The 72,089-nt window shown below is 44.3% G+C and overlaps 2 protein-coding genes, 2 long non-coding RNA genes and 1 pseudogene across 7 annotated transcripts; 3 read left to right on the plus strand and 2 right to left on the minus strand.

The window, feature by feature from the left end:
* Positions 1-4,622: 4,622 nt before the first annotated feature.
* On the plus strand, positions 4,623-5,768 carry LOC120701511. The gene is made up of 2 exons (XR_005686132.1): positions 4,623-4,676; positions 5,537-5,768. It is a non-coding gene; the product is annotated as an uncharacterized LOC120701511 (long non-coding RNA).
* A 15,581-nt stretch (positions 5,769-21,349) lies between these two features.
* Positions 21,350-22,436, plus strand: LOC120699455 (WAS/WASL-interacting protein family member 1-like). The gene has a single exon (XM_039983456.1). The coding sequence runs from the start codon at positions 21,429-21,431 to the stop codon at positions 22,041-22,043; it is 615 nt and encodes a 204-aa protein (XP_039839390.1). The 5' UTR covers positions 21,350-21,428; the 3' UTR covers positions 22,044-22,436.
* A 4,760-nt stretch (positions 22,437-27,196) lies between these two features.
* Positions 27,197-40,452, minus strand: LOC120699456 (protein LAX PANICLE 2-like). Of its 4 annotated transcripts, none has more exons than XM_039983459.1 (4): positions 39,801-40,418; positions 39,664-39,714; positions 39,348-39,420; positions 27,197-27,611 (listed from the first exon to the last, which is right to left on the minus strand). In XM_039983459.1, the coding sequence occupies exons 1-4, from the start codon at positions 40,271-40,273 to the stop codon at positions 27,447-27,449; spliced, it is 762 nt and encodes a 253-aa protein (XP_039839393.1). In that variant the 5' UTR covers positions 40,274-40,418; the 3' UTR covers positions 27,197-27,446. The 4 variants fall into 4 exon arrangements, with proteins under 4 accessions (XP_039839393.1, XP_039839391.1, XP_039839394.1 ...); XM_039983457.1 differs by having other exon boundaries at positions 39,348-39,423; XM_039983460.1 differs by lacking the exon at positions 27,197-27,611 and adding an exon at positions 30,100-30,303 and having other exon boundaries at positions 39,348-39,423; positions 39,801-40,452.
* A 75-nt stretch (positions 40,453-40,527) lies between these two features.
* Positions 40,528-49,332, minus strand: LOC120701003 (annotated as a pseudogene).
* Positions 49,333-55,219: 5,887 nt separating this feature from the next.
* On the plus strand, positions 55,220-60,095 carry LOC120699457. The gene is made up of 2 exons (XR_005685436.1): positions 55,220-58,234; positions 58,417-60,095. It is a non-coding gene; the product is annotated as an uncharacterized LOC120699457 (long non-coding RNA).
* The last annotated feature ends 11,994 nt before the right edge of the window (positions 60,096-72,089 follow it).

The following is a 72,089-nucleotide window of genomic DNA, read 5'->3' on the forward strand; positions in this document are numbered from 1 at the left end:
TGAGACTACTTAAATTATGATTTGCAACAGTGATGTTACTGTAACCATCCGCTAATTATGGATTAATCATAGATTAATTAGCATCATTACATTCGTCTCGCGATTTACAACACATTTATGAAAAAGTTTTGTAAATAGACTTCATTTAATACTTTAAATTAGTAAGATTCCAACACAAAAATTTTATATATAAAGAACTAAACACGGCCGGAAAAGTCCATGCAAAATTATGAGTCGACTCTTGGCGAGTATAAAAGCTACAAGCCCCACTTGTTAGCTTCTTGGTCACCACTCCTTCACCAAAATCGATGCCTAACAGTTGAATTCTTTAATCATCTAGACATGACTACTCAGTTTTTTATTCATTTGCAGCAGAATTCGGTTTGGTGCATCGTCTGATGTGGCTTTCTTTTACCCCACCTCCCACTCTGTCACAGCGGATCGAGCATCCTCTCCCCCATCCCTATTCCCTACCCCACCTCCCACTCTGTCTACAGTGCTTGCTACAGTATGATTCCGTCCTTTACTCGTCCATTTACTCGATCCGTTGTGGTCAGTCTAATGCATCGACTCGCCACTAGAGAAACTCTTAGAATGCACCGCAAGCTTGTGGCTGACCACAAGGAATAGAAAAATATTTTTTTCTCTCTCCTCTCAAAAAAACGCAAACAGAGTGTTGAACGGACCCACCATTTTTCATTAAAATTCAGAGTGGTGAACGGACCCCCACTATTTTTCATTAAGATTAAGAGGAAACAACACGGCTTCTCCGGCCGCTGAAAATCTCCGAACTCTGGCACATGCCTGTGAGGACCGAGCCTTATGGTGAGCACAACAAGGAGATTTTTTTACCCACAGGCGGAAATTCATCCCAATTGAAATTCGAACTCGCAACCTTACGAGAACGACCATACCTCAGCTCCTCTAACCAACTAGACTAGACGAGTTTGGTTCTCTCTCCTCTCCAATCGGTACACTATTGGTGCTGCCTATTGTTGTCACTATGACATAGGGCCCACCTTAAGACTTGCTTTTAGCTGCCCACATTGTGTAGCTATTGCTCACCTGACATGGTCCCACTCGTATTGTCTGCTGGAGCTGTAAGCATTACTCTTGCCCTAGTATAGTATTGCCTTTGCCCTTAGGAGGTGCATCCTATGTAATAAAAAGATACTAAGGGCAGCCACCATATGGGCCGTGTTTAGATGTTTTGTTCAAAAAAAAATTGCGATGGATTTTTGCTAATTTGAAATACTAAATGAAGTCTATTTACAAATTTTTTTTCACAGATGGGTTGTAAATCGCGTGACGAATCTAATGATACTAATTAATCTATGATTAATTAGTAATTAGCAGATGGTTACTATAGCATCGTTGTTGCAAATCATGGATTAAGTAGGCTCATTAGATTCGTCTCGTGATTTACAGCCCATCCATGCAAAAAGTTTTGTAAATAGACTTCATTTAGTACTCCATACATGTGTCGAAACATTCAATGTGACTTTTTTTTTTGTGTTTACGGGGTTTATGGGGTAGGAAATCATGGTGAAAAAGTGGCATTAGACAATAAATGCATAGGCAACAACTGTTGTGGAGCTGCAAGAGAAAAACCAAGGTGCACCATAAAACTTAGGTTGTGGTCATAAGGAATAAACAAACAATTTCTCTTTCATCTCCTGTACCTCTCACTCCTTCACACGCATGGTTCTCCCACCTTCACACGCATGGTCTGCTCAATGCATGGTTTAATTTGGATTTTTAATTTGTATGTGGACCCCACATCTATGGACAATTCAAATTTCAATCATTGTGCAAATTACAATAGCTATTGCCAACTGACTCCAGGATCCGTCTTAAGGCCCTGTTTAGTTTCCACCCCATAAATCCCGTAAACGTAAAAAACCGTCACATCAAATGTTTCGACACATGCATGGAGTACTAAATAAAGTCTATTTATAAAACTTTTTGCATAGATGGGTTGTAAATCGCGAGACGAATCTAATGAGCCTACTTAATTCATGTTTGCAACAGTGGTGCTACAGTGCCACCCTCTAATTATTGATTAATTATGGATTAATTAGTATCATTAGATTCGTCTCGCGATTTACAACACATCTGTGCAAAAAGTTTTGTAAATAGACTTCATTTAGTACTTCAAATTAGAAAGATTCCAACGCAAAAAGTTTTTGCGTTTAATCTAAACAGACCCTAAGATTAGGTTAGGCAATATATTGCCCTAACTATCTTTAACCTCTCCCCTACAACATGGAAAAAACAGGAGAGAGAAATTACTTGTTATTTCTTAGGTGGGCCAGCCGCAATGGAGGCTATAAGAGTAGCAATAAGGTCTAGTGATGCACTACAACCATTGTGGAGGTGACATTAAGTCAAGCAATAGTAAAAGTTAACTTTTAGCTTACGATCCACCATAAGAGGATTAAAAAAGTTAAAACGATCTTTTCTCTCTTGTTCATTCTCTCTCTAACATGCATATGTGGCGCTAAGAGGGTGGTTGAGATACAGACATAACAAAAACCTTTTTATATTGGGTTCTACCCTTACTGCTATTTCAGGTTTTACCATTGTTGTTGTCCTGCTAAAGGTTGGCCACAAGAAAAAACTTTCTACGGCCTCCTCACACAATGTTTGTGTTGAAGCATAAGGGGATATTAATTGCTTAGAGCATTTGCAAGAGCCTCTTAAAAATAGGTTGGCCAGCTAAAGATAGCATAATTGTGGTAAAAATAGGATCCAACAGACTCTCGAAAACCCAAGCCTCGCTATCCATTTTGCTAACCCGCTCCTCCTCTCGCTTTGTTTGCCGGGCGGCACGGCTCGCCATCCTCCTAGGTACGCTACGCGCGGCTTCTGGAGCTCCTCCGTCCTCCTCCTGCTCGCCCTCTGGCCACCGCCCTTCGCCCGCTCGCCGCCATGGCCCTCCGTCCGCCGCCTCCGTGCTCGCCTCCTTTGGCTGCCGCCCTCCGCCCGCTCACTGCCATGCTCTACCGCCCTCTGGCCGCAGCGGCAGAGCTCGCACCCATGGAGGCACTGCTCGCGCGTGGCGGATCTCGTGCCGGCAGAGGCACTGCTCGTGCGTGGCGGAGCACGCGCTCGCACCGGCGCTGCCCTTAGCGCATGTTGACGCTCCCCTCGATACGGCCCCCACCCCCACCCCCGCCCTAGGGGTTCTTCTTCTTGCTGCGGCCCGTGTGTCTTCTTCTTCTTTTTGACGCCGACGGAGTGATTGACCAGCGTTGGGGCATGCCAGCGCGGCGGAGTGGATCACGACGACGCATACAGTGCTGCGACATTGCTCTGGTCGGGGAAGAGCAGGGTCGGTGGCGCCGCTCAGTCGCCGGAGGGGGATGGCAGGCGGCGCGGGAGGTGGTGGGGAGAGGAAGAAGAGAAAAAGAGTATGACACATGGGGCCCACTAGCCTTTGTTGGTTTGGAGAGTTCAGTTTTAGAGAATATGTTGGTTTACCTCTTAGTTTACGAAGCTTTTTATTTTTTAGCTAGCCTCTTTCTCCCTAAATTTAGCTAGCATTATTGCTAGTCTCTTGAAGATGCTCTTAAGGCTACTTTTTTCTCCTCATTGGATTGTGGCTGCCCTAAAAGGATCCCATCCGCTATCACTCGCCTCCATGGTGAGAACGGCGGCGCCGCAACTACGCGGGGGCACAAGACTCTCGGCGGCAGCGGGCGGCGCCCGATCAAGATGGAAAGGTAATCTATCTTCCCCGAACTATATATATTATCACTAGTTCGATCTGTGTCCCGGTTACTAGTTACGCTCGCGCGGTGGCGCCCCCGCGATTGTGGCTGACCAGACTAGCGCCCATTTCTCCTCTTTGATGCCATGGAGATGGGTGGGAATGTGCTTCAGTGAATGGGATCACACTACACGCCGGCATCGGCATATCCCGACTCTGTCACGGCCCCAAATTTCCTGCCCGGACGGTCCGCCCGGCGCTCTGCTTCGGCGTGCGTTGCACGAATCACGGCGCACCGCACGTCGCCACCGCCGCCAACCATCCTCGTGCCACGCGCCGGCCATCCTCATTCCGCGCACGTCCTTATCCCCGACGAACCCCTCCGACCTTATCCCTGAGCTGCCGTGTTTCCATTCTCTTCTTCTTCCTTGCGCTCGAGCCGAGCAGAGCCGCCCCCGTCGCCGGCGCCCCGACCAACTCCGGCCGCCGTCCTCCGATTCCGCGCACCCAGGTCCTCCTCGTCTTCCCTTGCACCTACTCCAAGCTTTCCCGAGCTCAGCCCCGCATTTCCCCGACCGGAATCGATCCCGCACTGGCCGGCCACCATTGGAGCACGTCGAAGCTCTACCCCCGCCGTCGATTCGCCGTCTCCGGTGAGCTACTTCTCGATTCCTTGCACGGGGAGCATCTCCTCCCTTCCCTCGCTCGATTTCCCTCCTCACCAGGCCTCCTCCCCCTCCCTGTAGGGCCGTTGGCGCAGCCCTCCGCCCGTCGCCGCCGTTCGTCGTCGTGCCGCCCGTCATCGCTCCTCTCCGCCCGTGCCGTTGTCGGTGAGCTTTGCCGTCGCCTGGAACACGCCTTGCGCACGTCCCTGGCCCCTCTCCGGCCCTGCTTCACCGCGCCGCCGTCCGCCGCGTCGCACGCGTCATGGGTCTGTTCGTGGACATGAAGAAGATGAGCAGTGGTAGAAGCTAATAACAATCCTTGTTGTACTTGTGTGTGTTTGAGTTTGCAAAAATTATAGAAAAATATATATAGATGCAAAAATAGTGAAACTTATTTTGTTAGTTTCCTCTTGCTTAGATATACTCATGAAAAATATGGTTTTGCATGTTACTTTGCTGTAGATTTATCTATAGTTTTATCTTTCAAAAGTGAGTTTAATGCTTAGTTATTTGTTTATTGCTCTAAAAATTTCAAACTAAATTTTGTTAGACTCCTTGTGAGGTGTAGTTTTCAGTGGTGAAACTTGTTCACATACTTCCTTGCAGTTTATCAAAGTTTTAGCTTGTTTTCTTATACTTTATCTGAAAATGGTTTATTATAGCACTTTTTGCTGGAAAGTGAGAAAATAGTAAATCCTATTTTGTTAGCTTTGTTTTCATTCCTAGTATCTAAGATAATTTTCTTGGATTTGTTTAGATAAGCTTGCATGTCTTTTCCGATTTATCTTGTTTTGAATTGCTAAAAACTAATATATTTATGATTAATTATAGAAAAATGCTTTTTGCTGCAAAACTAATTTTCATGAGTTCCTTATAATGTTCTTTGCTTGCTCAATTTAATTTGTGATTTATGCTTGCTGTATAAGTTTATTTGCTAATTCTTGATCTAGCTTTTTTGTTCGCGTGTACGATAGCGATTGTTTGTCGTCGCGTGTGTTACGTTTGTGCATCATCGCATATGTGCCATTCTTTATGCATGTCTTATCACCCTTGCATAATCTAGGGTATCACACTAATGCATGCATCTCATTTCGTGCATAGCATTTCTTGCACAATTATGGCATCATGCTAATTCTGGCATCTCATTCATGCATTATAGTGACTGAACCGTCGGAGAACGAAACCGTTGAGCCTGCCGAGTCCGTCGAGCCTGAACCCGGAGTCCAGTTTATGGTCGAGCCCGAAGTTAACCAAGGCAAGTAGCTAAGCATAATCCCTTGCACCTATTTAATTTGATTAGTTTAGTTATCTCACTTGGGTATTGTTGGGTTATATATATACTATGTACGTATTACATTCTTGTACCTATTTTCATGCATTCTCCTTCCTTGGTTCATTTATTCATATCCTTGGCACCAGTTAGACAGTTAATAACTTAATCTGACTAGATGCTTAGCCCTGCTTAGAATACTCATATTGCTCGCTAGACAGGAATGGTCTGGAGGATCACACTTACCGATAATCCTTGATCGCACTGGTTCGGTTTGGGTGGTGATGAAGTGGGAGTACCGAGATTCGAGTGGAATGTTAGGGCCTAGAGAATGAAGTCACATGGGCATAGTCCGCTTGGATCGATTAAGGACCGAGTGGACGACGTCGGTTTTGAGCACCTTTCCGTGCTACCACATATCCAATATAATGGTACGGATAAGCCAATTACCTTCTTTGACTTGATCATTGATGTGCAGTCCTAGCTACGTGGCTACGGGCTATGCAGAGAGGCTTTGTGTGTCCCCAGGTGGACCTATGTGTAGGAAAGTTTAGAGATGTCCCTGGTGGAACTAAGTCTCTACGCGTAAGCTAGGTGTGAAGATTTCAATAATCGAGCCATCTTGGGAACGGTTGACGCGAGTACTCCCTTATCCAACTTTGGCCGGTTGGGTGAGTCGCATGGTCCTTGCGTCGTGTGGGTAAAGTAGTACACCCTTGCATGGTTTTAATCAATTCGAATTGCCGCGCTCTCGGTTATGAGCAAGCTCATTATCCCATGAACTCCTCGTAAAATTTCGTTTATGATGAGAATGATCCATGTTACAGCTATGATCAGTTATGGATTATATTACTCTCTTAATCAACTAAAAGTGTTTAGGGTTGGGCAAGATTAATTAATTCTGATAGGTGACAGTGTAGAGAACAAATGCTTATGCAATAAATACTTAACCTTAAAGCTTTTACTTGAGCCTTTGCATGATCCTTGTTTATTTAATTGCGTAAGTCTTGCGAGTACCTTTTGTACTCAGGTTGCTTTCTAAACCTAGTTGCAGGTGAGCCGAAAGTGGTGTTCGGCCACTTCTACCCCGCCGATCCAAATGTGGGGGAGGAGCAGGTTGTTGTGGCTGTGATGATGTCCTTGAGCAAGGCATCATTATCTTAGGTATGTTTTATCGTAATTGAACTCCGTGAGAGCATGTAAATATAATAATCTTTATGTTTCTTTATTTAGAAGATGGCTTCCGTGAGCCCAAGGCTTGTAGTGGAAGTTAGCTAAACCCTACTATATCAAACTTGTAATTTTAAGTGTGTAAAACTGCTCTTTGTGGATCATCGGCAATGTACACGCTTGTATAACGGTACGTGTGCTTAATCCTGGGCATGTGGCAAACACGTACCGGGACTACCGGGTTTGCTCTCGTTCTAGGTGATTTGTGTTGATTAAGTGCCTCTAAGGTGTGGATTAACGCGTGGCGTGTCGAGAGACAGACACGTGCTAGCCCTCAACTTAAAGGATTAATCAATAATTTCACCTAAACCGAGTGCAAATTGGGCGGTTCTCACAACGGGTATCAGAGCTGAGGTTTCCATGAATTGAATCTAAAAATTTGTTTAGTGGGTTGAGAGTCAAATAAAATTTGATTACTTGCACTAAGATTTACTTTGGTTAAAAATTTGAACCTAAATTGAAATGCTACCTTTCTTCCTTCGTCTTAGAACTAATTCTCCTTTACTGCTTCACTTGCTTAATTAAGATATGCTTAACCCCTCTTGTCTTCATGAGTAGTGGGAGTGTAGAAAAACCCTTTCGTCCTCTGGAAATCTTTTGAGCCTTTTACCGGAGTTGAGAAGGTGGGAATCACCCATTGTCCTAAGTGCTAGTAGGAGGGTTGTAGCGCTGCTGGGCAATGCGGTTGTATTGGGTTGTGAGTGAGTGTTAGAACGTTAAGGCGTGCTCATGATGTGAGGAGACGTCATGTTGCATTCATACTTCGCATGCATGCATCATGTCATACATATTGTGTTGCTTTGGGTGTTTGCTAATATTTTCGTATAAGTTTCTTCACACCATTGCACATCTCACTTTCGATAGACCTAGTATGGTTAGAAACTTAGGAAAATAGATGCGTGTTTTTGAGCAAAACCTAATTACTTGTTCAAACAATGGACGTGCAGAGCTTTGAATCTAAGTTTCTCTTCCTAAGGTTCTATAAACCTTTCTGAGATTTCTTGCCATCACAACTGTTACCTTCAACAATGGTATGGAGAAATTTGCAGATTATCCTCGTCTCTAGGCCATTCATTCGAATGCTCGAAGATAATTCATCTCGACTATCCTTAATGATGAGAAACATCTTGTGGTTCTTCTAGCGTTCATATTTGTTTATTTCAAAACGCCTTGATTCCTATATCTGAATTGGATCCGCTTACATTCTTGCTCAAATAAATATGAGTACATTAAAAACTTGATCACATACATCATAGCCATCGTGCATGAACAGGGTTGCAACATGGTTGCATTGCATAATCACATGTTGTTTGGGTGTGAGTCTAACATATTGGAATCTGTGTGATAGACTAACTAACTTTATGCGTTCCGTATGTCTACGTAAAGCTTTTGATGTTTTTGAAATTTGAAAAACCTCTCTCTTAATTTGTGCTACTTGGGTTGCTCCCTATGATTTTCTTGTGTAGTGGTGATTGTTCCACGAACTATAGTGCCGCGACGGAACCTAGGGCCTCGTATGGACTGCAGCCATACGACTGTGCCACTGGGTACGCGCTGGTGCTTAAGTACGTGTGGATATGAACTACTACAACTATCATTTCATGCAACTCTTAAAATGTTTTTCTCTACCTCATCTTTTTTTTAGGGGGTAGGCCCTAGACGAATAACGAGGCGAATGGGTTGTCTTAGTTTTGAGTTTCTAGGGGTATTAGTACACTAACTGGCATGTCAATATGTGTATCTTGCATCATGCAACTCAATTAATCAACAATATCGAGCAAGAATGTTCTTGAGAAAAACTTACCTTGATGCCCTTTCTTTTCAGTTTTTCTGAGCTCCTTGAAATTCACCTTGTATAGCCATGATTTCTGTTTTCAACCTAAGTCAGAATTATTCGTGAGAATCTTCGCATTGATCAATCTCACCAGAAGACTTATGCTGATCGTCGTCGCCGAGAACTCCCCCTCAAAGTTGGCGATTATGTCTATCTCAAGGTCTCTCCATTTAAGGGCACTCGTCATTTCCAAATAATAGGAAAGCTAGCGCCACGCTATGTAGGACCTTTTCGGATTACCAAGAAAGTTGGAGCAGTGGCTTATCAATTGGAACTTCCTCAATCACTCTCCGCCATACACAATGTCTTCCATATCTCTCAAGTGAAGAAGTGTCTCCGTGTTCCAACCGACGCCATCGACTTGGAGTCACTTGATATTCAACCGGGTCTTACCTACGAAGAACACCCAATTGCTAGTCTTGATCGTGATGAAAGAAAGGTGAAGCGTAGTATGGTGAAGTTTGTCAAGGTTCAATGGAGCAATCATTCCGAAGATGAAATCACTTGGGAGCGTGAGGATCGATAACGTCAAGAATACCCAGAATTCTTCTCCGATGAGTAAGTTTTCTTTCTACCACCTCCCCCACTTCCTTGATGAAGTTCATAGTTCTAGATGTTATATTTGCGGACACAATCACCATCACGGAAGCCCTAGGAATATCTCATCTAATCACATCATTTCTGCCTTTGTGCATCATCTTTTAGATGTTTATCTTGTCTAGGTGAATATGGCCTCAACCTAGTCTGAGTTTTATCCTTCCCCTCTTGTCTACCTAAATCTCGGGACGAGATTTTCTTAGGGGGGGGAGTTGTCACGGCCCCAAATTTCCTGCCCGGACGGTCCGCCCGGCGCTCTGCTTCGGCGTGCGTTGCACGAATCACGGTGCACCGCACGTCGCCACCGCCGCCGACCATCCTCGTGCTACGCGCCGGCCATCCTCGTTCCGCGCACGTCCTTATCCCCGACGAACCCCCCCGACCTTATCCCTGAGCTGCCGTGTTTCCATTCTCTTCTTCTTCCTTGCGCTCGAGCCGAGCAGAGCCGCCCACGTCGCCGGCGCCCCGACCAACTCCGGCCGCCGTCCTCCGATTCCGTGCACCCAGGTCCTCCTCGTCTTCCCTTGCACCTACTCCAAGCTTTCCCGAGCTCAGCCCCGTGTTTCCCCGACCGGAATCGATCCCGCACCGGCCGGCCACCATTGTAGCACGTCGAAGCTCTACCCCCGCCGTCGATTCGCCGTCTCCGGTGAGCTACTTCTCGATTCCTTGCGCGGGGAGCATCTCTTCCCTTCCCTCGCTTGATTTCCCTCCTCACCAGGCCTCCTCCCCCTCCCTGCAGGGCCGTTGGCGCAGCCCTCCGCCCATCGCCGCCGTTCGTCGTTGCGCCGCCCCGTCGTCGCTCCTCTCCACCCGTGCCGTTGTCGGTGAGCTTTGCCGTCGCCTGGAACACGCCTTGCGCACGTCCCCGGCCCCTCTCCAGCCCTGCTTCACCGCGCCGCCGTCCGCCGCGTCGCGCGCGTCGTGGGTCTGTTCGTGGACATGAAGAAGATGAGCAGTGGTAGAAGCTAATAACAATCCTTGTTGTACTTGTGTGTGTTTGAGTTTGTAAAAATCATAGAAAAATATATATAGATCCAAAAATAGTGAAACTTATTTTGTTAGTTTCCTCTTGCTTAGATCTACTCATGAAAAATATGGTTTTGCATGTTACTTTGCTGTAGATTTATCTATAGTTTTATCTTTCAAAAGTGAGTTTAATGCTTAGTTATTTGTTTATTGCTCTAAAAATTTCAAACTAAATTTTGTTAGACTCCTTGTGAGGTTTAGTTTTCAGTGGTGAAACTTGTTCACATACTTCCTTGCGGTTTATCAAAGTTTTAGCTTGTTTTCTTATACTTTATCTGAAAATGGTTTATTATAGCACTTTTTGCTGGAAAGTGAGAAAATAGTAAATCCTATTTTGTTAGCTTTGTTTTCATTCCTAGTATCTAAGATAATTTTCTTGGATTTGTTTAGATAAGTTTGCATGTCTTTTCTGATTTATCTTGTTTTGAATTGCTAAAAACTAATATATTTATGATTAATTATAGAAAAATGCTTTTTGCTGCAAAACTAATTTTCATGAGTTCCTTATAATGTTCTTTGCTTGCTCAATTTAATTTGTGATTTATGCTTGCTGTATAAGTTTATTTGCTAATTCTTGATCTAGCTTTTCTGTTCGCGTGTACGATAGCGCTCTCGGTTATGAGCAAGCTCATTATCCCATGAACTCCTCGTAGAATTTCGTTTATGATGAGAATGATCCATGTTACAGCTATGATCAGTTATGGATTATATTACTCTCTTAATCAACTAAAAGTGTTTAGGGTTGGGCAAGATTAATTAATTCTGATAGGTGATAGTGTAGAGAACAAATGCTTATGCAATAAATACTTAACCTTAAAGCTTTTACTTGAGCCTTTGCATGATCCTTGTTTATTTAATTGCGTAAGTCTTGCGAGTACCTTTTGTACTCAGGTTGCTTTCTAAACCTAGTTGCAGGTGAGCCGAAAGTGGTGTTCGGCCACTTCTACCCCGCCGATCCAAATGTGGGGGAGGAGTAGGTTGTTGTGGCTGTGATGATATCCTTGAGCAAGGCATCATTATCTTAGGTATGTTTTATCGTAATCGAACTCCGTGAGAGTATGTAAATATAATAATCTTTAAGTTTCTTTATTTAGAAGATGGCTTTCGTGAGACCAAGGCTTGTAGTGGAAGTTAGCTGAACCCTCTTATATCAAACTTGTAATTTTAAGTGTGTAAAACTGCTCTTTGTGGATCATCGGCAATGTACGCGCTTGTATAACGGTATGTGTGCTTAATCCTGGGCATGTGGCAAACACGTACCGGGACTACTGGGTTTGCTCTCGTTTTAGGTGATTTGTGTTGATTAAGTGCCTCTAAGGTGTGGATTAGCACGTGGCGTGTCGAGAGACGGACACGTGCTAGCCCTCAACTTAAAGGATTAATTAATAATTTCACCTAAACCGAGTGTAAATTGGGCGGTTCTCGCAACATCTCGAGGGAGTGACCCTGCAAGAGCCGGAGGATTGTATATTCGTCTCTCCCCCTTTCTTGCTCCTCCTGCGCTGGCTTTGTTGTTTTCTTGTGATTACCCGACCTACATACCTGCTTATCGAATGGAGCAATGAACCTTGACGATGCTAGTTTCGGTTAATGCGTTAATGTTTCACAGTGAGGCGGCATGACCTAAGAACTTTGGTGAATTTCGATTTCCCAAGGACAAGGAGGCGCATTTTTTTGGCTTCCAAGAATTAGGTAAATTGAGTTGGTATCTCGAGTTTGTTGGTACATGTGGATTACAAGTAAGATTATGGGAGGATATTTGGTTTGGGAAGAGCCCCCTTCGCGAACAATATCCTCAATTCTATAATATCGTAAAAAAAACAGGATACGTTAGCTGAGGTACTAAGGACACCGAGTTCTAATCTATCCTGGCGTAGAGACATAATAGGCAGCAAGTTGGTGATATGGAACAACCTTGTCTCACAGCTTGCAAATGTGGTGCTAACGCACGATCGGGATGAATTCAAATGGAACCAGCCAACAAGATTTTTTTCTCACACCAAATCACCACCAGCCATCCAACAGTACTCTTCTCTCACAACAAATTAGCACCAGCCACTAGCCACAGCCAGGCAGCCGAGAATTTGGAAACTGAAAATCCCGCTTAAGATAAAAATTTTCTTTGGTACCTCAAGCGAGGTGTCACACTGACTAAAGACAATCTGGCTAAAAAGAACTGACAAGGAAATCAACGGTGCTATTTCTATCATGAAAATGAAATGATACAACATTTGTTCTTTAATTGCCGAATGGCACGTTTAGCTTGGGCAACGGTTTATGCAACTTGAGGCATCCCAAAACCACGCAGTTTCGCTAACATGTTTGAGAACTGGCTAAATGGAACAACAAAAAATCTTAAACAGCTAGTCCTTGTAGGTGCGGTAGCCTTGTGTTGATATTTCTGGCTCTGCAAATGCTGTGATTTTTTATAACAAAAAATCTATCTTTTTGCAGGTTATCTACTCGAGTACTCACTTGGTTCCGTACATGGGGTATTCTTTAGCAGCCTACCTCACATGATACGCTTGTAACAGCGTCTCATTTCTTGGCTCACGTGGTAAAGGTTTTTTTTTTTGCCTAAGCACATAGGTGGCGATCTAGTCATAGGATTATCAATTATTAATGTGTCAGTTTTGCTTGTTTCTTTTGTAAAAAGCTGTGTGGGTGCTCTTAGAACAGAGGTCGGGAAAATTTCAAGACGATGTATCATCTTGACGTATTCATTTGAAATTAATAAAGTTTCATTTTTCCAAAAAAAACTATGTGGATTACAAACTGGGCTGCATGCAGCACTGTACTCTTCTGTGGTGCATTAATTGCCTTTAGCCTTTAGGGAACGTCCTAACAAAACACAAAAGAAAAATTCAGTCAAGTGCATTGACCCAATATAATCCATTAGTTAGTACTCTATTTGCATTTTCTGGATGCATTTTAACCCTCGTTGTTCACAATTGGCCAACAATTAGTCAAATTGTATGTGAACTATATGCCACAAAACTGACACAATTGGATCCGTATTCAAAAGCACTTTCTGATGATTAATTAGTAAAATATTATTGAGAATTTAGGATCAAAGATTGATTTTGGATACTCAAACTACACCAACTAAAACAAACAGAGGGAGTACTTCAGTTCCATCTTGCTCTTACTACAAGATGAATCCATTCTGTGTGAAGGGTATACATGGTGTAATTAAATGTCAAGGGTGTTAATATTCCGATTTGTTGTATCTGTGTGTGCTGTTCTTGATAAATATGGGCAATGTACTCCAAATGCCGTCACCTTTTTATCCAAATAAAATTGTAGCAGCTACAAAACGAAGATAAACATTGCTTGAAACTCTTTGTTCTGTGTCATATTCCTTCTTCTGGGTAAACTGCATGAAAACACCACTTTTAATCTGCCAAAGTTTTCTTTTCTTTTAATTAATTTCTATAGAATGTTACTGATCCGAGGTATCAACTCTGACAGAACTGATGTAACAGCCTACACGAACTATGCTTCTTGGCAACAATCTTGAGATTTTGACGTCATACTTTCCTTTTATCCTTCAGACAAGTGCTAGGTATCTCATGGTGATACCACCTTGCTTATGTACTATCCTGTTTTTACCTTCAGAAACAAGGCCATCATGCTATGCAGAATGCAAAATTTGCAATTTTATAATCATGAAAAGTTTGAAAAATTTACGGCTGTTGTGTTGAACCTGCACTCAATGTTGGACTATTGGTTGCAGTTCTCCTAATACATTACTTGTTCCTGTTGGGCAGAGAAATGAGGAACTGAGGAAGGGGTTACATCCTAGATGCAGTGGATTTCGTATGTGACACAAAGTCGCAGGTTCATGAACATCATGATGACCAAGATCGGCCATACTGGCAAGGTGTACCATATGAGAGCGAAGAGCCAGATGGCTCAAAGCCTGGGTCAGATAGCAAAGTTCAGGCGCCGATATGAGCTGGAAGCAGAGCAGAACAGTGTGTCGGTACCCCAGGATTGGGGTACCCTCTCTTGCTGCGTCTAGGCAAGAGCCTTGTAGTTATCCTTAACTACGTCCAGCAGCCGGACCCCTGCGGTCCGGAGCCCTACTCACCCAACAGCGGTCCCGGACCCGTCCCCTGGTTGGGAAAGGTCCGGGAGCACCACGTGTCCCGAGAAAAGCTGGCGACCAGCCCGAACAGCCGGAAACTCCGGACCTCCCGAAGAGGACCGGATCCCCAGGGAATCCCGGACCCCTGTATAGTAACCGGACCCCTCTCCAAGGAAAGGAATCGTCACCCCGCCTCGGGGTGGTCCGGGGCCACCACGTGTCAACAGGCCCAGACACGTATATAAGGCCGCTTGGCCTCCTTATTAAGGCTCACCTACCGCTGCATTCATTACGACAGGAGGACGTCCGCATTGATGTAGCAGAAGCCGAGGCGATACTTTGACCAGAGGACACTATTGATCGCGTATTACCAAGATAGTGGGGCTGCTGGCGCCGCCCACGCCGCGCCTGCCAGTCTGCCGTAACAGATGGATACGACGGCTCGGCTTCACCCATTATGACGCCTACATAATAGCCTCCACAGGCCACGCCGCAAGCTACGCTCCCCCAACGGACACCTTGCTGACGGGACAAGAGAAGGCCACCTTTTGTCATAGCGCTAGCAGGGCGTGGGAGCGTATCGGAGGAAAGATTTGTAACCACTGTAGCCATTTAAATACTCTGCGCAGTATGTTGCGCAGTCACGTTGGGCCCACTTGTTGGGGCTCCAACATCCTATGTATCTGCCCCCTTCGTCTATAAAAGGGGGCACCCGCTAGAAGGAAAACTCAGGCTGGGTGAGAGCCAAGGCCCGGCAGAGGATAGATTCATACACAACAGAGATCAAAACTTCTCCCAGTGGATGTAGGGTATTACGCTCCGGCGGCCCGAACCACTCTAGATCGTGTGTTCTTGTGTGCTTATCTCAGAGCTAGATCAGCCCAATCGCCTAGTACCTTCCCGAGCACTCCCTCTCTGGGAATAGGCGGGTGCGTTCCGCCACCCGGCTGTGGGTACCCTAGAAATCCCGCGCCATTTGGCGCCGTCCGTGGGGAGGATCAGGCGCTGGCTGGATCTTCAGGCTTCTGGGGCCGTGTTCATCCTCTGCAACGATGAACGAGAAGATGAAGGAAGGCAGGGCGTCACCCACGCCGCATGCTGTGGCACTGGGGCGACAACGCCCACGATGTGGCGGCGCGCGGCAGCGGCGTTTGTTGTGCGTCGCCACTGCGACACCTCAGAGCCGGCGCGGCAACGCACAGCGGAGGCGTTGCTGGGCGCTGCCGCCCCTACGTCGGCTCAAGGTTTTCTCTCAAGCAACGGCCATGCTTCCTCTCCGGCGGCATGACGTCGGTTCAAGGCTTTCTCTCAACATGGAGCCTGGAGCCGACGGCCATCCCGGAGGAAGTTGGCCATGTCGTCCTGCCGTCGCCAGCACCGCCCGAGGAGCTTGGTGCTGCTGCAGACAGGGCCCCGCCGCCAGGCGCGGGGGCCCCTGGCGCTAGCACCAAGGATAAGCCGGCGAACGACCGCACCTCTCCGCGCTTCGCACCGGTCCTTCTGCTGCGCAAGGGCGTCTGGCTTCCATCGGCAGACGACGGCGGCGGCAGGGGGCCTCTCCCATTCAAGGCCAAAGAATTTGTCTCATGCTACCTAAGCATATGACAGCTCTTAGGCAAGGAGTGGCCCCCCGAGCTCCCGAGGTGATGCTGGATGATGCAGTTCAGGCACATCCAGGGCGCCTTCACCTCCGACGACCATGAAGAACCCCGGAGTAGTGATACCACTCCCAATCAAGAGAAGAACATGCTGTATAGAATGCAACCGAAGGTTACTCCTAAAATAGGGCTAGGAAAATTCCTCCTTTGTAATAACGTGGTGCCTACGTGTGAGTCCAGAGCGGTCAAGGTCCGACCTTGTAAACCCGACCTCTGGCCTTATCGCACAAATAGGCAAGCTTCGGTCCGGAGCGGTAGAGGTCCGACCTCGTAATCCCGACCTCTGATGTATACCGTGACAACCACAATAATAAAGGAGATCTTTCTCAGTTTTATCTAGGCTCCACCTTGATTACATTTATTCACCTTGGTTTAGCTATTCTTTCCTCTAAAACAGAATCTTCCTATTATTGCTAACAATCCAAGATAAGTTGCTGGCTTGTGGCCAGGTGGGGACACCCCTTCAAGCTGGAAGGCAGTTCGGACCCCTAAGGACCTGGTCCGGAGAAGTAGTACTCGTATCCTGGGGTAGAGAAGCTCCGCGTAGCTTAGCCTGGTAATGTACCCTAAGTTTACGTACTTCACTACCCTGTTATAAGTACTCTAGTATCCGAGAACTGCTGTCTTTAGAGGTCCCGAGCTCCCTTCTAGTATAAGGCTTGGTTTCTCGCACCTTACTCTCAGATCCGGTGATATATTTCATCGGATCATCAGCAACGACTCAAGTCCACTCCGGTGGCCCGCTCCGGCGGAGACCGCTCGCCACGGTCGCCTCAAGTCCACTCCGGTGGCCCGCTCCGGCGGAGACCTCTCGCCACGGTCGCCTCAAGTCCACTCCGGTGGCCCGCTCCGGCGGAGACCGCTCGCCACGGTCGACTCAAGTCCACTCCGGTGGCCCGCTCCGCGGAGACCGCTCGCCACGGTCGCCTCAAGTCCACTCCGGTGGCCCGCTCCGGCGGAGACCGCTCGCCACGGTCGCCTCAAGTCCACTCCGGTGGCCCCGCTCCGGCGGAGACCGCTCGCCACGGTCGCCTCAAGTCCACTCCGGTGGCCCGCTCCGGCGGAGACCGCTCGCCACGGTCGCCTCAAGTCCACTCCGGTGGCCCGCTCCGGCGGAGACCGCTCGCCACAGTCGCCTCCAGTCCACTCCGGTGGCCCGCTCCGGCGGAGACCGCTCGCCACGGTCGACTCAAGTCCACTCCGGTGGCCCCGCTCCGGCGGAAGACCGCTCGCCACGGTCGCCTCAAGTCCACTCCGTGGCCCGCTCCGGCGGAGACCGCTCCCCACGGTCGCCTCAAGTCCACTCCGGTGGCCCGCTCCGGCGGAGACCCGCTCGCCACGGTCGCCTCAAGTCCACTCCGGTGGCCCGCTCCGGCGGAGACCGCTCGCCACGGTCGACTCAAGTCCACTCCGGTGGCCCGCTCCGGCGGAGACCGCTCGCCACCCGCTCACCACGGTCGACTCAAGTCCACTCCGGTGGCCCGCTCCGGCGGAGACGCTCGCCACGGTCGCCTCAAGTCCACTCCGGTGGCCCGCTCTGGCGGAGACCGCTCGCCACGGTCGCCTCAAGTCCACTCCGGTGGCCCGCTCCGGCGGAGACCGCTCGCCACGGTCGCCTCAAGTCCACTCCGGTGGCCCGCTCCGGCGGAGACCGCTCGCCACGGTCGCCTCAAGTCCACTCCGGTGGCCCGCTCCGGCGGAGACCGCTCGCCACGGTCGACTCAAGTCCACTCCGGTGGCCCGCTCCGGCGGAGACCGCTCGCCACGGTCGACTCAAGTCCACTCCGTGGCCCGCTCCGGCGGAGACCGCTCGCCACGGTCGCCTCAAGTCCACTCCGGTGGCCCGCTCCGGGGAGACCGCTCGCCACGGTCGACTCAAGTCCACTCCGGTGGCCCGCTCCGGCGGAGACCGCTCGCCACGGTCGCCTCAAGTCCACTCCGGTGGCCCGCTCCGGCGGAGACCGCTCCCCACGGTCGCCTCAAGTCCACTCCGGTGGCCCGCTCCGGCGGAGACCGCTCGCCACGGTCGCCTCAAGTCCACTCCGGTGGCCCGCTCCGGCGGAGACCGCTCGCCACGGTCGACTCAAGTCCACTCCGGTGGCTCGCTCCGGTGGAGACCGCTCGCCACGGTCGCCTCAAGTCCACTCCGGTGGCCCGCTCCGGCGGAGACCGCTCGCCACGGTCGCGTCAAGTCCACTCCGGTGGCCCGCTCCGGCGGAGACCGCTCGCCACGGTCGCCTAGAGCCAGGTCCGGGTCGTGGTGCTTGCTCCCTAAGCGATCCGAGGTCTGTGTAGCCGCTTAGCTTGGTTCCACACCCTAAGCCTACACCTTCGTCGCCCTGTGGAGAGCACTCTAGAGCCTGAACCTGGCAACCGGTGTACCGGCCTCAGGGGTCCGGAGCACCCGCTCTTTGTATGAGCACACCGACGCAATCAAGTTTGCGTAGAAACACATCTCGTTAGTGGCCCCACCCGCGGGTTCGTGCCTCTCCCGAGGTGGGCCCGGGGGCCACTGTCGGTACCCCAGGACTGGGGTACCCCCTCTTGCTGCGTCTAGGCAAGAGCCTTGTAGTTTTTCCTTAACTACGTCCAGCAGCCGGACCCCTGCGGTCCGGAGCCCTGCTCACCCAACAGCGGTCCCGGACCCGTCCCCTGGTTGGGAAAGGTCCGGGAGCACCACGTGTCCCGGGAAAAGCTGGCGACCAGCCCGAACGGCCGGAAGCTCCGGACCTCCCGAAGAGGACCGGATCCCCAGGGAATCCCGGACCCCCATGGGGTCCGGGACCCCCTGTATAGTAACCGGACCCCTCTCCAAGGAAAGGAATCGTCACCCCGCCTCGGGGTGGTCCGGGGCCACCACGTGTCAACAGGCCCAGACACGTATATAAGGCCGCTTGGTCTCCTTATTAAGGTTCACCTACCGCTGCATTCATTATGACAGGAGGACGTCCGCATTGATGTAGCAGAAGCCGAGGCGATACTTTGACCAGAGGACACTATTAATCGCGTATTACCAAGATAGTGGGGCTGCTAGCGCCGCCCACGCCGCGCCTGCCAGTCTGCCGTAACAGATGGATACGACGGCTCGGCTTCACCCATTATGACGCCTACATAATAGCCTCCATAGGCCACGCCGCAAGCTACGCTCCCCCAACGGACACCTTGCTGACGGGACAAGAGAAGGCCACCTTTTGTCATAGCGCTAGCAGGGCGTGGGAGCGTATCGGAGGAAAGATTCGTAACCACTGTAGCCATTTAAATACTCTGCGCAGTATGCTGCGCAGTCACGTTGGGCCCACTTGTCGGGGCCCAACGTCCTATGTATCCGCCCCCTTGGTCTATAAAAGGGGGCGCCCGCTAGAAGGAAAACTCAGGCTGGGTGAGAGCCAAGGCCCGGCAGAGGATAGATTCATACACAACAGAGATCAAAACTTCTCCCAGTGGATGTAGGGTATTACGCTCCGGCGGCCCGAACCACTCTAGATCGTGTGTTCTTGTGTGCTTATCTCAGAGCTAGATCAGCCCAATCTTCTAGTACCTTCCCGAGCACTCCCTCTCTGGGAATAGGCGGGTGCGTTCCGCCACCCGGCTGTGGGTACCCTAGAAATCTCGCGACACAGTGGCAGATAGGCAAATTTTTATAGAAATACCAGCCATAGATGCTACAAGATCACTGAAATGTTTTTTTTTTAAGTTCAGTCCAGAGAATTGTTGAGCTGAAAGTTGCAGCGTCGTGGTGCTGCTTCATGCCTTCACGTTGATGCTACATTGGGCCAATTCAATAAGTTTTATGGTTAGTTCTTCCAGTTCTACAGTCCTCGCAAAAAAAAAGTTCAAAACTCGTTTGATTACCTTGTTAAGATGGCATAGTATTCCATTTTCAAAATGCATAATGCTTCGTGAAAGGAATAGCATAGCACATACAGAGGCATTATGTGTACTTGAATATACGGGGGCTGTCACGTCCAAAAATATATGGGGGCCGATAGTTTACTCTCGTTGTAGCGTGAACATGTTAGGATTTTTGCACTTCACAGAGTTGACATGTCATAGTCACAGAATTCGGGGTCGAGAACTTGATCTATGACCCCGGAACGCCATCTCGAATCGGAGGTCGGGGACTACAGGGGTTGATCGATCTCCCGATTCAGGACGGGTCGCTATTCCATTGCTGCACAGGTTCATCATGGGACGAGCTCCAAATCTTGACGGCTGTCGCACCACTGCCGCAAGGACGATTTGAGAGGGGACAAGATGCAAATGCTTACCGACATGGCATCACAGCGGCGCCTCCTCTAACTCCGCCAACAACGTAGGCACAGGCAGATTCAGCGGTGTTCCATGGCGCTATCCCAGCGGTGGGCGGTCCCGACGGGAACGCCGAGCACCAGAGAGGTAGGATGGGACTTCAAGCAAAAGCGATGGCGAAGGAGGTGTCAAGAGGGGGCGTCAGGCAGCAGTCGAAGAGGAGGCGACGACAGGCCGTGGCGGCCGGGCGATGGTGAAGAAGGGACGTTAGGCAGCAGCATGGACGGAGGAAGCGGAGGGGACATCGGGGTGTGACGGCGAATGCAGCCTAGATAAAGGTGTGGGGAAGAACAACGATTGGATAAGATGGGTGGTGATGACTATTTATACTTGGGTTTGGGTTGTTTTCATGGGCCTTTTCTGTCAAATGCTTAACATGGAAGTACCTATATTCGTCTACCAGTTTGGTGATGCAACCCTCGACCCAAAACACTATCCCATTGTCATTGACCCATAAACGATGGAGTCAAGTACCAAATTTTGGATTCTCGTTTCGAAAGGGTAATACCTCTTTCGTACCATAATTCTATAAAGTGCCGACCCTAGACCCCGTTTTTCGACCCGATTGACCCGGGAGCTTTGTGACTATGGTCGTGCAGCACGACACTGATCTAGTTTGTGCTTCCGAAATGAAAAGGATTTGAGAGAGTCTATATCACCCCCTAACTATGGAGGGTGGACTACATAACCCCCAATCTAGATATAGTCCACCCTCAATAGTTGGGGGTGATATAGATTTTTTTCTATAGAGATAGGGTTGCTTGTATATATTCATAGAGGTAAATGTATGTGTATTTACGAGTGTCTACATTTGTACTGTGTTTTGAAGAAAAATTGCGTTCTGTTTTCTTAAAAAAAAAGAATTGCGTGCTCGAACCCTCGGTGGCGAGATGGCAGGCACAGGCGCTACGACATCACTGTAGACGACGGCGCTAGAGCTTCCGGTAGACGGTTCCAGCGAAAGCCAAGCCAAGGAGACGACAAGGCGCCGCCCGTGCTGTCCCTATCCACGTTTGACCCCCCGACATTCCGCCCATGGACGAGGACCGCGCCGCCGGGCCCCACCACCACCGCCCCTCGCCGCCGCCACCGCCGCCGCCGTCCTCGGACGCCGGCAAGCGCCGCCGCCTCCCCAACGTCCGCCTCGCGGGCTCCGTCCCGCCCCCGTCCCACCTCCCGCACCCGCGCCGCGTCCCCGTCGTGCCCGCCACCAGGTCCCGCGTACCCCTGCACCTCAGGCACCACCAGGCCCCCTCCGCGGACCCGCCCCAAACCCTCCCCCCAAAACCCTCCGCCGACGGCACCGATGACCTCACCCTCGCCCTCGCCGCCGCGTGCCCCCGCAAGCCCAGGGGGAAGGCTGACGGGAGGGAGGAGGAGGAGACGGGGTCGGAGCCGGAGCCGGAGCCCGAGACGGAGACGGAGGAGGAGTCCGGGGAGGAGGTGGCCGATGTGGCGGGGTGGCTGTGGCGGATGGGGATGGGCCGCTACGCCGCGGCGTTCGAGGCGCACGAGGTCGACGCCGCCGTGCTGCCCTGCCTCACCATGGACGACCTCCGGGACATGGGCATCGGCGCCGTCGGGGCGCGCCGCAAGCTCTTCTGCGCCATCCAGAGGCTCGCCCCGCCCCCGCCGCAGCCACGGAGGTGAAACGTTCTGCCTGCCATTCCCTGCTGTGGGCGTGCTAGGCTAGGCTAGCTAGTTCGGCGGCATCACCTTGCGAGGGGACTTAGGATGCGTCGGTCAGTCGTAGGAGTAGGAGATGTCCAAAGTGTAAAAAGGAGAAGGTTTGGTCTTTAACTTATTAGCTGGTTTCGGGTGCCGTTGCGTAGTGTGTTGGAAAGGTTTAGATGGAACGCTAACTCTAATGCTTTTGAAGTTGTGTAGTGCTTCCATAGAAATGCTAGGATGCTGTGTCGGAAGCTGTAAATACGAAAAGATGGAATGCTAATGCTGGGTTGTTGACCTCATGTTTCTATACATTTCATCATCCTCCAATGTTTTTTCTTGATGCAAATGGATCTGATTAGTGGAATTTCAACATGATTCATTGTTATTGGAATGGTGAAACATGCCACAACCCTGCATTGTGTTTTTTGCGTTACGAACTTCAGTTCTTCTTGTATTTGAGGATCGCCTAGATTGTACCAAGTAGGGAGTCTGTCCATGCTGCGTTGCTCTTCCAAAACTATCTTGGTATTAGTAATGTCCATAAATGTGTATTGACATTCTTGCATTGCTGAAAGTTAGTCCATTTTTTTATGGCACGTGGAACATCTTACCTATAAGTCAAATACAACTTGAGTTACGATGTGTGGATTTTGCTTACCTGATCTTCTGCTGACAAAAGGCTGAGTTTCAATGCTGATGATTATTTGCCTGTCCTACCACTTTGCAATTGAATTAGTAGCCTTTATGAAAATAATTTTTCATCATTGCAGTACAAAAGAATATTCAACTTCCTTTAATAGCCAACTTGTTGGGTACTGGCTACAGTATCTCAATATAGTGTGTATGCCTGATTAGTTGCTTCAGGTATGACGGTATGCAACTCATGACACAGTACATTTAAAATTAATAACATACTGCATGCAGCTGTGAACCTCTGTTTTAGTCGTAAATTGAACTGGCATGAATGGTAATTACAAGGTTTTGACTTTATTAATGGCTTTGCACTTGATGTCTATTAATTTTTAATGTGGGTCCTTTAGAGCAAACATTTCTTTATAGTAGTTTGAAATGATTTGTCTTCACTATCCTAAACTGGCATGAGTACTTGAAAGCGTTCCATACATGTTGGATTTGCCCTAGTATTTCTAAGGCATTAAGACTGAGCTCCTCTAGAACTAATTATTGTTGAGGTTGATGTTTACATATGCTTCTGAGCTAGCGGTGTTTTGAAAATTGGTGAGCTTGTTGTGAAATTGGCTGCAGAGCAGCCATCGGACCTACTAATGTTTCACATGACAAGTTATGACGTAAGTAAGCTTCAACAAGCGGCCACTTAGTTCAGTATTTTGAATTTTCTGAATTTGTCCTATTTTCCTTGATCCTAGATGACTGATTGATAAGTTATTGTTTCTGTTAATGTAGATTATGTACGAATAGTTCATAGGAATCGTTCATAATATGTGGGGTTTATTCTGGAATGTGTACATGGGCTTATAACAAAGTGGCCGAAGGGGGTTCAGGACGCAAGTGTTGTGTGATGCAAATCGATGTGCATAGAACTAGGTCGTGAGTCAAGGCAAAAAACATAACTCCAGATATATGTAATTGGGAATTGGAAGTTTCAGGTGGTTGCAATTTGCCAAATGGTATCATAGCATCCTATGTAACAAAGTGAGAGATGCACTCCTCAGTGTGCCTTTGCACAAAGCAGTAAAAAAAAATCTGGCCTTCTCATAAGACATTTTTGATAGAAAAGGAACCAATAATGATGGCATTTGGTATCAGATTTTGCCAGATGGTATATTTTTGCTAGAGGGTATATCTTATTTATTTGATTGGTGCTACTCCATATTGTACTAACTACCGTGGGATTAAGCTGATGAGCCATACGATGAAGCTTTGGGAGAGGGTTATCGGGCATCGCCTAAGAAGAGTGACAAGTGTGACCCAAAACCAATTTGGGTTCATGCCTGGAAGGTCAACCATGGAGGCGATTTTCTTAATACGACAATTGATGGAGAGATATAGGGAGCAGAAGAAGGACTTGCACATGGTCTTCATTGACCTTGAGAAGGCATATGACAAAGTACCGAGAAACGTCATGTGGTGGGCCTTGGAGAAGCACAAAGTCCCAATTAAGTACATTACCCTCATTAAGGATATGTACAAGGATGCGACGACGTTTGTCCGGACATGTGATGGCAACACCACTGACTTTTCTATTAACATAAGACTACACCAGGGGTCAGCATTGAGCCCTTATTTATTTGCTTTAGTGATGGATGAGGTCACAAGGGATATACAAGGTGAGATCCCTTGGTGTATGCTCTTTGCTGATGATGTGGTGCTAGTTGACGAGAGTAGGACATGAGTTAATAGGAAGTTAGAGCTGTGGAGACGCACGTTAGAGTCAAAAGGGTTCAGACTTAGTAGGACCAAGACTGAGTACATGATGTGCGATTTCAGCGCGACTAGGCATGAGGGGGGAGACGTTAGTCTAGATGGGCAAGTGGTGGTCCAGAAGGATACTTTTGGTATTTAGGATCGGTGCTACAAAAGGATGGCGACATTGATGAAGATGTTGTGTATAGAATTTCAGCTGGCTGGTTGAAATGGCGGCAAGCTTCTGGCATCCTTTGTGACAAGAGGGTGCCACAAAAGCTAAAAGACAAATTCTATAGGACAACAATTCGTCCGGCGATGTTATACGGTGCTGAATGTTGGCCTACAAAAAGGCGACATGTCCAGCAACTGAGTGTAGCAGAGATGTGGATGTTGCGGTGGTTTTGCGGGCACACAAGGAGGGATAGAGTCCGGAACGAAGTTATTCGGGATAGGGTCGGGGTGGCACCAATTGAGGAGAAACTTACCCAGCATCGGCTGAGATGGTTTGGACATGTCCAACGAAGGCCTCCTGAGGCGCCGGTGCGTAATGGGGTTCTTGAGCGGGTCGATAATGTAAAGAGGGTTAGAGGTAGACCTAAACTGACGTGGGATGAGTCGGTTAAGAGAGACCTTAAGGATTGGAATATCTCTAAAGAGATAGTTTTGGATAGGAGCGCTTGGAGACTAGCTATCAATGTGCCTGAACCTTGAAATTATTTCTTTCGGGTTTCATCTCTAGCCTACCCCAACTTGCTTGGGAAAAAAGGCTATGTTGTTGTTTGTTGTTGTTGGTGCTACTCCATATAACACCGCCATTGTTGTTTATTTTTTCATGGCCTAGGAATAATAGATTTTCAATGGTCAATATTGTGATTCAGATTTGACATGTCTTGAGTCTAGCTCCAATTGCTGGTCTCCTTGTTCCATATTCTAAAGTCAGGTTTAGGTCTAATTGAGAAAGAAATCTATGGCATGGGAACTTGAAATGAACTAAAAAAATTGTGTAAAGAAAAGGCATTACTTCATATATGACAAGTGTCACAATTATATTGGAACGGCTCCTGATATGATACAGAGAATCCGCATGTTGGGCTTTGTCCTGACATGTGTAAATAGGGAATCATTTTAGTATTAAATTTTTTTCCAGAGATGTCACCGCATGACGTTAATATGAGGTAGGCAATTTAGTATACTATCTTTAACCCAACTAACTTCTTGAACCTTGTGTGCTAGTTCAGTTTTATATGAAAAGACAAGGCTATAAATGGTATGATACTCTCGGAGCCACCTTACGTTGTGGTGTGCTGAACAAAATTATCATACTGTTGTATTGTACTGTATCAGTGCTTATGGCAGTTGATAAGTATAAATTATCATGTCATTTTTTTCCTGAAGTGCTTTGTACTATTGTCAGTGTCCTCAGGTGGTGGGGTGTGAAAGGTTCCACTATGTTTGTTACCTGTTAACAATTTGATATTATTGCTACCACTTGTATGATTGTATTATTTTCTTTTTAATATAAACAATCATCTGCGCTTAAGATATGCTGGAATATTGCTAGTACCAATGTTTATTTTTATCTCACTGTTCATGGAAAGTTTCATCTTCAATTTTATTAACAGGACAGCAGATATGCTTCATTAAATAACGAAGAAATTCTTATAGTAACTATTTAGTTTTGTACTTTTATTCAGCTGAGTCAGACGTTGCCTATTATATGTTTTGCACTTTTGGCAAGGCAAATGCTTTAATGAATAATTTTATTTTCGTTTTCTTAGATGGCACAAGCCACGCATATATGCTATCAGATCAGTCTGCTTTGTTACTTCTTATGATGTCCTTAATGTATTTGTGTAATTTTTTATGCTTGTTTCGACAACTACTTTTAAGTGCCTTTCCAGTACAGACAAGCAACTTTTAGCAAGTAGCCAGTCGATTTAATGTTGGCCCTTTGGATCAGTTGTGTGATCCTTTTCTTTTCATCAAGTGTCGGTGTGCACTGTGGCAGTTGATACTGCTGGTATTGGTGCCGTGTCTTGTGTTGAAGGGACCTACCCCCACTGCTTCAACTTTGTCTGGTTCATTGCTTGCATGCCACACTGGAGATTCTTAACCATGTTTTCTACCATCAATTAGCCCCATATTTTAAGCATGCCATCTGTCGGTGATACCTCAGGTGCTGGATTTGGTATTATTGAATATGTTCACGCTCCAGAGCACAGTGAGCACCGAATGTACTTTCAGTCCCTGCTAGTCTTCTGTCTATTCATTTCATTTTCAGGGTTTCCTGTTTTGCATTGTTATTGTTGTTTTCCTTTTCTTTCTCACCTTGGGTAAGTGTCATAGGTACACTAATGTGTGCTTGGTTATGTTTGCGTGCATTCCTCTCTTTTGTATCTTGACTTGTGAGCAATTGTTTGCATTTCCTTGTCCTTGATGTTGACTTCCTACTTTCCTGACTCTTTCATTGATCTTGACATGCTACCTGAACACGGGATGCTGCTTCGTGGCGCTTCCCTTGTGCTACATTGCAACATCATTCGGTTATCATATACCCTTTTTTATTTTACACCTGTATTTTCTTGGTGTCCTGTAGATATGTTTCTTATGTCCTGAACATTTGTTTTCCCATCATTTATTTCTCTAGGTTAAAAGCGTGTAAAAATCTTACTAGGAACCTAGACTTATGACACTTATTTATTTCCAAATGCTTGGATTCAGTATACCAGCAAAGAGGGCAAAGCAACTGGAACAAAATAAATCTTTGAACTAAATAAATATGAAAGAATTATTTCTCAGGGTTTTGAAGTACAGTTACATTTGGGTGTTACCTATAATCTACCATCCTTGGTGTTCTACTGTTCTTTCTCAGTGAATTCTGTGGTGAGGATTAGATGTTAGGGGAGGGGAAAAAAGGGGATCAGTTCCTGTGGGCAGTGAAAACTAATTACAGTGTGAAAAGTTGTTTGTGTCTGTTGATGCTCCAATCTCCAGGTGCTAGCTTCTGCCGTAATACAGTGTCATGATCTGGTTTGTGCTTGGTGAGCCAGGGGCCGGCAAAACCGCTGCGGCCTCAGCTGGCACAGGGCGCCAAATAGTGTCGCGGACCTGCTGCAGGGTCATCGTTGGCAGAAGGCGCTGCCCTCGACAGGTAATCTCTAACTGCATTTCATAAACAAATACATGTTAATGAGTTTTTACGGTCAAGCATTTCTTGCTATCATCATGATTGTGGAATCTAATGTATTTTTATATTGTCAATCATTCTTGCTATCATTATGATTTTCAAAGCAAAGGTTATGAGCACACAATAAATTATTATTCATGTATGAGAAAAAACTAAAATATACTGGCTTGTTTTGTCCTAGTGGCATTTACTGTTTTATATATTTTTGTTCAAATTTTTTTGCCAGTTCAGTAATTGTTCACATTAGATGCTAAATCTGGACATATGATTGATGCATTTCAATTTCTTCCTTGCCATTTCCTGGGTTCTTTCTATATTACTTTTTAAGGGTTTGAGTTGTTGAAATGTCACCCACAGCAGGATCTGAAATCTAATTACTAAATCAATTCTTCTGACAATCTAATGATGCACTACATGCGAGCTTTTCTCAAGAGAAGAATGGTGCTGCATCAGAACTTTTCACTATATTATCAGCAAAGCCAAACTGGGACAGTTTTAGTAGAAACCTCATTTTTTTCGTAACTTATTTTGTTGCAAGGGAAAATGATCAGGTTTTGATAAATGAGTACAGTCTCCGGTGACTATTCCTTTGTTATTGAATGAAGCTACTCTATTAGTGCATATCAGAGTGGTGACTTTCATAAAACTACGTATTTCACTTCTGGATCGTCATTGAACCACATGTCTCCACTCATTACCGCCCGATCCCCACAACTCTGCTGCAAACAGGATATAGGACATTCCTCCCCTGCTTCCCGCGAGGTCAAAGGGACCTTTCAGAAAATTTGAAAATTGCTGTTATCCTTTTCTATAGGTGTCTTTGTAGTTATCTTCTGTCAAAACTGCCAGAAGTTTTATGAGGGGAGGTAGACACTAACATGAATTCCCACCAAATCAGGATTAGGTCCAGCTTGTAAGTTCCTGATGGAGTGTTATACCATATATGCACTTCTTCCCAGTACACTGTTTAACAGTGACAGTCCAATAGCCACTGGGATCATAAACATTGCCCTTGATGCCACACCTAACAATGAAGCTACCAGTGGCTGCAATACAATGCAAGGCTTCCAAGAAAATAAAACAATCCAGTGGGTGCAGCAGAGCCTGATAGCCTGGTTTCACCAGAGAAAAACGGCTGGAGAACAATCATTAGGAAAGGGCCCCAGTAGAAAGAAATAATCTCTTTATTGCTGATGCAAGATGGGGCCTGTCCATGATTCTCTAGATGCTGCCTAATTTTTGACCCCACTTCTTTTATTTCTCTTTTCAGATTGGAATGGCACGAAAAAGAGCAAATTTATTATACAACGTGCAAAGGTCGAGGAAACTACTGTTGCGATGGTGATGGCTGTCACGTAAGTGAAACACATGCATCTACCTCATGTTATATGCGTTATCATCTATCGTTCTAATTATCACTTTGTAGGAATGTTAAGAAACTGATTAGTATTCCCATTTTCCCTTACTATTGCCACCAAAAAGTATGGTGCTTAATTCAGAGTTATGGCACGGAAACATGTGGTGCATTAGCTAAGTGGTCAGCAGCTAACTGCCAAGCATCTGCTGGCTATGAGCTAGCATGACTAGATCTGGACTGATGCGGGTGTTATGGGCCACAGTTCTTGAGGAAACAAACAAAGGATCAAGACACGACATGCCTAGTGGTTAGGACGTAAAGCATATTTTTCACGTATTTTTATGTGGACACTTGGCGCTCAGTGGTTGGGTGAATGCTAGGCTACAAGTAGACCTAACTACCTTGGGGTGGCTGGCCTCTCTTGGAAGGCCTAGATACTGCATGTTACTGCTCACAAGTGCCCACAGTGGCAGTGAAGTCAATGTCACATGCATGCTTAACTGCAGTATTATAATGATGCTGTAAAAACAGTGTTTGTGACAATTACTAGTGGAAGTTGTGGCAAGCAAAGTAGCCAGGTTGGTCAGCTACTACATTCGGTCTAGGAATTGAAAAAAGTTCAATGTGTATATGTTGGATAAATTTTTAAAAGATTTATTACACAATCTAGGACTAGTGCCCTCTAAGGCTCTAAGTGCAGTAAAACTCGCCAATAAATTGAATAGATTTGCTTTATACATAATAAGACATTTTAAGGTTTGTCCTATAATTTTAGGATTTTGTCCACCCTACAACAAACTAAGTCCTGAAATTTTAGCAAACATCCTGTCTGTTATTGTCTACAGAATTTTTATGTCACATACTTCCATTGGATTTGTGAATCCTGGATGGAATAAAGCAGGTACAATCAGACAGATATCCTTGGTATTTCTTAAATCTTCTTTGACAAATGGTGGATTTTCTCGTGTTTATGTAATTTTAACTCTCTTTTAGGCCGATTGGAAATGGCAATTGCTAGCCTAAACATTAAAAGGTGAATGGTCGGTCACCCATTGTTTAGCAGAAAGTCGGTATACATGGCCGTTTAAACGGCCTCTACACGGTCGAAACGGTTTGCACGGCTAATCGGCCTACACGGCTACACATCGAGTAACATTTACACATGGTGAGAATGGTGGAAATGGCACTGTAGGCGAACAGTGGGAAATGGACACAAAAGGACATGAGAAATGGAAGAAGAGAGCAGCAGAATCCAACAGATGTATCATCAGCATGCATCTCACCAGTCAGCACTTAATCATTTCATTGACCTAACAAAGAGAGTAAATGCATCTTCTTAGAATTTTTTCGTAAAAACTAGACCCGATAAGTTTTAAAAGCGTAATTTTTAAAAACAAAGTAAAACATCATATTTTTTTACATTTAACATGCATATTGGCGCTGCAGCAGTGCCTACATGCATGTTTGTAAAGCTTTTGCTTTTCGAGAAAATGCCGCCTATACCAACAACACCCACCATTGATGAGCAAATAGAAGTGACGTCCAGTTACACGGACACGAGCACCACGGAAGGTGGAGGCAATGATGGATATCTTGTCAGCTAATGCTGGGCTAAACTAGATTGAGGTGTTGGGTTAGTAGAATACAAAGGCATCTAGTATGTGTGTAGTGGTGGACCAAAGTGTACATGGCCGCATACGAAGCTGCAGGGCTTACACCAGAGTTTCTCAAATCCTAACTCAGTGGACAGTGGGCATGTTTTTAAACACTCAAGGACTAGAAAAGTTGAAGGCACTTGAACATGTATATTCTTGTCCTACGTTGGAATTTCCAGATGTGCAAAAAAAATAATTCCAGTTCCAAATTAAAACCATAAAATCCATTTGTGATGCATCGAAATTGGTGACGTGACAGTCATGTAACGCGATGCTTGTCGGTCAGGGCCCATAGTGTCCCATGTACAGTCGGCAGGAAACGATGATTGGTTGTGTCGGTGTGTGGGGGGTGGGGATCCATCCGTCGTCGGAATACACAAGCTAGCACAGCAACCGGCCGGCCGGCCGGTACGGTGTATCCTCGACGTGATTACTACGGGGACCGCGACGGCGCGATGGGGAACTGTACTCTTATCGATCGTCTAATCATCACCAAACATGCAGCACGGATCGTGATCTCGCCAGGTCTCGGTAGTACAGCAGTGCCCAGCGATTGGTGTGCGCGTGAGTGGACAACCTAAGATTATTAGCTCGATTGTGAGTTGGCAGCTTGATGGAGACGTAGAATCAGATTGCATTATTGGAATGGAATGCCTAGCACTCTGAATCCTACAACGATATGATTTAGTGCCTGTTTGTTTCCGCTTATAAGTGGAAACTAGATGGAAATAAGCGAAAAGCCAACCCAAACATTTCGATTATTTTTCGATTATTTTTCGATTATGTAGACCGCCGCTTACTAGGGCCCTGTTTGGAAGGGCTCCTCCAACCGGTGGAGCTGGAGCCGGAGCTGGTGACACCGGCTCCGTCGAAGCAGCTGGGAAAAGAGCTCCAGCTCTCTGGAGCGCTCCCCTTGGAGCCCGTCGTCAGCGCACCCATTCGGCAGGGCTCCTGCCGGAGCCGGCGGTGGAGCCGCTCGCGAAGCCCTGCCAAAGGCTCCCTAGGAAAGCACAAAAACAATGTGAGGTTGGATTCTTCCCACCGCCGCACAGAACTCGTGTAGCCCATAATCGAACCGATTTTTCCTCCTCTACCCCCTCCCCGAGCGCGTCGCCCCCTCCGGCCGCCCCTTGGCTTGCCGTCCCCTGCTCCGGTAAGCCTCCTCCCACCTCCGGCGCGCCTCCTCCCTGCTCGAAATCGGGTTGTCCTTCCTCCCTGGCTCCGGATCTGCGTCGAGCGTTGCCCCTACGGCCCCCGGAGCGTTGCTGCGCCATCTTTTCTCCCCGGGGTCAGTAGCGCCGCCGGCCCCTGGCGCCCCAGTCGTCCCCTGTTTACACGGCGCTGCTGCAGGAGCTAGCGCACATGGACAAGCTCTCCTCGCGCTATGGATTCTAGTAGAGAAGCTTTGTTTCCGCCGGGGAGAACTTCGACTCCTTCCATCCTTGACATGGATTTGTGAAGATGAGTGCTCAATTGGGTTCGGTTTGAAACAAGGACGCTTCGAGTCCAAGCAATTGAACTGAAACTCGCCATAGGGGACCAATTTCATCGGCGATTATGCAGCAATAGGAGCTCGAGGTGGCCGAGTAGTGGGCAGCCGTGCGGCGTACGTGAGCCGGCGTCGGGCGAGCGTGTAAGCGTTGGGGGGGGGGGGCGTAGAGAAGAAGAACGTATAAACAGGGATTCAGCATTAATGAATTAATGAATTCTGCTGGTATTGAGAAAAAAACAAGATATCATCAACTTCAATGACATTTTAGACATTTTATCACTCAACTCAAAGAATCGACTCAAAATAATCAGGATTGCCAGACACCCAATTTATTCAGACAGCCCATTCTCTAAACAGCTGGCTTCTCTCAGAATCTTGATTCTCAGAGAAGCGAGGTTCAGAAAAGCGGAAACAAACAGGGCCTTAGAATGCATAAAAGTCATGAGAGGTGTTTTGGGATGCAACATGGAGAGAAACCTCAATGCCTCACCTCATGCTATTTCTCTCCTAAGTTGTAAATTCCCGTGAAATGGGACCTTAATTAGCGAGCTTCGTATTGATCCACGTCACAGAACTCAAATATTATCTTTCTATGTGAGTACAGGCACGTTTGGCGGGAGCAGGCAGAGCTGGGTTTTGTGATTCCGCCTGTTCAACATTGAAAATAAGGGCTCCAGCTCTCCCAACTGGCACAGAAGAAGCGCTCCTCCGGTGCAGGCGTTTGGTATGGCTTCCTCAGGAGCTGCTGGGGAGCCGTTGCCGGAGCCCTCCCAAATGAGCCCAACATGTCAAACCTACATGTAAGGTGTACCCTCACACGTATCCACATGGGTGCTCCTACCGTGTCAAAATATGGTTGGAGATCCACTCTAAAATATGTGAAATATATTAATTGTGCAACGGAAAACTAAGGCTCCGTTTAGCACAACTATGACTTCAAAAACAGCTATGGCTCCGACTCCTTTAATGCAGTGGGTTCTTTAGTGGAGCTAAAGCCGTTTAAAAAAATATTTAGCAAAATGACATCGTCTTCAATTCCGGCTTTACCTCCACCGAGGTGGAAGCCATTTATGAAGCCGGTGGAGCCATGATTTGTGGCTTCACCTCTACGGTGGATGCTGTTGCCGGGCTTCAAACGAACCACTACTTTTATTTCAAAACCGGGCGCCCCGCACGGGATCGGAGGAGAGGATCGATCGAGCCATGCGATTAATTGATTGAAAAGGATACGTACGTGCTGCATGCCCAATTATGTATTCCATGCACTGCAAGCATCAGCACGAACTGAAGAATGGTAGTCGTGGCGCGATCGATCAAGTCCCATCCGCTGATGGCGCCCGCGTGTATGTGTTAGGTCTCACGTCCCCATTCCTGAAAGCTCCAGCAACGGCATGTGTGATGGCCGCCGCCACCACCACCACCACGACCACCACCACCCGTCCAACGGGAGCCCTGCCTTGCTGTGCGCGTGTGCGTGCGCTAGTGCAGGGCCAAGTGACAACTGACAACTAAACTCCAGGTGGCCGCTATTCTTAGCGCAGTGCAATGCTGTATATCTAAGAACGCGAGGGTAGTGTATAGCTAGTGCTGGCGGACTAGGTTGATGGTTAGTGCTGGCGTGTTTGTTGAGTGATGATGATGGTCTACACATAAACTCGACCGGGGGAGGTATATGACGGCCCCCGCCGTATTTGTTAAGAGGAAGCGACTTCAACCTTATCTCGCTGTATTTTATTAAGAGGAAGCGACTTCGGCTTTCCGTTCGAGAAAATTCTCCAAACCCTGGCTTCTCTGGTTAGCCGTTTTTTTAACCTTAACATGAAATTCGTCTGTCGGGAGTCGAACCTATAGGACCTGAGGAGTGCTGCTAGAGCCATCTAACCAAGTAATAAGCTAGAGGTCCTTTCGCTGATGGTCAACATGAACTCTAGAAGATGATGAAATTACACAAGGCTAGTACAAGCCTAGTAAAGGCGGCGGATGGAAGTGGGTGGAGGACACCAAAGTGGTAAAAAAGCGAATGAAGAGCCAAGAGAGATGAGCTAGCTGGTGGGAATGAGGTTACGGCTTCCTTTTTGTTCATTGTCCTATATATGATCGATTATATTTTCACTTTACCAAACTTAATATTACTTTACCTTGCAACCCACATGCATTACTGGAAACGAAGATTTCCCTATGGGTGGAGAACCGATAGAAAAATGCCTATAACCGACAGGAAAATGGTTTCTATCGGGTCACTGACAAAAAAAAACCGATAGATAACCCCACAGGCAAAACAATTATTTTTCAGTTACCTTTAATTTTTCTATGGGTGCAATTTTATTTGGGAATATAAAAAACTGACACCACCCTAGTCGTAGCCGACAGGAAAATTCATCACAGTTTAATTTGTTCTGTGTGTTCTTCAAATATCGACAGATTAATTAGTCACACATAGGGAAATCTTCATTTCCAGTAGTGATGTTTGGCCACAAAATTGAAGAGAAAATTTGGATTGGGTTTTATTTCTTCTTACTAAAATAGAATAATATTTTTTAAAAATCTCTTATTTTAATTCTAGAAGGAAAAAAAGGGGACATTGAACAAAATCCTTCACATTGGAATTGCATTCACTTTAGAAATGGATATGCATGCAGTGACACTTTTGTGCGTGGAAATGAAATCCAATTAAATTTTTATTCCCGTGCATGATGGTTGTCCCAAAATTATAGAACTGTGGTGCGTGTACTTTTTCGAAAGGACTTTTTGATCAGCTTATTATTTGATTGCCTTCTGAGTTCAGATTAACCTGGCTTCTTAGTTGGATGAAAGTAGAAAAGGCACCATGAAAAGTGTGTAAAGTGTTCGAATCCAAATGATGAAGCCTTCGCTTTTCAATCAACAACTAAAATTTTAGACTAGGGTAGAACGGCTGGTGCATCGTCATTTTTTCCCCGCACAATGCTTACCAAAGAATCTTGGTTTCATATATATATACTACTAGGCAACAACTACACTAGCACTGACAAAACTATATGCCACAAAAAGCATAATTATATATGTACACATACCTACACAACAGAGATCAGAAAAAAAGCCAATGCAAGACCAATACTCAAGTGTTATGAAAGAGGAAGTGATAAAAAGATGAAAGGAAGACAAAGTTGAATAATGAGCCGCCTAGCTACTAGAAGGTATCTAAACATAAAAAAACAAATTAAAGCTCTATACATGCATGGCTCACACCTACCGCTCTAGATAGACTAAATTTAGAGAGTAGTGAAAGTGTACGTAGGAAGATCCAAGATATTGACAGAACAAAATAAAATTTGAAGTAGCTCATCACCTAACTGAAAGTTGTAATTTGACATTACACATATGGTTTTAATATGTAATGAGCTGAAAAGGACATATATACGTACTAAGTTGAAGGTGAGGTAACGTATTTTAAGGACATCAATGATTATAAATTATACGCCGTCTGAATATAAAAACGGTCTGTAATGTGTGTTCAGTTTTAGATGAAATCGGCGCAATCTTAAGAAATATTTCTTGAGATAAGCCTACTTCGGGTGAAAACTACAAATAGCATGGTGCCATCATTCAATAAAATTAATTATTTGCTTCAGTGGATTTTGTATATATATAGATCTTTCTAAGTTTTTGCATTTATTAATCTTAGTGCTTATTAATGTTATTGTGTTAGATTTCACAACTCTTAAACATAGTATACCTAATTTCAGCATAATATATTTAAAGAGTATATATATAATAATGTTTTTCTTTGTGGCAATTTGTAAGAGTAGAACCCACAACTATCCACTAAATGAAGAATTTAGAATATCAAGTTTTCACAATATGCATACTTTACAATTAAGAGGCATGGCTACTCCACTTCATTTTTTTTCTACTCAAATACATTACATGCCCATGCATGCATTATATTATTACACGTTGAAAAGCATTTGAACTAAAAAATTAAATAAATTTACTAACTAAGTGTTCGACAAAAACATTAGCATCTTTAGTTTTCACTTACGCGCTCCAATATTGAACTGAAGTAGCGTGTATAATTTTAAAAATTTGGAAACAGGAAATCAAATTTAAGATGCCGGACTGCTCTACATATATCCACCTACTTTACTAGAAAGCAGAGGCCAGTACAATGTAGGGCTGAGGAATCACTTGACCCTCTTTTACAGAAATCGATCAGAAAGCGCCGGTTTGGATTCCTCCAGCACTATGATGATCTAATAGAATTAAGCTACTAACGTACTATATAGACACGTGAATTCCCGATTCCCGAGTATATATATGGTGATTCATCTTGTCACATACTTTTTGTTACTAGATGATCAAGTGCAATCTTTTCATTCAGTACATTTATTTCAGTAATTGTACAATTTCCACCATTTTTGTTCCTGTTATAGAATAATATGCATGACAGAAAGGCACAAGTACGCATGTCAAATAACTTTCAGTAGATTCAGATATTGTATTCAGGTTGATGTAGCAAATACTTGCTACAGATTCAATGTCTTGGTCTGTGACGTTTTTTGTCTGTTGGAACTGGCTCCATATTGTTGTGCTGAGGTGATGCTCCACAAATTGTTCCCTGGTGCCACTGCTACTACTTCAACTAACAACCACCCATGCAGATGCAGCACCGACAGTCTCCAGTTTTTTGCAGCAACTGTTAGCTTGCGCATATATAGAGACCTCCATTGGCTTTATTTGAGCAGATCGAAAAAAAGTGATAATTACCCTGCTGGTAGGCATCTTTCTATTTAAAGTGCTGTTGGATATCTATGGGCTGTGATTTTCTGTGTTACCAGGAGAAAAACATTGAGAGTTTTTTTCCCCCAAATATATACTAGTTTTCTCGTTGCTCTCTTATGCAACTTCTAATAGTTTTCGAATGTGTCGTCACATAGGTAAAACTGAATTCCCACTGAAACGGAAAAATGTTCTGAAATGCGCAAACTATCAGAGTTACTCTGCTATAGGATCAAAATCCTGATGTGCTCTACACTCAGTGTGGCGTAAGCAGGGTTAATCTAGTGGTTGCCCAAGAATAATAATGTTGACTTCTCCCTTTCCCAAAGGAAAAAAGGTACATGTTAATCTCCCAATTGTTAATCTAAACAGATTAACTTCTTTGCACCTAATTTTACTAGCTCATTCAATGGGGAGAAAATATAAAAAAATCAGAGGGACTGCTAGCTAGGTTGCTGGAGCTATTACCCCTTGCTGAGAATGGAACATAGCTACTGTTTGTATATATTTGCCTGCAGGGAGCATGGCAGGTCCACAACCACAAGCCTGGCCGGCCTGGTTGCAGCAAGGATCCAGAGACCATTATGATAACATCTTCCGCCACACACAGAGACTAGAGATAGAGAGAGAGAGAGAGAGAGAGAGAGAGAGAGAGAGAGAGAGAGAGAGGGTTGCTTCCTGGTCATGGCAGGGGCATGCATATATTCCACAGGCAAAAGCACTACACATTGTGCCATTGTGGTGCAAAGGATGGTGCATGACTTTCACTGGATTAGGTGAGACATGGCCCCCTTTTTTTCTGTTTGGGTGGGCAGTAATATCTTCAAGTAAACTCAACACCACCCTCACACTTCAAGTACTAATTTCCTTCAAGAACAGGGCTTCTTGGGCCCTTCCATTTCAGGTAAAATTTGTGAGCAAGTTAAGCTCCCAGCCATCATGCATGGGCAATGCATGTATGTGTAAACCTAAAGAGAGGTGCATAACAGCTGGCAACTATACATGGACGTGAAAATATATATGGTATTATAGCAGTGGTGTGGCATTGTATATATTCCCTATTGTTGGTGTCTGTATCTATACGTGACGATCCCACCTAAATTTTTAGTTTGGTCATTGATAGGTGGGACTTAGTCCCGTATGTGAGTCGGACCAGCCCGCCATCCACATTTAGATCCCTACAAATTAACGACGGGCAATTATATGTATTGGATACTTATACCAACTTTGTCCGTAGCAACGCACGGGTATATTTATCTATATATGCATGCATGTCCAAAGATCTCTAGAGAGAGGAGAAAGAAACCAGACCAAACTTTAATGAGGCAGCCACAAAAGCATGCATTAAGCTTAGTTTGATGAGAGAGAAGATAGAGAGAGGTAGAGAGAGATATATAGAGAGGTGTAGAGAGAGAGAGAGAGTACAGAGCCCTTAATCATGGGGTCCGGGTCGGGAGGGCGCCCTCCTTCCCTGATGTAACAGGTGAGACGCACACCCGTCACCTACACCATTTGTCACAACAACAACAACAAACACCTATGGGATGGGAACCTCGACATCTAAACTACTGTCCGTAGCTCTAAAGCTCCTTTCACCAACCAATATTTGGCGCTGCAGGTAAAGGCACTCGCTCACACACCACCCCCTCTCTCTCTACAATGGAGAACAGAGAGAGAGAGAGAGGGAGATGGAGAGAGAGAAAGCAAGAAGCTAGATGGTAGAAGCTTGGTTAGATTCAGATGCATATATGATGGCTGCCAATCAGACAATGGGCAGGTGACAAGTAGTAACTTCCTGCTCCCTGCCCTTATTTGTGCCTCCGACCTGTCACTTCATCTCCTCCAAACTTGTTCTCTAGTGCTTTTTCTAAACTGAGCATATAAATTACGGCTCTTTCAAACTATATTCAATGGCTAAAAGTGCAGCTATTTATTTGCCAGGTAATGTTTTTATTATTATAAATGTATTTTTTCTTCAACAAGTCTTTTACTTTATGAAGTTTCTTCCTAACAGTGACTGACAAGCTCACCCCACACTCCCACTCGAGTGGTCCGAATGTCGTGGAATTTGGCGAGGAAGCCTATTCGTTCCAATATTTCTAGCGCCTTTAATTTTCATCTTCAGTTTAAAGATTGATCGTGTGACAGCTTAACGGTTGAAAATTTTCGCTTCTCCTCTTAATCAAACAAGATTAAAGTTTACACACACAAATCCATCTCAATTAACAAAACAAGAACTTGTGATATGATCCTCCAAAATGACCTAGCTAAGCTAGTAGCTAGAAGGTTGTTTTAAGAACGACTAAGCAAAGTTCAATTCACACCCATTGAACAAAGAAAAACATAGATGCATATATGGAAAATAATCAAGAAGGCGAAAACAAAAATGGCGAGCAATCAAAAGGAAAGAAAAACATGGCAATATGGGGAGGCGACATGCATGCCATACCTGTGAATCGTCGTCAAGGCCCAGCTTGTTAACCAGGTACCTCATCACTACTCTAACTGTCATCCTCCCGTCTCTGCTGCCCATCAACACCAGAACAGGTCAATGTGGCATGATCAAACAGCACAGATTAATCAAAGGAATATGTAATCAAAACTTAAATTAATAATAACGCAAAGGAATTAATTAAGCAAAGTCGTCGTCGCCGTCGGCGGCCGGTTCGTTCTAATCAAAAAAAGAGTGGGAGAGGGAACCATGGACATGGTAGGTGGTGCACGGAGACGCACATGGAGATCTCTAGGAGAGTTGAGATGCTAACCTAACCCTCAAGTAGCTCCTCGGAACCTGCGGCAATGGCGGATCCCTCCTCCTGCATGGATCAGCGGCAACGGCATGAGCTAACCACCCACATTGCCCGGACAAGTCGCTCGCGGGAGGCGGACATGTCGTACTCACTGATTCTGCGCCGCCCGGAGCAGGAACCACGTGCCGGCCTCGTGGGCGGGCGGCGGCGGCGCCGCCGCCACCGCCGGGGACGACGACGAAGGCCCCGGTTGTAGAGAGAGCTGCAGCTGCGGCGGCGGCGGCGCCGGGGGCGCGGCCGCCGGCTGTGCGGAGGACGAGGGGCCAGCCGCGTCATCGGTCCTCTGTCGTTTCCGCCGCGAGGACGGCGGCGGCGGCGGCGACGTCGAGGACGGGCCGATCCCGAGCTGCAGCCAGGAGGAGCCGGCGTCGCTGCCGGTGCTGCTGCTGGTGCTGGCGGCTTCCTGAACGACGGCGTCGCGCGGGGGCTGGTGCGGCTCCGGCGGCGCCGCGGGCTGGTGCGGCGCTATCTCCGGCTGCTCGGGCTGATCCTCCTGCTGCTGCGGCGGCGGTGGCGCGGCGGTGTCCTTGCTCTGCCGGTGCGGGTGGGAGGGGTCCTGTGCCATGGGCCTCAGGACGCTGCTGCGGCAAGGAGCACTGGGCGGCGGCGGCTGGTGTCTCTTGTTTCTGCTGAGGCGAACGCTGGCGGCGGCCGGCCCATGGGCGTGGTGGCGGTGCGGCCGGAGCCAGTGGCGCAGCTAGAAATTTTGGTCAATGGGTTCACTTAAGAACCTAAGCATGAACCGACCGACTATGTAATAATAAAATTTTAACACACCAAAATTAGTTCTCAATCAATCACACTAGCAATATATAGGGCTATTGCATTAAACATTTAGATTAAAGGTCAAATGCTTACACATTTGAATGTTAAGCCACTCACATTTCAAAGTTTTCCTTCTCGAAATTTCATCTTCTTAAAAAGATCAACCACCTCATCATTAGTAATGGCAGAAAACAAATCTTTCTCCACGTAGCATATCAGACAATCACTCATGAACTGATCACCCATTTTGTTACGTAACTTTTTTTTGACAATATTCATAACTGAAAAGCATCTTTCCACTGATGCTGTGGCAACTGGCAATATTAGGACTAGCTTTAGAAGATGAAAGACCAAAGGAAAAGTGTCGGTACCTCTAAACTAGGGTACCCCCTCTTGCTGTGTCAAGACTCGCGTAGTTATCCGTAACTACGCTCTAAGGAGCTGGGCAGCCGGACCCCTGGGGTCCGGCTCCATCTCACCAGACCAACGGTCCCGGACCTGCCCCTTGCTAGGGGAGGGTCCGGTGACACCACGTGTCCCGGAAAAGGAAGCGCACAGCCAAAACAGCCAAGGGCCCCGGACCTCCAACGGGGTCCCGGACCCCCATATACTATCCGGACTCCTCGGCGGGGAGGGAACAGACACCCTGCCTGAGGGGGTTTGGAGCCGCCACGTGTCCGCAGGCGCAGGCACACGCGCAGCCGCGAAGCTTCCCTGGGAAGACTCGCCCACCTACCGCATTCAATGCGAGAGACATTAAGTGCGCTCTACCACAGCAGAGCCCGAGGTGACTTTTAACAGGCTATACTGTTGATCGCGCGTTACCAAGGCACACAGTGCAGTCGCTGGCGCCACCCACGCCACGCGCTTCAGTCTGCAACGCCAGTTAGACTCGACAGCTCGGCGACAGAGTATCATAACGCCTACGCGGTAGACCCAACAGTCTACGCCGCAACCTACACCGCCTCAACGGGCGCCTCGCCGATGGGACAGGTGAAGACCCCCCTCGGTCAGAGAGTCTACAGGGCGATGAAACGTATCCAAGAAGAGATTCACAATACACTATTAATGTCTTTTTGATGGTAAACTATACATCCTTGTTGGGCCCACCTGTCGGGGTCCAACGCCTGTGTACGCGTCCTCGTTGAGCTATAAAAGGGGGACGCCCGCTAGAGAAGGACTCAAGTCTAAGAAAGGACTTGGAAGCAGAGGATAGACTCATCCATAGACACAAGAGCAATACAACTCTCAGTGAACGTAGGGTATTACGCTCCGGCGGCCCGAACCACTCTAAATCCCCGAGTGTTCTTGTGCGCATGCTTCATGAGTAGATCTGAGGAATCGCTTGCACATCCCCGAGTAACCACCCTCAGGGGTTAGGCGGGCGCACTACGACGCCCGGCTGTGGCCCTCCTCTTAGAGCCACGACATCTGGCGCCGTCCGTGGGGATCGCGCAAGTGTTGGCCAGATCTTCGCTCACCTCCTGACTTCTGAGGTTGAGCTCATCCTCTGCAACGACGACGAGAAGATGAAGAGTGACATGGCATCACCTACGCCGTATGCCCTAGCACCGAGGCAGCAGTGTCCTCGGTGCGGTGGCGCACGGCAGCGGCGCCTGCTGTGCGTCGCCACGGCGACACCTCAGAGCCGGTACGGTGGCGCGCAGGGGCGACTCCTGCTGCGCATCACCCTGCGACACCTTAGCGTAGGCTCAAGGTTTTCTCTCAAGCAACCACCGGGGGTCCCCTGCGGCGGCACGACGTCGGCTCAAGGTTTCCTCTCAAGATTGAGCCTGGAGCCGACGGCTGTGGCTCAGGAAGGATGTCTGTCGCCTTCTCCCTCGCCAGGCTCAAGCCTCCCTTGGAGCTGCTGCAGACAGGCGTCGACCTCCGCCACAAGGCGCGGGGGCCCTGTGCCAGCACCAAGGTCGAGTCGGCGAACGACCGCCCTTCTCCACGCTCCGTGCTCGTCCAAATGAGCACCCGTCCTTCCCCGCGCCGGGGAGTCAAGCCAGCTTCAGCTCACTATGAGCGGCCATCGGGCTGGCTCCCGATGGCAGCTGGCAACGGCAGGGCCACTCCCATTCAAAGACAAATAAATTGTTCTCATGCTATCTGAGCATGGAACAGTTCTTGTGCTGAGGAGGGCCCTGCAAGCTCCCGAGGTGATGCTGGATGATGCTATATAGGCACGTCCAGGGCACCTTCACCCCCAACAACTCAGAAGAACCTCCAAGGTGGCAGCTCCACTCCGGCCAGGGATGTGCATGCCTTACGGAGCGGCGACTGTAGGTTACCACTAGATAAGATTGAGTGTGTTTCTCCTTTGTAATGATGTGGTGCCTACGTGTGGTCCAGAGCGGTGAAGGTCCGCCCTTGTAAACCCGACTTCTGGCTCCATCGCACAAACAGGCGACACCAGCAAGTGGTCCAGAGCGGTAGAGGTCCGCCCTCGTAATCCCGACCTCTGATGAACACCACAAATCAAGTAATAAAGGAGATTTGCTTTCTTAGTCTTATCTTACATTAACTTAACTGCGCTCGTCCGTTCAGCTTGCATTTTTCCTTCTCCGGTGTGGAATCCTTTTTTCGCTAATGATCCAAATTAAGTTGCTGGCTTGTGGTCAGGTTGGGATACCCCTTCTAGCTGGAAGGCGGTCCAAACTCCTAGGGACCTACTCCGGAGAAGTGGTGCTTGTATCCTGGGGTGGAGAAGCTCTGCGTAGCCGCTTAGCCTGGTAATGTACCCTAAGCCTGCGCACTTCACTTCCCTGTTACGAGTCTCCTAGTATCCGAAGCTGCCGTACCTAGGGGTCCGGACTCCTTTCTAGTATAAGGCATGGTTCCATATGCCTTACCACAAGGTCCGGTGACGTATCTCGTTGGATCAATGGCAGCAGCCAAGTCCACTCTGGTGGCTCGCTCCGGCGGAGACCGCTTGCCACGGTCGCCCAAGTCCACTCCGGTAGCCCGCTCCGGCGGAGACCGCTCGCCACGGTCGCCCAAGTCCACTCCGGTGGCCCGCTCCAGCGGAGATCGCTCGCCACGGTCACCCAAGTCCACTCCGGTGGCCCGCTCCGGCGGAGACCGCTCGCCACGGTCGCTCGAAGTCCACTCCGGTGGCCCGCTCCAGCGGAGACCGCTCGCCACGGTCGCCCAAGTCCACTCCGGTGGCCCGCTCTGGCAGAGACCGCTTGCCACGGTCGCCCAAGTCCACTCCAGTGGCCCGCTCCGGTGGAGACCGCTCGCCACGGTCGCTCGAAGTCCACTCCGGTGGCCCGCTCCGGCGGAGACCGCTCGCCACGGTCGCCCAAGTCCACTCCGGTGGCCCGCTCTGGAGGAGACCGCTCGCCACGGTCGCTCGAAGTCCACTCCGGTGGCCCGCTCCGGCGGAGACCGCTCGCCACGGTCGCCCAAGTCCACTCCGGTGGCCCGCTCCGGCGGAGACCGCTCGCCACGGTCGCCTAAGTCCACTCCGGTGGCCCGCTCCGACGGAGACCGCTCGCCACGGTCGCCTGGAGCCGGGTCCGGGGAAGTGGTGCTCGCTCCATGGGCGGTTTGAGGTCCGTGTAGCCGCTTAGCCTGGTTCCGGACCCTAAGCCTGCACCTTCGCCGCCCTGCGGAGAACACTCTAGTACCTGAACCTGGCAACAAGTGCTATGACCTTCAAGGGGTCCGGAGCACCAACTCTCGACATGAGCACGCCAACACAACCAGGATTGCGTCGGAACACGTCACGATAATGGCTCCACCTGCGGGTTCGAACCTCTCCCGAGGTGGGCCCGGGGGCCACTGTCGGTACCTCTAGACTAGGGTACCCCCTCTTGCTGTGTCAAGACTCGCGTAGTTATTCGTAACTACGCCCCAAGGAGCTGGGCAGCCGGACCCCTGGGGTCCGGCTCCATCTCACCAGACCAACGGTCCCGGACCTGCCCCTTGCTAGGGGAGGGTCCGGTGACACCACGTGTCCCGGAGAAGGGAGCGCACAGCCAAAACAGCCAAGGGCCCCGGACCTCCCACGGGGTCCCGGACCCCCATATACTATCCGGACTCCTCGGCGGGGAGGGAACAGACACCCTGCCTGAGGGGGTCCGGAGCCGCCACATGTCCGCAGGCGCAGGCACGCGCGCAGTCGCGAAGCTTCCCTGGGAAGACTCGCCCACCTACCGCATTCAATGCGGGAGACGTTAAGTGCGCTGTGCCACAGCAGAGCCCGAGGTGACTTTTGCCAGGCTATACTGTTGATTGCGCGTTACCATGGCACACAGTGCAGTCGCTGGCGCCACCCACGCCACGCGCGTCAGTCTGCAACGCCAGTTAGACTCGACAGATCGGCGACGGAGTATCATAACGCCTACACGGTAGACCCAACAGTCTACGCTGCAACCTACACCACCTCAATGGGCGCCTCGCCGATGGGACAGGTGAAGACCCCCCTCGGTCAGAGAGTCTACAGGGCGATGAAGCGTATCCAAGAAGAGATTCACAATACACTATTAATGTCTTGTTGATGGTAAACTATACATCCTTGTTGGGCCCACCTGTCGGGGTCCAACGCCTGTGTACGCGTCCTCCTTGCGCTATAAAAGGGGGACGCCCGCTAGAGAAGGGCTCAAGTCTAAGAAAGGACTTGGAAGCAGAGGATAGACTCATCCATAGACACAAGAGCAATACAACTCTCAGTGGACGTAGGGTATTACGCTCAGGCGGCCCGAACCACTCTAAATCCCCGAGTGTTCTTGTGCGCATGCTTCATGAGTAGATCTGAGGAATCGCTTGCACATCCCCGAGTAACCACCCTAAGGGGTTAGGCGGGCGCACTACGCCGCCCGGCTGTGGCCCTCCTCTTAGAGCCACGACATCTTGTCGGTACGCTCAGACAGGAGTACCCTCTCCTACAAGACAAGGATGAAGGCGCTCAGGAGCGGCAACCACGGACCACGGGTTCGGACCCCCGCGGACAGGTCCCAAACCTCCGCGGGCCGGACCTGGGCCTCTACAAGTGGAAGCCGGACCTCCAGGAGGCCTGAGTCATTGAGCCAGCTAAGGGATCCGGACCCAGCACCCTAATTGGGTAGGAGTCCGGATCCCTCGCAAGCCCCTGTGGGCGCGGCCGCCGACCCCAGGGTCCGGCGCTGCCATGTGTCCCACAGGGCCGACCTCCGGTCCTCCGGTCCCCACTTGGGCAGGGGTCCGGAACCGCCACGTGCCCCTGTGGGCGCGGCCGCCGACCCCCGGGTCCGGTGCCACCACGTGTCCCATAGGCACGAGTCTTCTGCCTGAAGCTAGCCCTCCTGCCACATTAAATGTTGGTGGTTGGGACATGCGCTGCCAGACCAGGGCATGGGACGACTTCTGGCAGACTGCACAGGCGTGACAAGACAACACGGTAAGCCATCCTGTTTCCAAGGCAGCTCGTCTGTTACCGAGGCACGCAGCAGTGTCTCAGCGCCGCGTGCGTGGGCGACGAGTCATGATGGCCAGCTACTAACTGGAGCAGCAGTGCATGCTGCTACAGCGAACTGAGTCAGTAGTTCGGTTCTTCATCATAACCTCGACGCGCGGCTGCAGAGGTTAGACTCTACTCCGACAGGACAGCTCAAGACCATCCCTGGTCAGAAGCTACGCACGGAGGCCGACGACAAGATCTCCGAATCAGAGGCATTGAAGGTCAAAGTGTAGTTTATAATACATCGCCGGGCCCACCTATCGGGGTCCTGCTCAGTGTACTGCTCCCCTTGGGCTTATAAAAGGGAGAGCACGCCGGGGTTTTAAAATCCGACCGGTGACCGGTAACCGCCGGCCTCCGGTTCCGGTATACCGGTCCGGTTTGGCCGGTTACCGGTTGGAACCGGACAAATTCAAATTTAAATTCAAACTTCCCAGTTCAACCGGTTCGTACCGGTATACCGGCCGGTTTGGCTGGTAACCGGTCAAATTCAATTTTTTTCTTTTTTGGTTTAAATTCAAATGCCCGCAAAGTATACTAAATAAATGTTTGTATAACATATTTTAGTCTAAATGAACCCTCCAACCCTCTTTTGTACTACTTTTACATTGTATTTGTATACTTTTGTATGCACGCTTTTTTTGTTTAACTTCAAATCCCCGCAAATTATACTAAATGAACGATTTTTTTTAGAAAATTTGACACCATTAGATTTGTCGCATCTTGAAGTATTTTTAGGAATTTTTTTTAGAATTTTTCATTTTTTGAATTCAAATTTAAATTTTGATTTGGACCGGTTTCATACCGGACCAAACCGGAACCGGTCCGGACCGGTTTGACTGGTAACCGGTCAAACCGGACCGGTTACCGACGGTTTGCTGAACCCTGGAGCACGCATGGTAGAAAGGGGGGTTCCAGAGGTTCCTCAAGTTTTCGCACATGCAGAGACTGGCATAGCTCCTCCCCCAGCTTGCACACAAGTTCATGCAATACATCACACAGTGGACGTAGGGTATTACGCTCCGGTGGCCCGAACCACTCTAAATCCTTGTGTGCTTCCGTGTTCTTATGCCTCTAGATCGAACATTCCTTGACTGCCCCCAAGCACATCCTACACTTAGGATTAGGCGGGTGCATTCCGCCACCCGGCTGTGATTTTCCGCACCACAATATTAAAACTCCTCCAAACTGTCAAACCTTTGATCTGCTCTCATATTGTCAATGTAAGTAACAAGTTCATGACCCAGGTCATCCAATTTATCTGAATCAAAATCATCTGGATAAAACTCAGCTAACTTCACTAAACTCTCCTTGTTAAAGGCAGCAAAAGAGTCTTTTGGATTCAAAGCAGCCATGTGACGAAACAATGCAGAATTTACCTCATTGAAACGGTCATCAAACTCTTGGAGTTGCCAGTCAATAACAGAATTAAGAACCTCTATTTTGTAATGTTGGAGATTTGTCTTATTGGTTTTCCTTCGTGGTGTATGCCTATTGACATATTCCTCATGCATGTTTTCCCTTTGAATGTGATGTTCATCACAGAACAAATATACCTTCTCTAGGAGTGAGTTCCATCCATTCTCTCTTAATTTTTGCAGCTCAGTTCTTGTTGATTGCACACATGAAATGGCATTCAGGATATCCTGATCCTTTTTTTTGTAAAGATTGAGACAAAGTATTTGCACTTCCTAATATATGGAGAATCATGTGCAAATAGAACACAAATTCAAATGTCTCAAAATATGCTACAAGACCCCGTGCCTGAGATTTCTTATCACTTTTTCCTTCTTTCTGAACATATTTCAAAACAGAAACAATGGCTGGGAACAACTTCACTATACTTGAGAGTGTTCTATAGTGTGAACCCCAATGTGTGTCACCTGCTCTCTGAAGAGTTTGATCCTGATTTAACCCTGTCCCAGTGCTAATTCGTCCACTCCCAATGGCCTTTCTAATATCACCTCGATGTTTCTCTTTAATCATATCTTTTCTTTTGCAAGAACCTCCCACCACACTGAATAAAACAGATATCATGTAGAAAAAATCTGAAATATCTTCATTCTTCTTTGCTACTGCCACAATGACCAACTGGAGCTGGTGAGCAAAACAATGCACATAATATGTTGATCTATTCTCTTGCAAAATCTTAGATTTCAATCCATTGAACTCACCACACATGTTGCTTGCCCCATCATAACATTGACCTCTGACCTGTTGTATGCTCAACCCAATATCAGTGAATAATTTTTGAAGAGATTCCTTGAGACATATGGCTGATGTTTCCTTCACATGTACAACTCCAACTAACTGTTCAATGATAAATCCACGCTTGCTAAGATATCTTAAGACAACTGCCATTTGCTCTTTATCGGACACATCGGAAGCCTCATCAATCAACAAACTGAACACATCACCTCCAATTTCTTCAATAATGGATTTTAAAGTTATCTGTTCAAAAGAATAAAATACTCATTAGACATCAGATTATAATTTGTAACTTCTATGATATACTTTAATGATGACATTACCTTTGCAAAGTAACTAGTAATTTCCTTTTGAATATCTCCACATATCCATTGGCAGTTTTCTGGAGCATTTCTAATAGAATTACATACAACTTCATTCTGATCTGCCAAAGTGCTTACCAACTCTCTAAAGTTTCCCTTATTTTTTGACTCTTTTGATTCATCATGACCTCGAAAAGCTAAGCCTTGATGCAGCAAGTATCTAACCGAATCAATTGAAGTGTTAAGTCGGATTCGGTTTTGCTTTTTTGTAAAATCAGTTTGTCTATCAAGGGCAACCTGAATTGATTGATCTTGATTCATCAAAGCATCACATCGTTTGACTGCTACATTATGAAAGCTGTTAACATTACCCTTGCCCACATGGGTATCTAGTCTGCATTTCTTGTTCCAACTATTCCAACCTTTAATTGCAAATGCATCATTCCCAGCTTGTCCTTCATTGCAATCTCTGAAAAGATAGCAACACAAACAAAAGGCTTTATGAACCTTGTCACTATACTCAAGCCAACCACCATATTCCATAAACCATTCTGGATTAAATCTTCGTCGATCACTTCTAATGTCCCTGTATGGATAATCAAAATTAGGTGGTGGCCTATAAGGTCCCCTGGTTAAATATCTTCTTCTAATCTCATCTTGCTTCTTAGGATTTCTAGTGTACTCTGAAATTCTCTTCCGATCAGCAGGGTCATAAGGCAATTCATCTAAATCAATTTCTCTTTGAGTAGGATGTGGAACAATAGTAGCAGCAACATGTGATTGCTTGAGTCTAAGGGGTGGCCGTGACATTGAAGTATCTACTGCATCATCATCTAATGATCGATTTCTTTTCTGAAAATAACATTCCATGACCTGATCAATAAGGTTGAACAAACCCATTACCCATGAGAAGTTGATCAACTGAACAAAGTAACAGACCCTAACCCTAGGGGTAGAACTCTAGGTGCCAGATCAAGGGGGAGAGAAAGAGGCTAGGAGAAGACGTTTATCGCACCTGGGTTGGGTTCTGACTTCTGAAATTTTTGAGATCAAACTCCAGTCGGGGCAGCCAGGGCAGCAGAGCTGATGGAGAACTATTTCTTCCCCTTTCGTATAGAGCAAAGAAGACGAACAGCCAGGGCAGCAGAGCTGATGGAGAACTATTTCTTCCCCTTTCCTATAGAGCAAAGAAGACGAACAGCCAGGCGCAAATGAGTTTCTGTGGCAAGCTGCTTTCGGCCACGCTATTTATTTTACTTTGTAGGCCGGGCCTGGGGATTGGGCTATTGATTTCCTTCTGCTTGGTGGCATGTTGGTTCTTGCAACTTATGGTCTGGGCTAGTCTTCAATACTGTCCAGCTACAAGTCGTTGGGTTCAGCTACATTTTTTTATTTGGTTTAGACCATTAACAAACTATATAACGATGGTTGCTTACACAAATTTCGTTGGTGTCATCTGAACCCAATGCTTCTATTGGAGCTCCGCCACTGGCCGGAGCAACGTCACCATCCTCTCATGCCTCCTCCTCTCTTGTGGCGTTGCACCGCGCCGCGGCCGACACCATGGGAGAGCGAGGAGCGCAGGAAGAGGAGGAGCAGTGGTGCAACTGCAAGAAGAGAGGAGAAGAATGTTCAAGGGGGCAGGCGTGCCTTTCATATAAGGTCGACAAGCACGGCCATTGCTTGTACACATACACGCTACTCATTACACTAGTACACACTTCTCTTTCTCTCTCTACTAGTCTCTCTCGCTCTTTCCCTCTCTACTAATCTCTCTCTCTCTACTAGCTTGCAGTCTCTCTCTCCTCTCTTTCTCTCTCTACAGGAAAGAGAGAATGCAAGTGCTTGTGCCGCTGGAGAGGAGTATAGTAAGGATGGATCGATCGAGAAGGTAAGCTGTCATGGGCGTCCGCACAGTGCCCAACTTTGATCTTTGTGGGATGGACGGGTGGATGCACTACGAGACATGCGCGGATTTGTTTTTTTCCGTGCGCGCGCGGGGGGCAAAGGCGCATGCTGAGGTCATCACATGCCATGCACTAGCGCGTGCATGACGCTGACTAGTTTACCGTTAGCTCATCGAGCTCAGCCTGCAGCTGAGTTTGGCTACTGCTCGTGAGCCGTGAGCGTGTCACTACTACATGTAGATGTGGCCAAATGGGCCGCACGGCGCACCACCCAGCACTAGCACCGCTTTGCCACGATACGGTTCGGCACGAGACGACTAGGTACTAAGTTTTAGGTATACTATGTTTTAATCGTGCCGCTGCATGTCGGATTTTCTCGGCCCAGGCATGACACCACTAGAGTTTAGTCATGCCGTGCCGGCTCGCCAGCATGAGCAGCCCGGCGTGACGGTGCCGGCTTGAGCCCGCCAGCGCGCCTCCACCGCCGCCGTAGCCGGCGAAGGTCATGATAAGGGCGGGGAGGCCACGGCGCACCGGAGCCTCCACGGAGTGGGGCGGGGAGGCCGCGACGATTGATCCAGGATAGCGAGGGCGGGGAAGGCCACAGGGGTGAGGTCTCGGGGGGTCGGAACAACGATGGGCAGGGAGGCCGTGGCGGCGGCGGCGGGGGAGGGGGGAGGGGAGCGTGTGGGGGTGGTAGGAGGTGAGTGGGCGGGGAGCCTGCGGTGGATGCAAGGACGCAAGGATTGAGGTGGTGGTGAGGGGAGCAGAGTGGCGGGGTCACGGGGTGATGCGAGAGAGAAGAGAGGGGGAGGGGAGTCATGAATATTAGGGTTCGGAGGGGAGGATGGAAGTGTTTATATGAGAAGTATATGGACCATTAACGGGTCAAATCATGCCAGTCCAATAGTCATGTTGTGTCCGTGCCGGTACTACATGCCAGGGTTCTGGCCTAGACACGACACAACGATCGTGCCAAGCCGGCACGAGGACTAAGCCCACGTGCTGTATTGGGTTACTATCTATTATTTTAGTGATGTGTCAATTTGGCCATCTATACTACTACTATACTCCCTTCGTACTAAAAAAGCTGTTGATTTAGAAAATTTTAGACATATATTACTCATCATGAGAAATTATCTTGTTATCCCTAATTACTTCTAGCAGTTATTGAAAACTGTGTTGTTTATTTTATTTTCTTGATTCTCAATGAATGCACATTTGATTGGCTCTATACGTTTTTCTATACAATTTTTTCCTACATGGTATTGCTTTAATTACATGGATCTCACTATAACTAAAATAGCACTCTTTGTGGGATAAAATTTAAATGCTAAAACAACACTTATTTTGGAATAAAGAGGGTACTTAATAACCTTTATTTCCAAGCTACTAGCATTACAGCATGTGACTGCTTTTGTCCTCTTGCTGTTACTTTTATTATAATAATTGACGGAGCGCACGAGATGCAATTAGCTGTGGAGGTACCACGGCCCACAGGATAAATAAGAGATGCTTATTAGGTAGCGCACCTGGCTGGTTCATTTCAAAAGAACCTAGCGATATGCAATTGTGTAGAGATCAATTCACTTCATTTTCAGCTCATGTGACCTTTAACACTCCTGGGTTTTGTTACGTCATTGTTACCCGAATTAAAAAAACGCATACAAAACAATGACGTGCAAAAATGATTCATGTAGTTATTAATAAACTAACTGTAATCCAAGGGACAAAGAAAACACAGTACGAGGGCTCATTTCTTTTTTGTAATCTCAACCTAAAGAACTAAATTTCAGGTATGATGAATCATCGATCTAAAAGACGTCTTTGAAATGATTTACCAATTTTCAACTTAAGCTATTTTTTATAAAGAAAAAGTCTACATAACCCTCAACTATTTAAGGTGGACTACTTCAACCCCCCAAATTATAAAACCGGATATTCTACCTTTGAACTTTTCAAAACCGGTCAAATAGCCATCAAGTGATTTTGGACGGTTGTTTTGCTACAGTAGCATGATTATGTCTTTGTTTTTTATTTATTTCTCCTAAATCTTTGAAAAATCATAGTAAATCGCAGAAAAATCATAAAATAAAAAACTAATTTTGTTGGACTCCACATGAGTAGATCTACACAGTGAACATATAATACGATATTATTTAGTATAAAGTTTTTGTTGTAGCTTTATATCTATACTTTTTTCTATAATTAATCGAAACAATTCATAGGTGTAGCTTCTATGGTCCAATTTGTGGTGAAATTTTTATGGTTGACAAATTATTATATGCTTGAAATGTAGCAAAAATTTCATACTCATTGGATCACATATAACTTATCTATAAATAAAACATAGATTTAACAAGTATAAACCTAAATAAATCTATAATTAAGCTATATCTTTCAATCTATAATTATAAGCTATATCTTTACGCTTGATAATGAAAGTAAATTAATTAAGATTAAATATTACGGACAGTCATGGAGCAACCAAAAGTTGCTATCCATTATAGTCAGGTTTCTTCAGTTCCACCAAAAAGATTAACAACATATATATTCAAGGTAAAGCTACGTGCTAATTAAGCGAGGAGAAAACCGAAATTACTAGAGGTTGGATGTCACTGTGAGCTCGCGCGCGCAACGTATACTCGCTCTCCTTGCACTGTCATCCAGTCCAGTGGGTCCAGCAAAATATTCCTTTTTCCCTTGCAGCTCGTCCGTCCTCCGATCCGACCCTTGCCACTGGTGATGCGTCGATAGCTAAGCCCATTAGCAGCTAGCTCCATATCCATCCATCGGCGACAGTTTAGATAGCAGAACGAAAAAGGTTGATTGCTCATCAATCGATCGAGATGTTCGACCCATCTTCGTTTCTCAATAACCATGCATGGCCGGCGAGAAATCAGGATCAGAGAAGTACTGTCTTGTCTGTAATCACACAGTGCGTGCCACCGTGTTTACTGTTACCAACAATTATTCTTTGAGAAAACAATTAGGCACGTATCAACCGAAGTTTTATTTTTTTTTCTCGAATACGCAGTAGAGCTGCTGTTAAGCAGAAATCTAAGATTCCAGTGATGAGCTAGCTACAAGTTGCTCGAAGCATTGATGCATCGATCTCTTATACACATGTACTTGCTTGCATTGATCGAGAGAGTTGAGGCTGCAGTAGTCTGGTTTGCCATGACGTCCTTGTCACGTCGGCCTAGCCAACCATGTCAGATGAGATCAGCTGAATCATCAAGTGCAGCCTAGCCCATGTATTGTCTGCGTGCCTGCACAATAATACCCCAATTTCGATACCAGACCGAGACCGGGGTTGTTCGATCGAGTAGTACGTGCTGCGTAAGGAACACTCTTAATTGTGCTGTTTCACCTTGAATGGTTCCCGCGTGGGCAGCTCTAAAGTACACTAGATCTTCAATTCTTCGTTGACACAACACGTGGAGAGCGAGTTTAATCCCTTAATTTTTTTTCAAAGATGTTAGATTTAGTCCAACGTCGAAAATTGATGGTGGAGGAGCACACTATATAAAGCGAGACAGTCCTACTAATCAGATTAATATGTTGGTTGGGCTCCGGTGAATCTGGACCTTGTATGGTGCTAGCTCATAGGTATAATGGACCAGACTAGATTCCGCTGCACACTCCAACATAAGAAAATATTTAATATTTTTTGAGACATTCACACTCTGCATTTGGTATACCTTTGATATGCTATATTTTCATTTGTGCGGAGCTAATTCGGTATTTTAAACGTGATAAATGTCGAAGCGGGCTAGGCCTACTGTACGGAAAACTTAACTCTAGGTGGATACATCAAGATCTGGTCAAGCTCGATTAATAAGTTAGGATTAATCCAAAAAGGAAATCTCAAATAAACTGAATTTAGTCCAAACACAAATTGGACTTTTTAGCTAACAAAGTTGAACTAGAAAGAATTTTCTTTTTCGTTTCAAAAAAAAAGTTGAACTAGCTATATATCAAGGTCAATAGAATTTTAAACTTTTACAATCTTAGTGAAACTATAATGTCCCAAACAAAATAGTTTCTCTCAAAAGTGAAACTTTAATGTCCCAAACAAAATAGTTTGTCTCGGTTTGGATGAACTCCCTCAAATCTTTGGACATGGAAAAAAATTTCGAATGCCACTTGTATTATGGGACTACCTAGCTATTTAGCTCTCCTTCCATTTCAAAATATAGGTCATTTTGGTATATCTATAATTTTTGCTACGTATCTAGATATGTGTTATATCTAGATGTGTATGCAGCAAATATTTTGAATCTAAAAAGACCAAAATACCCTAGAATGGAGAGAGTAGTACTGTAGTAGACACTGCCGGAATTGGCTTCCGCCGTGCCTTGAATAGGAGCGTATGTTGCTGAAGTGGTTCACCACTGCCGGAATTCAAATCTGCACCCAGTGTTTCTAACGGCTCATTCTTACTGTTGACTTGTGTAACGAGAAAAACTAAGGCCGTGTTTAGTTCCACGCGCAAAATTTGTTTGCATTGGAATCTTGTTAATTTGAAGTACTAAATGAAGTCTATTTATAAATTTTTTTTGCACAGATGGGTTGTAAATCGCGAGACGAATCTAATGATTTTAATTAATCTATGGTTAATTAATAATGAACGGATGATTACTGTAGCATCACTATTGCAAATCATGGATTAAGTAGGCTCGTTAGATTCGTCTTGCGATTTACAGCCCATCCATGCAAAAAGTTTTGTAAATAGACTTCATTTAGTACTCCATGTATGTGTCAAAACATTCGATGTGACTTTTTTTATTTATGAGTGTGATTTAAACAGGCCTAAAAAGAAAAAGCAAAAAGGCTAGAAGAACCCTGCTCTTCTTCTTTCGTCCATAGGCCCTGTTTAGTTTCTAAAAAATTTTCTTGGAGCGCCACGGCGCCACGGTGCCACCTGACGGGGACCCGCCGGCGGTCGGTCGCGCCGCGATGCCCGCCCATCCCTTCCCCAAGTGCCCTCTGAAGCCCTGAAGCTCTGGAGCTCCGCGGCCGCCGGCCGCCATCCCTGAATTATTGGGGGGCGTTCTGAGCCGCCGGAACCGTTCGGCCTGGGCAGGTGAAAAGGTCCGATCTTTCTTGCCTTGAAATCTTAATTATCCTCGTGATGTCAGAAAAATAGCTAGTATATTGTGTGGTGAGTAGAAATCGGAAACCAAAGCAACCTGATCTGTACAACAAAGCGCCAAACTCTCTCTTTTTTTAGACTAAAGGAGAGGGGGCCAGATTCTATCCCATGATGTTGTCAGAGTGATTGGAATGGTTCTTTATCCTGCACCGATCCGTCGAAATAAAAGCGGTATTGTACCGTAGAAAATGCAGAGTAATGATTAGTGTGGAATCATTTCTTCAATCATTGTTTCGCATGCTGAGGAGGAATTTATAATAAGCCCAGCACCTTGATTGGGTATCTCTACAGGCAGAATGCACGTGGTGTATGTCGTTTCAGCGCCCTAAGAAGGGGAGAGAATTGTCAACCATAACTAGTGCACGCCATGGAGGAGTCCAGTCTACCAGATAGTATAGGTAGAGTTGCCACCCAGTTTTGGCTCCAGACTTGAACTCCGCGCACTTTTGTTGCATCAGGCTGATACCCATCAAATTCAGGAAGAAGTGGCAGTTTTAATTTCTTACTGTTTTTACTAGCGTAGAGTTTGTAGCACAGCGATCAATACATACTCTTGCCTTTGGTGTATTTTTGTGTGCTTGTAGCCTTCTATGTTTGTGAAGTTGAAACTGTATCATACCCTTTCTTTGTCCATGTGTTAATCTGAAAGTCTGAGTGAGAGAATTCCAATTTTAGTTTCTCTGATAGTAATGGCTACATTATTTTAACTCATCCAAGCAATTTAGGAGCATGGTCATTCAGATTTTAGAGAATGAATTTCTAATTATCTTACTCTTGTCTTCAGATTCTCTGTAATTGGATCCTCAGCTCCAGCTTGAGTATTGATTGATAACGACATCAGTAAATAAAAGTGTCATTTATGATATTGAGATTCTGTTTCATCTAGTAGTTGTGTGTTTCTGACCATTTGGTTCAAAGTCTCTTTGGACTTACCCTTTTATCCTTGGGTCTATTCAGTTCTTGGGTTATTCTTTCAAATGGACCTTTTGGTGATGTCAGTGTCGTTTAGCTTTTCTGACTGATTTTGTCATATTGTGTACCTTATTTGTTTTCTCCCAGCAAAGGCTTAAAATATTATAAACTCTGTGACTTTGCTGCCTTATTTTTCACATTGAAAATGAAAAATATGATTACAGTATGGTTGCTTTACGACTTCTGTATTCTGGCTGTTCAGACTTCTGTCATTATTACTTTCAGTCAGTCAGTCACTACAATAGTTTTGATACCTGTACTGTTCTTCAGCCTCCCAAGACCTTTTAGGTTGCAAATGCATTTGATGTATCACATATTGACCCATGGAGTGGAGTAGATCATTACTGTGCTGCTTATATGACATTGAATTCGTAAAAGACACCTTTCAGTGCTTTCAGTTGAATGACAGACACTCATTGCCTGTAGATGGTGCTCTTTTGTTGTCTGTTTGGTACTATTGGTAGTCCTTGGCATAGTTTATCATTTCCAGTCTTTTTCTTTCTAGTTTCTGCTAGACCGTGAATCGTGCAATGTGATATATTGGAACCTAAGTTTTGGTAGGTGCCGCCAATGTATCAAAACTTTCGGCGACAGACAAGCATGAAACCTTTCATTTTCTCAGGTAGGAATCCAAAGCTGTTCAAGCATGCATTCATTAGCAAATATTTTCTCCCAACAACATTTATCCTGGTTAAATGAAATTAGGACAGGTTGGTGCTACTATTCATTCATTTGGAACAGTTTGACAGGCTGTTGTACCAGAAAAATTGAAAGGAAAAGGAATTAGCAACAGGGGAAAAAATCCTTTCAGTAAAATAGGACCATTTCTTAGTTTTCCTAACCTCACATGCAGGATCCTATCCCGTCAATGTTGTCCTTTCCTTTACATGCAGTCCGTTCCTATTAGATCTGTTTGTCACCAACATGCCAGGAGTAATCATATCATGGCGTTCATGTATGGACTGTTTCCTAACATATCTTGGGTAGCTTAGTTTACCTACCCTTTTTTTCACCAAAAAAGGTTACCAGTATTTATTTTTGGGAGGACATATATATGTATATAAAGCAGAGTGATTTATGTCAGATAATAATTTGTTTAACAATTAGGTTATTCCTTTCGTTATTGCTTTTAGTGATATTAAGTGACATCTATGTACTGATGAGGAAATACAAAAGTAATCTTGTGTGACTTCTTATTGCTTTTAGTGGCCTATTTATATGTGGATAGTATTTTTTTTGTTGAAAAGATATGTAGATAGTTGAAAAGAAACCTAATAAGAATAATAAGAGAATACTTTATGTCTCTATGATAGGTTTTTTGCAAATTTTATTACTCCCCATTATCATAACTTGAATACATCTGAACAACTGGATCTGTGGATTCATCAGCTGCGTTGATTGACCCATACTAGCATCAAACTTCTGCAAATGAGGCTATCCTCCAGAAACTTATCTGAAACTAATCTGTGAGAGGCTTCATGGAGTACTATTTAAATCCTATGTGTTTAGTTTTGGAACCCTGTACAGAGAACAGTCTTCAATATGTTTGATGATTCCCCACTGTTTACATCTGTGTCTTTTTTCTTCTGTTATTTTGAATGTTGTTTTCCTTCGACTCTGAAATGTTCTGAGCAGCACTGCATCTGGTTGATTAAATTTATAGTGTAGTTTCTCCTTTTTCGTTTTCCTTTTTGATTAAACAGGAGGGAAGGCCCAGTGCAGTTGTTCTTCTCAAGGTAGCACAGCAATCCCTTCAAAAGAAAAGGTAACATGGCATGAACTAACTGTATTGTTAAGTCTATCCCATATTCCCATGAGCTATTTTTTTTTTACCATCTGAGTTACATTGCCCATGGTGATGAGCACATGCTATTTCTAACTGCACTATATCCTTTGTCTTGTGCTTCATATTATACTGACACACATTTTTCTGATACCTCTTGCCAGCAAATTCCGGCTCTGCCTATCAGGCGGATGCAACAATTTTTCTTCGCATTATTGCAGCTGCAATCCTGGACCAATGGTCTTTATTTTTGCATATAAGGTTAGCAACCTGTAATTGCCTCTAAATTTGTCATATATTGCTTTCCTGTTCTTGCTATTCTAAGTGACAGGATCAGAATGTTTTCTGCCTTAAAGTAACGCCGAACTACATTGTACCATCTGTCGGTGTGAGATACCGGGTGCAAATGCACCTTGATGCCTCTGATGGCGGCTTAAGTACCAATTGTGTTCGTGTTTTAGTGGTGGTTGCATACGCTTAAAGGCACCTCCAAGTGTGTCACTTGTTCATCTCACTGTCAGACCTTATTCTGCATGCCCAAGCCTTCCTTTCCCTCTCTGACGTGTCACTGTTACAGATACTCTGCACTCTGTTTGATTGTGCCTGCATGCCCCCGGCTGGTGCCTTGACTTGTTAGTAATAGCTTGCACCTCCCTTTCCGGTGACGCCGACCTCCTACTGCCCCTTTGCACTCCCTTTCCATCCCTTTCCATGACGGTGACCCGCTACTGGAACACTATCAGATGCTGCTTCAAGGCATTTCTTGTGTGCCACATTGCAACATCATTAGGTCAGCTTGCATATAATTTTATTGTGCACTTGCTGCTGTTTCCATGTTCTTTTTGCTTATCTGTTGTTTCTCAAGTTTTAGCACGTTAGGCTGCGTCTGCTCTGTTCCCCTGTTTCTTGTGGTCTAAAAGTTTACTTACCCTTATGAGGTCAGAGTCCAAGACAAAAGTCTCAAGCTCCCATGATAACAAACTAGGGAATTGGAGTTGTTGCATCTCCAAACAATTAGGGCCTGTTGGTTAGGTAGGTGGGGACTGTAACCAATCCCCTCGGATTGGTAAGGAGAATGTAATAATTCCCCTGCCAATCGGAGGGGATTTGGTCTAACCGCAGTGTATCCAAATAAAGGTTTCAGCTTCTAGTGCTGCTGTACAATATCATGGGACTGTCAATTTCGTACATCTATTTCGTACATCTATACTAATATAAAAAAAACACCAGTTGTGTGGAATACTTAATCTTCACTGTCAATTTTATTTAGAATGGGTCCCTGCTACAATTAAAGCTCTAATTAATGATGTCCTGCCCTCAACAAATTATGTTACTCATCCCATCTCCCAAGCTAAGGAGCTACTAAGTGATCTGCTTCATAGGTTACACGATCAAATTGGGAGAAAAAAAAGTTCAGGTGCATTATTTCTTTACTGCAGGAGTGCAAAGTTTTATAAACTAAGTGGTGGTTAATTGTTATACTGTCTTAAACACGGAACTTTAGGATGTCCAGATAATCTGATGTCTTTTATTTCCATTTGATTAATTGCTAAAGAAGATTCAGAAGATGCAAGGATTCCATGGTGATAATGCAGAGGACATCCTCGCTGTTCCCTTATACAATAGCAATTTTACAGGGTTTAAGTGGAATCAGACGCATTTTCTGATTATTCTCATGTAGGGTGATTTGGATCCAAGTTTGTTAGATTTTCCAAATATCTAGGACTTTCTTATATCCAGGGCGACTCATGTAGGGGGAGTGCATGACTCAGTCCCAAAACATAATCTGCTGAAGAAAGGTGTGCAGCACATTTATACCGAAGCAATTATAATTCTACTGAAACTGCGCGTGACTATAGCCATTGGAAATGCATCTATTAACATCTATCTAGCTAGATGTTGCGTCGCAAGTAGTCGATCGCTCGATCGACCAAAGGCCACTAGGATGAGAGTATCATCGTCTCCACCTAACAAGGAAGCAACAACACCACCGATGTATGATGATCAGTAGTAGCAGATAGGCGGGCAGCTGATGGCTTTGGGGGCAGAATTGGAGCTAGCTCCAACCAAACCGGCAGTTGATGGAGAAGAATCAGTAGGAAGGGGGTCCATGAGTGTGCTTTTCTAGCTCCAGCCTCAAATATGCCTGTGACGTTCTAGATGGCGCCTAATTCTGAGGCGTCATGGTCATGTGATGGCAAGGCTGCTATGCAAGTACATGATGCCGGCCGGCCGGAGAGAGTGATGTGTGTGATTGGGATGTGTGTGGAAAGCTCCCCATCTCCATACACTTAATTAGCTTGTTCAATCATCCAATGAGCATTTGCCTTTAATTTTATTCACACTTAATAAGGTCACGTGCTAGTGACACATAATTTACTGTGGGCATCTGTCAGAAAGTGGGGTTAGCTAAGAAATATTGTAATGACGAAGAAACCATTACTGTTATCCATGCCAATTTGTACATAACACAAAGATTCCACGTTGACAATTGTACATTAAACACTTGCCGTTAGCCATTTCTATTCTATGACACTCATAACCTTTTTATATTTTTTCTTTGTATTCTGTTTGGAACCAAGTAACATGCCAATGTGTCCATCGGCCAATTCAATTCAATGCGGCGTGGGGCCTGATATGTTCGCTTATCTATATCTATTACTAAAGCGAGTAAGGTTTCCACCCAATTTTTTGGTTTGGTTGTTTGGTTTGGTCCGTCTATATTATTGACAAGTAGGTCTTAGTCCATCCCGTATGCGAGTCGGACCAACCCCTACGTCTACGACTCGATCACGTAGATCCCTACAAATTAATATACGGGTATCAATATGTATTCGATACTTATACCAACTTTGTCCGTGGCAACGCACAGGCACAATTGCCAAGTATCTATATATATATCTATTACTAAAGCGACTAAGGCTTCTACTCAAATTTTTGGTTTGGTCCGGCTCGTGTCATTACCAGGTGGATCTTAGTCCATCTCGTATATGAGTCGAACCAGCCCTCTCTGTCCACGACTCGATCACGTAGATCTCTACAAATTAACATACGGGCACCTATACGTATTCGATATTCATGCCAACTTTGTCTGTAGTAACACACGGGCATAATTGCCTAGTAATTGAAAATTTGATCAAAATGTATGTGCGGACGACGCTCCATCCAACAAAAAATTAACAGAAGCAAAGCCCTACATATGCAGGCAGTCTTTGGTTCAGCTTCGGTTTTGAATTCTCACCGACAAGCATCGATTGATGTTTGGTGAAGTGTACGGCATCAGGACCACGGATTAGAGCGAGCTAGCAGCCGTATTGAATTCCAGTATGAATCCAAGGAATATTTGTTCCTTGCATACATGCAGCGAGATATATATATATATATGTTTATATATTTATATATATATATATAAACATATATATATAAACATGCCAGAGTTTGCTTGATGTCTGCGACATCAATCATTCGGGCGTGGAAGACTATATACACCGAATATATTCTCGAATATATCCAGAGAATATCACGTGAAGGAAGTGGACAAGGCAAAAGGAATAAATAGTAATTTCAACAGTGAGTCCTACTGTAGGCAGGACAATTATTGAAGCCAGCACCGCTGTCCAGAACAGTGAGTTCTACTGTACCCAGGACAATTATTGAAGCCAGCGTTATCGTCCAGCTGTCCAGGCAACAGTAAAGGAGGATAATTAAAGAAGCCGAGTGTCCAGCGCTTCCTTAAGCCTGAAGGCTCCTCCCGTCTATAAAAGGAGAAGCCAGACACATGCATTCGACACGAGGAACACGGCGCGCAGAACCGAAAGCCACCGAAGACATCCGCCACTCTACTCCACCTAATTAGTAGCCATCTCACTCCCATTGTAATATAGAAATAAGGGAGAAGCTGTAATCGCCCTTCGCCTGTAAGGTAATCCAAGGTTGTGTAAGTGCTTGGGGTTTCCCGAAAGGGAAAGCCGTATGTAAGTTTGCTCTGTGGAAATGGATTAAGCTTTCCTGTGAATTTCCCTGCTTTCCTTTGAGCTCGTGCATACGGGGTGATGTCTTTACGCTAGGGACCCTAGAGGAGAAACCTCTGCGTTGAGTTGCTCTCGTTTAGCCCATGGAGAGGCGTCTGAGAGAGCCTGTGTCTGCAGAGAAGTGTTCCCTTCAGGTGGAACTGCCTGGGGAGACAGTAGAGCCTGAGTCCTGTGTACGCGTGGCCGGGGTTAGTTCGGGAGAAGACCGGGTAGGCCTGGTTCTGAAGCAAGCTAGCGATGCATGCGGTGAGTACCGAGTAGGACTTACACAAGCATAAGACACTCCACCGGCTGAATTTTTGGTTTCGCCAACCTGCTAAGATCCTGAGAAGCACGCATTACCCATACTCTGCATAATCACTAATCACGCGCAAATAATCACGCACTCGTTCACATCCACAAGAGGTCACTATCGTTCAATAGTCGGTGCCTGAATATTAGCTGTGAAATATTACTCTGCTAATTACCCGCACTCATATCCACTACCCACGCAAGTCGCTTTCATCCAATAGTTAGTGCCTTGAATAGTAGGAAGTTTGGGTGCCTGAGCCACTCTCTGATGAGTGCTCGTGCGCTATTCATATTCCGAATTTGAATAGTACTTGATATTTTGAATAGTGCTACAAATTTGAATAGTAACTGCTGAATTTGAATAGTGTCAGAGCCGAGGTTATTAAAATTTGAATTTAAGGGAATTACAATACTCTGTAAAATTGAAAAGCTACATTATTTGAATTTAGAGGTCAATACCGGAAAGACTGTTAGTACTAAAGAAAATATAAATATTAGGTGCAGAATAAATAGTTCTGAAGAGCATACTTGGCATACCTCTCACGGTCAGATAAATTTAATAGTAGATTTAATTCATAACTTTTACATAATTTGGGGTAAAAGACAAGACGATTTAGAATTAAAATTTGAAAGATTACAGAAAGAACATAAGCATCTAGAATAGCAATATTTAGTAGCAAATAAAAAATTAGAATTAGCTTTGCAAGCATTGGAAGAAAGCAAAATATTTCTGGGAAAGATTAGTCAAAATAGTGATTATATTAAAAGGGATATATCTTATTTATTCAATAAACTAGAAAGCACTAATATTGCTGAGCATAGTAAAGAAATTGTGTTATCATCATCTGGAATACTAGAGGTTACTAGATCATTAAATTCGGATAAATGGAAGTACGTATCTGACAGCCTCACTAGAAGAGACCAGTGTCTCCAGGTAGTGCAAAAAGATAGTAGGCCTTTAAGCCTAATGGATAAATTAAAAGGAGGATGTGATGAAATTGAAACCTTAGAAGAAATGATAGATGTAGAAAGTGACCTTGAAAGATACCAGAAGGATACTTTAAGGAAAATAAGACCTCAACAATTATATCAAATGGGTTGGTTTGAGTATAAAAGTGGATTATACAGAATATCTAGAGAAGTTGAATTAAGTGTTTTAACAGAACCTGTTCAGTTAAGAATTGTTAGTAATCAAATTGAGAAAAGATTGAAATATACTGGATATAAATACATAAATCAAGGAATGTATATTATAGGAATTAAAGGAATGACAAGGAAGAAATTAGGAACAAAAGTTTTAATCACTCTATTAGATAAAAGATGGGAATCAGTACACAAAGCATCATTAGGATTCTTAGAAGGAGACATGAATGAAAATATGCTAATAACATATATAGCTCCAGATTTAATAATGCCAATAAAAGAATTTATAGACAAAATGGTATTTGCTTTTCAGACCAAAGGTTATGAAGACTTTAAAGGTACCAATTTATTAGTAAGCATAGAATTCATTGGAAGATTAACCAATAGGAGTGGAACTCGATATAAAGTAAATGTGAATAATGTAATAGAAAGTATGCAATCCAAAGGAATAAATTTTAGGAGTCCTCTTAAAATCAGCTCTGAAGAAAGAGTAGGAGAAGAATGGAATATTGCTGCTTTAATAGAACCAAAGATTTTAAAACAGCCTGAAGATTACATAAGCTATGAAAATAAAAAGGGGCAAACTTGTATTAGGTTTGTAGATTATAAAGAAAAAAGTCTGGATGATTTAGAAGCATCTAGTTCTGAATCAAATGTAGAAGAAAATAGAAGACATAATGTATGTGAATTTATGGAAAAATTAGACATTGATAATGAAATAAAATATTATGAGCAAAAGCTAAGTAAGATTCCTGATGAATATAATACTTCAATGCTATGTGAATGGTCTGCTATAAGAGAAAAGGAAATTTACTTTAGACGAGAAATTTATAGGCTTAACAAAATTAAAAAGGAAAGATAATTAAATAGTAGAAATGCTTATACACCAATAAAACAAAATAAAAATGAGCTGAAACTACAAGATAATTTAGATAATAAAGAATTAAAGTTGCAAAAGGAAAATGAAGTAAAGATAGAGAATACAGAAGAAGATATTATTAGTGAAGAGGAACAGTGGGAAATTAATAATAAGTATTTATTAGAAAGTTATGAGGAAAAGAATGAAGATATAAATGAGCCATATAGCAAAGATTTAGAAATACATATGCCTTTACAAGACAAAAATAATGCTATAGAAGCAATGGATCTTGACGCTAGTTCATCTAAAAGAAGACGAGGTCCAGAAATAAAAATTGAAGAAGAAAAAGAAAGACCTTCTAGAATGTCAGGAACTTGGCCACCAGAAAAGGAAGAACCTGCATATAGCTATATACCTGGACAATATAAATATATGGGTTCAAAAGGAAGACAATTTGAAAAGACAGTTCAATTTCAAAATTATAGAAGTGATGGTGCTATATTAAACTTAGCAGCACATGACCCTATAGATTGGCCGAATATAATCAGTATATGGAAAGGATTGATAGTGCAAAAATACATACAAAATCAGCATAATATTGGAAATAGAGTAGAAGATATGCTTATATATTTAGAAACATTTTTAGGAGAATCTGCTAAGGTTTTATGGGAACAATGGATAGAAGCCTTTCCTAATTACTATGAAGAGTTAAAAAGAGCCGGTAGTAATCCATATAATTTTGCAAATATTATTTCAAGCATTGTTATAGGAGAAGATCCTGAATTAGGATATACTACCTTGCAGAATGAAAGATTAAAAGAAATAGAAAAGTTAACTTTAACAAACTGGAAAGGAATAAAAGAATTCTCTCAGCACTATTTGTATAATGCTACAACTGCTAAGCAAGGATATAATAAAGGAATCATCGAAAGATACTTTAATAAGTTGCCAGACCCTTTAGGGTCCATGATATTCGAAGAATATAAAAAGGAATGCAAAGAATATAATATTTCTCAAGCTATAACATTTGTTTTTAAGCAGCTTAGAAAGATATGCACAAATATACAAGCCCAAAGGTCAATGAAACAATCAGATTATAATTTTTGCAACAAGATAGTTCAAATACCATTGACATATGGAGAAGAGAGATCTAGAAATAAAAGATATCCAAAGAATTACAAGAAGGGAAATGTAAAAACAAAGAAGAGATATTTTCTGAGGAGATCAGATAATAGAGCTCCTTTCCTTCATAAAAGAAATGTACGAAGATATAATCTTAGAAAGAATTATGATAACAGATGTAGGTGTTTTATATGTAACGCACCAGATCATTTAAGTAAAACTTGCCCTAATAAAGATAATAAAAGGTATTCTAGTAAGCAAGAAGAACAAGAAAAGGTGTTAATAATAGATAGTGTGAATGAGAATATCTTAGTTTGTGATGATGATATAATGGACGATGAGTCAATATATTCTATGATGAGTCAATATATTCTATAATAGAGACAGATGAAGTAGAATATGATGAAGGAAATGAATCAAGTGAGGAAGAATTAGATTTAATTGATGAATTAGCTAGTCTAAAAATAGAAATGATGGATCAAGTAATTTGCAATCATGAATGTGATTATAAAGAAGGTAAGTCTAGCATAAAATGTGTATATTGCATATATTATCAAGACCCAGGAGAAAGAGCAACATGTAGTCTTTGTTTAAGACAAGCCTGTATGGCATGTCTAGAATAGAAAAATAATGAGAAAGTGGAAAATAAGTTAGAATTAGTAGAAGAAGTTAGTTTAGAGAAGGAGAATAAATATTTAGGCAATACTCCACAAGAGTTTTTAGTTCCTAGAATAAGTTTTAAGACTGAGCAAGTCCTGTCATGTTTCACGCAGGATATTATAGATCTAATATGGAGCAAATATGCTGAAAGACAATACAAAACCTTTCTTGATATACAAAATTATTTTATAAAATTATATCAAGGAAAAAAAAGGTAACTAGGAATAATTGCCAAAGCAAATATCTTTCCTTTACTCCATATTGATGATAAATTAATTGTCAAGCCTCGTCATAAATTTATAATATTCAAGGCTGATATAAATTTAAAATACTTCAGAAGTATACAAAGAAATTCTGGTAATGATATCTCTTTACAAACTATTATAGACCATGGGTTAGCTCATGATATATATGGGACACTTGGAGAAATATGTCAATCAGACCTTGGAATGGCTATTAAAGAAGCAGCTAAAAAATTAGCTTGTGTCCAAGGAAGATATAGAATTAGATTCTGCTCTAATCCACTAAAATTTACACAACCTATAAGACCAGCAAGCCATGATATTTATATTACAAAAGGATCATATAAATTTCCTACTTCTTGGTCTTTTGATATATGGCAGAATTATGAAGAGTTATTCGCCAATAATGCAAATCATGACAAGTGGAGGATATTTACTGAAGCAAGAGAAATAGAAGGAAATACAAAATTTGATCCTGAATATTATATGATGTATCAAAATAATATAATAAAAATATTCCTACGAGAATATTATGGCAAAAATAGTATCATACAAAGAGAAGTGGGAAGACTGATAAAGCCTAATTATGGTACAGAATGTGAACTAAGAAAAGAATATCGAGATTTGTTGGCATGGTATGAAATATGGCAGCCAGAAGATGTTGATACTGAAGTGGAAGAAATATTACAAGAAGAATATCAGCAAGATTAATATTAATATTTCTAGAATGTTGAAAAATTCGGGCAAAGGTATTCGGTGCCAGAGTGTTTGCTTGTAATAAATTTCTTGTAATATTTCTGATGCCAGAGTGTTTGCTTGATGTCTGCGACATCAATCATTCGGGCGTGGAAGACTATACACCGAATATATTCGAGAATATATTCGGTGTATAGTCTTCCACGCCCGAATGATTGATGTCGCAGACATCAAGCAAACACTCTGGCATGTTTATCCCACGGCGGAATTATTGATAACTCCTTATCAACACTGGCAGGTATTTAAATATTAACACATATTTAATTTTTATAATATATAATTCTTAATACTCTTGTTGCTGCCCATGACCACGAATATCCAGCATATCATCATCAGATATTGGCATATTCATTTTTGATTCATAATCCTTCTTTATATTTTCTTCATAGTCCTTCTTTATGGCATCAAAATTTTCCTTTATTTCATGCTTCACTTCTTGCCATATTTCTTCTTTTATATCTTTCTTCAATTGAGGAATTATTGAATCTAGCCTTTCTTTAATCTTCTTTTCAACATATTCTTCATTTGATGCTTCTTTTTTTTACAGCATCCTTATATGTGGGTGTTCTTGAAGGTCGATCTTCTCTTATATTTATTCCAGGCAAGTTTGTCTTTACCTCATTTGCCTTTTTGTATTTTTGAATATATTCTTTTGCTGCAGGCTCTAGGAAATAATTTATTCGTAAAATATGTCTTGCATATGATAGGGCTTGATCAATATCTAGGTATTTTTTCCATGATATTCCTCCATTTTTTCTCTTTCTATTTGCTGAGCTATAACTTCTTCAAATGTTACATATATTCCTGGTGTCTTTCCCCTATATATGACATATATGGGTTTCTTTTCTATATTGCTCGATAGATCTTTTGGCTGTATCTTCCCATTGATCATATGAAAATATTCAGCTAAACTATTTAATATTGCAAGCATATAACCTCTATCATCTCTCTTATTATTATATTGGAACCAAAAATTATCTAAAACACATTCTTGTATTTCATCTAAGACAATATGGTCTTTAGGCTTAAATTTATAAGTATTTGGTGGAAAGATTCTCAATCTGCTTTTAGTTCCAAAGCTGAAACTTTCACCACCAGTAGGACTCATTCCTCTCTTCATTACTGCAAAATAGATGATCGTGAAAATATATCAGGCAAGGTATTATCTTTACCTTTTATATGCTCGAAGATTACTTTATAACCATTTCCTGTAATGATATCTTCAAATAAAACCCATCTCCTAGTTGAACTTTTCTTACTATTGACTTTATTATAATATTTACATATAGCTTCGCAGTCTGTCCTTACTGTGAACTCTTTGAATCCTAAATATAATTTAAAAGCATTTATTGCATTTATTATAGCTAATATTTCTCTATCAGTGTTATTTATAGCCTTTAATTTATATTTCCCTGAAGCGTACCTACATATTTTTTCTTCTGTTTTTGGAGAGTACTTGTTCGGCTTTTGTTTTAATATAGCTCCCCATCCTATTTCAGATGCATCTGTCTCTATAATAAAATAATAATCATCTAAAGGTAATTCTAAAGGTTTTAGTTCTTTGACCTTTTCTTTTATAATTCTTACTAACCTTATATCTTCAGAATTAAAATGCTTCTGCCCATTTTTTCTTAACTTTGCATACAATGGTCCAGCCAACTTGGCTAAGTTTTCAATATAATTTCTAGCATAATTTACTATTCCTAAAAACTGTTGCAATGTCTTCTTGTCATTCATAACATCAGGGAACTGTAAAATTTTCTTTGCAATATGATCTTGTAAATAAATTTTTCCTTCTCCTATTTCATGACCTAAAAAATTTATCTTTTCTTTGCATATTTCCATTTTCTTTTTAGAAAGTATTAATCCATGCTGCTCTACCTCTCTAAAAAATGTTTCTAAATGAGCTATATGTTCTTTATTGGATTTTGAAAAGATTAACAAATCATCAATGTAGACCAGTATAAATTCTTGGTTTTCATTAAAGATATTCTGCATCTTTCTTTGAAATAAAGCAGGGGCATTCTTTAATCCTAAAGGCATAACAAGCCACTCAAAATGGCCTTGAGGACACGTAAAAGCTGTCCACTCTATTGATTCTTCTGCCATCTTTACTTGCCAAAACCCAGCTTTTAAATCAAACTTTAAGAAATATTTACTTCCTTGTATTCTATTGATCCATTCTTGCTTATTAGGGATGTTATAACCATCATCTATAGTGTTATCATTCAATCTTTTATAATTAATAACCATTCTTGATTTTCCTCTAACTATTTCTGCATGATTTCTTACTATAAATGCAACTAACCTATGAGGACTTCTGCTTTCTCTTATGGCTCCTAATTTTAAAAGCTCTTCAATATGCATCTTGAATTCTTCTATATCCTTAGGTGTAGCTTCAATAGGACTTGTCTTAATTATATAGTTAGGATTTATTATATTAATTTTACACACAATACCATTCTTATCCCAATATTTCATTGGTATTTCTCCAATTATTTGAATATCTTCTAATCTTTGCACAATTTTATCTATATCTCTTTTAGATTTTATATCTCTATACCAATTGGGTGCAAAAGATTGTAAACTAAAACATTCTATACATGAGTTTGCCATATGAAATTCTTCTATATTTTCACCTAACTCCTCGTCTGTATGATCACCAAGGTCATCATCATCAGCTCCTTGGAGTTCTAAATTGGACTTTCCGGTATTGGAACTTATAGTTTTACGCACTTCTGTTATGTATGGGATATTATCTTGATAAGGAATAAATGTAATTCCTTGCTCATGTATGATCGTTGCTTGCAACGAGAATTGTAAAAACCTTAGTCCTAAGATCTTATCATCATGTATCATAGATAGGTCTCTTATTGTAATCTCATCCATAATATATTTAGTATTATTTATTTGTACCTCAATATTGTAGGCTAACTGATTATGAAGCTTCTTTATTCCAGACATATCAGTGGATATATCTGCCTTTTCTTGATCTATTGTATGAACTATTTCTGGGCATCTCGCAAAATATTTATCATGCATAATATTTTTAGTACAGCTAGTATCAACTAATGCTAAAATTTTGTAAGTGATAGTAGGTGTTAATTTTACTTTCACAGGTATCCTTATTCCTACAATTTTTTTAAATGGCAATTTTACTATATATTTGCTACCAAAGTTTATTATAGCATCCTTTAACTGTATGGTATTATTATCTTTATTGTTTGACTGTATTGCACTATTATCCTTGTTGCTTATTATCGTCTGATCATTTAACTCAATATTCTTACCAGCCTTTTCTTCAGTCTTTTGTACCCCACTGAGTTCTAACTTACTTTTTAGTTCTTCTAGTTCCACTTCTAAACTATTTATTCTATTTTCTAAATTTCTAACTCTTCTGGTTAATAATTTATCTTCTTCTTCTAATTCTACTTCCTGTCTCCATCTTTGATTTCCAGCTTTTAAGCATGAAGCACATGCTTGTTTTAAGCATATACTACAAGTAAATCTATTTTCTTGACTAGGATAATAAATGCAGAAAGCACATTTAATATTATAGTCACCTCTTCCTTGTATCCAATCATGATCGCAATTTCCTTGATCCATTAATTCAGTTTTAATCTCCTCTAAGGTATTAATTCTTTCACTATTTATTTCTAATGCATCCATAGCATTATCCAGATTATATAAACTTTCATTATCTAGAGAGTCTATAAAGTCTCTGTATTGTTGGGCATTATTTTCTTCGTCTTCATAACTTTCTAAAAGCTTATTCATAGACTCTGGTTGTTTGTCCTCTTTTAACACATTATCTATCATAATATTACCTTTATGAGTGTCTGGATCCCTTTTAGCTTTATATCTCTGCGTATCTTTTAGGTTTGACTCATCTTCTCACTTCTTTATCACAACTGACGCTTTATATTTCTTATCATTTGGCTCTCTTTCTTTAGATATCTTTTTTAAATAGGCTATCTTTTTGATGAAATAAATTTCTTTTTCTCTAATAGCAGACCATTCACATAACATAGAAGTATTATATTCATCAGGAATTTTACTTAGTTTAAACTCGTACTGCTTAATTTCATTTTCTAAAGCTTCCATTTTAAACTCAACTGAGATATTCTACTGATTCTTGTACTCTAAAATATATCACAAATTCCCTTAAATTCAAATTTTAATAACCTCGGCTTTTATACCAGTACAGGGAAATCAAAAGCGGAACGAGCAGAAAAAATTCAAAAATTCAAATTGCAAATTCAAAAACACGAGTTACTATTCACGACACTATTCAAATTCAGCAGTTACTATTCAAATTCGTGGCACTATTCAAAATATATGGTACTATTCAAATTCGGAATATGAATAGCGCACGAGCACTCACCAGAGAGTGGCTCAGGCACCCAAACTTCCTACTATTCAAGGCACTAACTATTGGATGAAAGCGACTTGCGTGGGTAGTGGATATGAGTGCGGGTAATTAGCAGAGTAATATTTCACAGCTAATATTCAGGCACCGACTATTGAATGATAGCGACCTCTTGTGGATGGTGAACGAGTGCGTGATTATTTGCGCGTGATTAGTGATTATGCAGAGTATGGGTAATGCGTGCTTCTCAGGATCTTAGCAGGTTGGCGAAACCAAAAATTCAGCCGGTGGAGTATCTTATGCTTGTGTAAGTCCTACTCGGTACTCACCGCATGCATCGCTAGCTTGCTTCAGAACCAGGCCT

Source organism: Panicum virgatum, chromosome 3K (assembly GCF_016808335.1).
Source record: "Panicum virgatum strain AP13 chromosome 3K, P.virgatum_v5, whole genome shotgun sequence".
NCBI classification, from domain to species: Eukaryota; Viridiplantae; Streptophyta; class Magnoliopsida; order Poales; family Poaceae; genus Panicum; species Panicum virgatum.

What these genes read in the sequence shown, in the direction of transcription:
- LOC120699456 (XM_039983457.1), bottom strand. Translation starts at nt 40,273, where the DNA reads ATGGCACAGGACCCCTCCCACCCGCACCGGCAGAGCAAGGACACCGCC. An exon ending in CTCCGGGCGGCGCAGAATCA is followed by an intron (nt 39,715 to 39,800) that starts GTGAGTACGACA and finishes TGATCCATGCAG; the next exon opens with GAGGAGGGATCCGCCATTGC. An exon ending in AGGAGCTACTTGAGGGTTAG is followed by an intron (nt 39,424 to 39,663) that starts GTTAGCATCTCA and finishes GTTGATGGGCAG; the next exon opens with CAGAGACGGGAGGATGACAG.
- LOC120699455 (XM_039983456.1), top strand. Translation starts at nt 21,429, where the DNA reads ATGGACGAGGACCGCGCCGCCGGGCCCCACCACCACCGCCCCTCGCCG.